Raw genomic sequence first — 72,089 nt, forward strand, 5'->3', positions numbered from 1 at the left:
TCAAGATGGCCTCCAACATGTTGACAGGTCATCTCTCCACCACCTCCTCCAGTGTGTCCAACCTGGCTCCAACCACAGAACCAGCTCTTTAGACCAGTCTGTCCAACCGCCTTCATCTCTGTGTGTGATGCTGCCTCCCCAGCAGACTGCAGCATAAAACAACACACTACCACCACAGACTGATAAAACATCTGCAGCATCTTAGTACAGATGTCCAGAAATCTGAGCTTCAATAAGAAAAAGAGGCGGCTCTGCCCCTTTTTGTAGAGAGCGTCTGTCTTTAGAGACCAGTCCAACTTATTATCCAGGTAGACACATAGATATTTATAACTTGGCACCACCTCCATGTCCACCCCACAGGTATTCACTGCTGAACCTTCAGAAATCTCTGATCATTTCCTTAGTCTTTGAGGTGTTCAGTAGGAGATAGTTCTTGTGACTCCAGTCACTGAAGGCTGACAGATAAGTCGGATGGGTCAGACAGATGTACAGACTTCAGAAAAGTTAACGCTATTAACAAACTTTACTGTTATCCAATGCCTCGTATGGAGGATTGCATTGATCAGGTGGGAAGTGCAAGTTTTTTGACAAAACTAGACCTTTTGAAAGGTTATTGGCAGGAACCACTAACGGCAAGAGCAAAGGAAATTTCATCTTTCATCACACCATGGGGATTGTTTTCATATTCATTAATGCCTTTTGGCCTGAGAAACGCTCCAGCAACGTTTTAGCACCTCGTGTACAGGGCAATAGCTGGTCTGATTGGGTGTGCAGCTTATTTGGATGATGTTGTGATGTTCACTGACACATGGGAAAATCATGTACAGCGACTGAAGGCAGTGTTTGACTGCTTGGCAAAAGCAAATGTAATTATCAACCTAGAAAAGTGTGGGTTTGCTAAAGCAACGGTGACCTATCTAGGCAAGGTTGTTGGCCAGGGGGCTATGGAAGCCATTGACAGTAAAATACTGGCAGCAGGGTTGCCAGCATTCTACTGTTAATTTTACAGTTCCCTTACTGTTATCTACTGTGATAAAACCACATACTGAATTACAGTAAAATCCTGCATTTCATTGATTTTTACAGTAGACTAAAACACAGTATAGCGTTGAAGCTAGTTGCAATATTGTTGCAGTATACAATGCAGTCATTTTTTGTAAATAGAGCATATTACTGTCTGAAAGCCAATTACTACGAATTAAGCGCTGTCTTCACTGTAACCACAGTAATTTTAATATACCATATACTGAATGAGTTAGTTAAGTAAAATACAGCCATTAATATATATATATATATATATATATATATATATATATTATGGGAAATGGCAAGCTACCTACAAATATTGCCCAGAATGCATTGTTTTCTACAGTATAATACCTTTTTAATGAAGAACAGTATGTTACTGTTACAATTTGGCTGTTTTCTTACAGCAATCTGTTACAGTGTACCCTGTACCAACATCCAGTGAAGAATTGATGCGGTTCCTAGGGTTAGTGGGGTATTACCATAGTTTTTGCCAAAACTTTTCCACTGTGGTGGCTCCGTTGACTGATCTCTTGAGTAGCAACACTCCTTTTGTCTGGTCTTCCCAATGTCAGGCTGCTTTTACAGTCGTACGGAAACAGATCTGTTCTGCTCCGGTTCTTGTAGCTCCGGATTTTGACAAAGCTTTTAAGACACAGGTGGATGCAAGTGAAAGTGGGTGTTTCAGGTCATTAGGGGAAACAGTGGATACCGCATAACACAGCCCATGACAGCATTAGAGTGTATTACGAAGTAAGTACAGAGTTAAAATAAAGGAATCATCAGCACAGCCCAACTCACAGGCTTGCAGGGTAGAGTTAGAGAAGGGGAAACAGTGGATAATTCATCATACAGACTGCTTCTCCAATCTTACAGGGTAGAGTGAGTAAGAAGAGTGTAAAAATAGAAAACATTGCACAAAATGCTTACAGTATAAGTAATTTCTCCTTTCCTCTAAAATACCCCAAAATACCTTTTCTTAACAATGTCTACTAAGCACCACTTAGATGAACTGATTCATATTCTATTTACACAATTACAAAACAGCATGATTAGATAATTACCATCAATAACTCAATTATTTGTCTGAAGCCTAGCTTAACCATGTCATATGATATCTTACTTTAGTACACTTTAGTCACAAATATTACTTGGACCACTACAGATCATTTAAGATCCAAGAATTCACATTATAGACACCATTAGGCACATTGACAGGCTCCAGACTTATATTAGGTTTCAAACCTAGCCGTGTTTGAAACCTAACCTTACTGTATAACATGACCTGTTGTTACCTCGAGGATAATCACAGCCTTAGAACTCAATTTTACAACCTCTAACTAGAGACCTAGGGCATTGAGAAGAGGTCTAGCTTTCTTCAGTATATTGACATTAAAGGTAGGCAGTTTATTTTTGGCATAATTGGGCAAAAATTCCAAGAGACCTAGGATTACATATTAACCTTTCAGCATATTGTAATTCATGTGGTCTGAGAGAAAACTAGACTTGCGACAGAAAAATCAAATCACAGGTCATTTCAGAGAGAAAACCTTCCTATTGGCTGTTCTTGTCACATAAGAGGTGACAAGAACTTAATGCACGACTCAGACAAAGTAGATCTGTTCAAACAAGCTTTATTAACCCTCTGGAGTCACCAAAAGCGTCAAAGCATGACTTCTTTATCACATCCAGATATACCAAATAAAATCTTCAGATTCCCAGCTTTCAGATGGTTTACACTACTGGCATCAACTGTTGACCTGCTATCTCTCCCTAAAGACCCCCTGTCCCCTACCCATCCAGCTTTTACTAATGCAAGCAAATCATATTATTTCCAACATGTCTTGTCTTTTCAATGTTGTTGCCTTCTATTTTTCTTAAATTACTTTGGGGCATTTTATATTTCCATTCAAACTTGTACCGCTGTTGCATAATAGTCTTAGTGTATTCATTGCTTTTCTGAAATGTTTTTATTCCTCTTTCAATCATGTAAAATGCTGTGGAAATTTGTCTTAAAAAGTGCTGCATACATACATTTGATTATCATATATTATTAAGAATAACAGCACAATTCATACTGTAGAGCTTTACGGTAAGTGTAGTTTAAATGAGTGAAGCCACTAGAGGGCTCAGTCCTAATGGTAGTCTATGTGAACAGCTGCTAGCCTGCTACCAGCAACATCTAACTACATTGATTGTCTACTACATACTGAACCCATGTTATTGGCATGTGTTATAACATGGCATGCCTGGGTCTCCGGAGGACAATGTCCAACCTGCAGGCTAGTGGATAGAAGGGAACCATTTTCCATTCCCATTTGAAGCTGTGGAAAATTTTGATCCTTATGTAGCCTAAATACAACCACATATGAACCCTATGGCATGCATAGAAATAATATAATACTGCACCATTAACATACACAGTCTCCAGTGCATGCCAGGAATGAATCTAGAACCCAAAAGTGTCACATAATGTCACCATATAGGTGTTGCAAACTAAATTGGAAGTAAAAAAAAAAAATTTGGAAGATGATATCCGAAATAATTTCATTGTCAATATGCAAAGTAGGTCAGCAACGCCACAGACACCATTCTATGTTAGTAATGGGCCTCGATTGTCTTTTCATAAGTGGCACTTTGTATCATTGAAACATGTTGAGACAAAGGTATTGGTAGGCCTATCAGTCCTTTAATGAGTTTACAACAGCTTCGATTACTGACAATGGAGGTACACGACCCACACTGAGAGCGTCAACATGCCTCATTACAAGCCAAGTTGTTTACATCGTCCACACTGTCAATGCATCCACAGACCTGTATAGGAAAGAATGAGTTCACACATTCACTTCCACTACAGTAAAAGCCGCAGTTGTGGACAGCTATAGGCTTCCACATTCCTCCGATCCCTGTCAATGTTTGAAGTGTACTGACGCGGCGGGCTGAGACTTCTCTTTGTCCGAGCATACGGAGTGACACGGAGCAGACAGCGGGCTAATTTAACCTACACAGGGCTGCTAATCAACCACCCGCACTGCTGTCACGAAGACGTTTCCCTTTCCTGAGCCTTTGTCATGCACATGCGTGCATAGAAACCCGTTACGAGCCTGGTATAACAAGAAATCAGGATTCAAAATGGAGCAACCAGATTTCTCCCCATGACTTCAGTCAAGCACATCGGTTTAAACTGTACGTTTTAAGAGCTCCGGTGTAACGCTTTCCGGTTAATTCACGGAATGTCAACGGACACATTGTTTTTTTAGCCTGTTCCATTGAACATGGCTCTCCATCCAGACACAGACAACAACACTACTACCAACCAGCCACCGCGGAAATAAACCACCAATCAGCAGTCAGAGGGCTTCCAGCGATAAGGCCCGGAGGACCAATCAGCTGCCTGTCTGGATCTGCTGGGGAAACCAGCAGCCAATGAGGTGCCTGTCTGGGCTTCACGGAGTGGCTGCCTGGCCAATGAGCGGCCTGTCTGGCAGCACCGAGGGGGTGAGCGTCTGCTGAGGCCCAATCAGCGGCTCAGTGTTGCCTGCCGGTGCCGGGGACTGGTGGTGAGGAGCCGCTGCAGCGCGTCAGGACCGGACCGTGAACCCGGAGACGGTACACATTGAGGCGAGAAGGAGACACAGGTGAGTCCGAGGATGTGCGCGAGGCCTGGCTCCGGCGGGAGATGTTTTGAACCGGCAGCGGCGGGATTCATGTTGCGACAGGACAGCACGGCTGCTTGTTGTGTCGCTTTGTTAACGTTACCGTTAACGTTGCCGGTGAATATGCTGATAGACAATGGAGCCGCTTTGCGTTGCTGTTTATTGATGCAGGCTGACATGTTGGCGACCAGTAGCCGTCGCCTCGAACTGTTAATTTAAATCTAAAGGTCTAAAGTCTCCGCACAGACATTATTGGATCAATCCTACCGGCTCTTTGTATTTGGATGATAACCGAACTGTTAACGGGGATATTGTGATTACGTTGGGATGGAAACGTTGTGCGGAATGCCTCCAATCCGTTTCATTGTTTGATCCAGAGTCTCTAGGGGTTAACTCAGACTGGAGAAAGAGCCAGGGTCCTCCAAATACTTGTTAACGCTCATTTAAAGAGCACCGGGATCAGTTGAGACGTTAGAACGGTGTTATTGACGCTAAACTGGACCAAGTGACGGATTGAAACGCGCTAGAAGGAGGCCGAGGTCGCTGATGGCTTTCAGCAATTAGGTAGAAAAATCCGAAATGCATCAGCCATTTACGTAGAGACTCAACTGGCTCCATATGCACCTAAATGGCTGCCTGGCGCCTGACAGCATAAGCAGCATTTTACTGTAAGGGCACGGCATTATTGAGGCCGCCTGACTGTTTCCACAGCGGCGGATTAACGGAGGTAGATGTCTAGATGACGTTAGAGAACAAACGGGAATCAATATTTAATGTGTGCTGCCTATTATTCTGCAGTATACGGGACCTCATTTCGTGTCTGTTGACCAGAATTGGTCTGTTGCTGCTCTATGCAGATAGATGCACATATGACTTAAGATTGTATTGTTTAGTCCCTAACTGAGTCCAAACAGCCAAGACACCCACGTTTGAGATGGAGAGAAGGTGTTTGGTCAACAGATGTTCAAACAGGTTACAAGACATTTGCAGGCATGGCTCATGTTGACATGTAGTGTAGTTTTGTCATGTACACCAGCTTTGGATAAAGAACTTTTAGCACCAGTAAAACTGTGAAAATAGAAAGGTTGAAAGACAGCAGGAAAGTCGTTGTCATTGCTTTGTCACTTCTTGTCATGAAACCTGCCCCCTTGTCACTTTCCACAGCAGTGCATCACTTTCTACCAGCTGTTTGTTTGTAGTCATGTCTATTTTGTAGACAAGGCTGCACATTTGTATAGCACCTTTCCACGACAAGACAATTCAGGGCTTTACATAATACACTTTGAACTGAGGACATTGTGCTCCCTTCACAAATCTTCATCTGAGTGTGGAGGTAAAGTAGCCCCACAGCCTCTGGTTCTGAGATAAAAGTTGGCAGACCTTGATATACTCAGCCCTCCACTCACATAGTGATAGTGGGTCTGTATGAATGAAAGGTCCCTGCTGTTGAAGAGTGTGAATGAACTGTAGTATTCTCAATGATGGAGTCCTTCCTCTTCCTATTTCCAGCTCAGAGTCCCATGGCAGCCCCAGTAGCATACAGATGAAGACTGCCATACTGTTATGACAGATTTTTTACAGGACCTCAAGAGCATTGTAGTGTAGTTTTTTATGAATATGCAATCAGTGCAATTAGGCTTTAGTGTTTTTAATCATTGTTCTGCTGGTCCTTATTGAAAAAAAGGCAGATTGGGATTAGTTTATAACACAAGAGGACATTGGAATAGCTTGTGAAGAGATTTTGTGCTAGTTGTGCTTTTAAAAAAAAAAAGATCTTCATTGTTTTGGAGTTACTATATAACTGATGTTGATAACTAAGATACTGATTAATCAGCTGATGTTCTCTTTAGAAATAAAACGTATAAGCATTTTTATTAAAGAATTGTGCTTAAAGACATGTGCTCATGGGGACATTTGACCAATGGCTCTGGACAAACAATGTCTGATGTTGGACACAAACAGCTGGTCTCAGGCTCACCTTCCAAACAGATGGAAAAACCTGTTTTACACACAGAGAAAAGTGTCAGAATGTGTAGAATGATTGGTGGTGTACACTGTTCCACAGCTGTCCACGTACCCAGTACACCTGGTAATCCGTCTCGTGGACCCAGCCACACATACAGTACAATTATTACTATAAAAAAATAACCTCTTGTCTCAATCATACAACAGAGTAAAAACAACTTCTTGAACTGTCCTAATCCTGGAAAAATGACTCCCATCTAATCCCATTCCTGTGTTGTTTGACTATCATAATGGTCAAAATAAAGAAAATATTGTTAATTGATATTAGAATCGCAAAATAATATATGTAAGATCATAAAGAAAAAGACAGATTGCTATTGTTAGGGGTGTAACAGCACACAGAAGTCACAGTGACCAGGCTATAACACTGAAAATAAAGCAGTGACATGTAAACATCTGGGTGATGTTGTGGAATGTGCGTTAGAATGCTGGATTTGTATCCATTCACATCCCATACAACAACATTTTTTTAAGTCTGGGACTTTCATGCCTCAGACAGGCCCACTTTAGTTCACAAATAGGGTTTCACAACATATATCAGGCTAGTAAATTATTGATTGACAATGGGAATTTGCTTTATGTATTATTGCTACCATGAAATTATAGCCCATTTATTACTTGCCAATAATACAATTTAATGATAATATGTCAAATTGCATTTTTTTGACTTAACAAATGCAGCATCTACACACTCTAGCAGTTGGTTTGCCATCCAAACTGGGTGCATGTTGACACACCAGATTTGACAGATGATGTCAAAGCATTTCATTTGCATTCTTTGGAAATATGCTCTATAAAAGACATACTGTTGATATTCTTTACTAGAAAAAAGAAATGAGCATTTGAAGTTTCAGAATAGGAATGGCCATTTGGAAGAAACTTGCCAACTCGCACATCTATAACGTTAACAGTCAATTAATCGAGTGATCGCTATGCTTTTATCCATATTCCAGTATGGATAAAAACATGCATACATGGGCAAAATAAAAGATGTTTATACAGTACTATAAAAAATTAAACCTAGTGATTCATACTAGCAAGGTTTGATACAGTAAGCTAGTTTTGCTCAAATTCATACTCTTGTATTTCTATGTGTTTTATAATTGTTATTGCAACTTTCAGTTTGCAAACTATGCAAACTATAGATTTATCAACTTAATTCTCAGCTCATTGGCTTATTCATGTACAGCCGCAGAACGATCAGCCATGTTTCAGTTCAGTGAGAACTGATACACAGTCATAGATCAAATTAAACAGATCGATAAAATTCCATGTGATCGACCAAATTCTTAACGACCAATAATCAATCATCGATTAATTATTCCCATCCCTATTCACAATCCATTAGGACTGGTCACACATGCACCAAATTAACATTGGCGAATACTCTCCTTCCATTCACTGACATTCTATACAAGTGAAGAAGCAAATAAAACATTAGCTTCTGGTGGCAAAGCCAATGCACATCTTTACATCACATGGGGTTAGGGCTAACCCTATACCATATAAGTATAATGCATTGATCTCGTGCACTTTGAGAGCTAAATGAAAGCAAACCCTTCACATAACATTTTTCACAGTAGGGAGATACCGTATTATAAAGTCTTTGTTACCCTACTGTGTCATTTTTAATTGCTGTCAACATGCTCTCCACTTGGTCATGGAATAGCCAGCCACTGTTTTTCCATAAAAGCCTCAATTTGGTGCCTCCCACACATTCTAATGCCACTGTTCCATCATATACACTGATCTTAATGATTGCATATTTTAAGAATTATTTTAAAGGAGAATAAGGGTTCTTGTATATTTTGTTTAAGGCATCTTATTTTGACAGTCTTCTTGTTAATTATGTTGTCAAGTCTGTGCTATTATTTTGAAAGCTAAGAAGAGTAGGAACAAGTCTCCAATAACACCATAAAAAGTAGCTAGATTTGTCACTATTCGCTTTTTTCGAAAAATAGTTGCTAGAGGTGTCTGAATAGTCACTAAATATATCGACAAAGTCACACTGTTTGCCGCGTCGGTCCAAAACAGCCGCTTTCCAAAAAGTACTCAGAAAGTAATCAGTCGAAACACGCCTATAGTTAGCTAAAGTTAGCACGCGACTACCGAACAGAGTATGCAGCACTGTGTTTGGGCCTCTGACCAGCCTTTACAGGTTGATAGTATTTAGTTTGGTGCACGCACACATATACGGAGCAATTTGTGCGCGCATATCTCAGAGAAGGACAAAGAGGTAGGGGTTGGGGTTTTGACTGACTGACAGGTGACAGGCACTCTGCTGAGCAACGGCAACACAAGGCCAAATAACTTTATATTATGAATTGTGTAAAAATACTTTCAGTAGCTTAAAATGTGACGTTACTGCAGCACATGAGACTCTGGCGGGACTGATTAGAGTCTGGCGTGCCGCCAGAGTCTAGGTAATTAATGGAAAACCCTGCGTACATTAACAACTATTTTGACTATAACTTACAGCAGAGCAGCCGGCATTTATCATTTTTTCTCTCCCATCAACAATTAATGACACAATAAGCCTGGATCTCCATAACAGATCAATGTTTTTTTTTTAAAGTGATGCCTTCTCCCGCCGGCAAACCATATGAAAACAAGCAATATTTTAATGATGTAAAATGGCTCAGGTCCGCATACAGCATGAAAAACACACATGATGACGTAACCTTCTTATTATCGACAATTAAATTTGTGTCCAACTAATTTTGTCATTTGTCAGGCCAGTGATTTGCAACCGGGGGTACTTTTATCCCAGGAGGTTCCCAGGGGGTTCTTGCAAAGATTACTTGGCTCAAAGCACTGGATTAATAGTTGAAACATTTTGCCTCACTCCCAAATAGTAGTAGTCCTAACTAGAACTAGGATTGCTAAGAAACCAACCTAGAAATTGTATGAAAAAACAACATAGCAGGTACACACATTACAGTAACCACATGTCTTGTAGAGTGATGCTGTGGCAGTAGAGACAAACCCAGGCCAGGGATACAGATTATCTGATAGCAGATTTAGGTAGTGTAAAAAATGGCCATGACATGTATTGCAACATAGTTAATTTCAAGTTGACCGCTTACATTTTTTGACCATTGAACTAGATGTTGTTTAAGTGGCTGTAGCCCATTAAAAAAATCTAAGTGTTCCAAAAGTAGAACCTACATCTTTCCAAGCTGAAAATATTCAGTTCATAGAGCCAATTTCTTACTGGTTTGTTTGGTGTATGATTTCTTAAAGGTAAATTTTGGCAAATAATGCAAAGCACTGGATGAAATATGTCTTTACAATTGCTATGTGCATAACACATGTATTAAAAAAAGATGGCATAGATATTTTTTTAAACAGTCAGTTGTGTGGAACATTCATTCATTCATCTTGAGGAGATAACAGGATAGAACATGTTTCTTTTATCAACTCCTTATCTTTTCATCCTTCAGGCTGTGTAGTACCTTTGGAGCTCGTCCTCTAGTCCTAACACTTTACTTAGGAACATTTACATTCTAAGATGCAATGAAGACCAAACTCTGATCAGCTTAACACATTTTGGCTCCTCTGGTCATGTAATAACATTTATAAGAATGCTGTCCTTCCTTCATACAGCACCATGAGTCCTTTTATCATTGCATTTACTTGCTGGTCACTGGACAACAGTTAAAATCAGTGAGAGTTCCTCTAGAATCTTTATAACTTTGCCTGAGGCTGATAAGAACCCAAGGAAAGTGACATGTTGAGGGGCCTCATTTATAAATGTTGCCTACGCACAAAGAAAGAGGAAGACCACTTTATAGGGTCGCGAGCCAGCAAGAAGCAGACAACCACTCACACCATATTCACACCTTTGAGCAATTTAAACCCCTTTTGGACCAAAGCAGTTTCAGGGCCAGTTCAGAGGCGCTGCTAGTGCTGGTTCACAGTTTGTTCAACTTGTGAACCAGCTCTGAACCTGTTTGCTTTTCCACAGACTCTAGAGCCACGTGCTTATGTCACTGTTAACGTCTGTATAGGTCTCCGCCCTCTTGACAAGTATAATGACAATGGCAGACTACACATCTCTGCTGTTCATCTTGATCACTATGGATGCTGAATATATTCTTATTAACACTGAACGTAAGATCATAATGTTGGATGTTGTTATAAGCTAGTAATCGCCCGCTAACGTTAGCACGCTAGCTCGCCCATATCAATGACATTGCAGTTAACCCATTGACGCCTAAAACTTCCTGTAAAACCTCTGGGCAATTTTAAAAAAGGCCCCTAAAACCTGAAGTTTTTCTGGAAATTCAACAGAAGTGTCAACGCTTCTACTAAATAATAGATTTTTCAGCCTCTGTAGCAGATAGAAATGAAATTCAAAAAGTATTTGAGAGCTTATACAAATACTACAAAACGACGTATCCGCTTTCCAGGCTTCAATGGGTTAAATAAATCAAATGAATGAATGATACATGTTTTAGTTGGTTTCTCTCAATGGCACTGAGTTGGTCTTGTTGGTCAGATAACCCGACCCCAGCCGCTGACGTAAGCGGTTCAAGACCAAAGTCTTTGACAAAGTCAGCAATGTGTTGATTGGACCTCTCTATTTGGTTCATTTATGTGAAAATAATTTATAAAGGTAATTTATCTGAGTGTTCTGATTTATAAGTGCAGTTTGTTATTGCTGGCCACGTTCTCTAAATAAGGATGCTTCTGCTTCTTCTCTCTTGTTCTCTTGTTCTCTTCTGCTGAGCAAGTAAGCTCAGTCAGGACTCTCCAGGGACAGAACCACTGAAACCGTATCTTAAACGCAGAACCTCCGTTTATGCGTGGGTCTCATTCTTAGCATTAAGGTGTAAGCTAAAATTGCTAAATGCTGTACAGCTAACAGTGTAGCAACGTCTACTTCTTTGTCCCCTCAGAGGACAGCCTGGACCCTACAGTAACTCACTGCCGCCTCTTGAGGCAAAAGTGGTTTTACAAGACAGTACAGCCTGGGGCTAGCTGGTTAGCATGCTTAGTTCAATACATATCTCTGTAACAAAATACACAGCTGTTTTTGACACAACACTGTCACTTCTTCATACTCTAACAACAACAATGGCAGACCACATCATTGCTTTACAAATGTACACAAATGTACAACACATTTGTTCTGCTCGTCTTGATTGCTAAGGACAGAAATTATTTTATTATTTATGCTGAACATACCGGTAAGTGTGTGTGTACGTGTGCGTGTGTGTGTGTGCTCCCTGTAGTTAAGTGAAAGGGGAAATGTTTGGGACTAATCCAGCCGGTGAATAAGCACTGTGCAGGCCATTGCTGTGCTGCATTTAGCCAGGTGCTGCACAAGGTCATCTCAGTCAACTTGTCTGAATGCAGTCGCCCTAATGCTCACTGTACACAGCTAGGATCGGTACATTCCTGCAGTAGTACCTGATGGAATGTTTCAATGATGAAACATGGATGATCCCTGAAGATTTACTGCTGTAACACTAAGATGGGATGCTGTAGAAACACCTGTTATACAGACAGTATGCAGTGGATGTTTCAGAATCATCAGCCATATAAAAAATATATACACTGTGTTTGAAAGGCATTTATTTTATTTTACCTCCACCAACATTTAGCATGTGCTGTTTAATACACATGTTCAGGTAATTCATGGTGGCTTTTAGATCGGTTACAGAGAAGAACTAGGCCCCTTTGAAACGATGGAGGTGTTATTGAAAAGGAAAATGCACTTGTGCACAGAAACACCAGTGAGTTGATTAATGCTGTGAATTGGATGATTTAATGAAGTGCACTCAACTTTCAACAGAAGCTAAAGCTGGAGATAGTAGCAGTTGTTCGTTGGTACTGAGGTGCCTTCAGATACTGAATTCATACCTTCACATTCATTTTGTTAGCAGTAATGGCCTAAAATGTTCAAACTGATTTGATATTAAGCCAAACAGCAGATCATGATAACGGCCCAGCCAATTTAGGGCCCAACTTAACAGTTATTTACTAATGATTTTCTTGATAAATCATTTAAACTGTTAAATGTTACAAAGTAGAGAACTGTGGCCTATCACAATCTTTCAAAGCTAAAAACGGTGTCTTCAAATGAGGGCATCCAGTGTATAATGATAACCAGAGACCAGCAGCAAATCCTCTCACTGAATAAACTGCAACCAGAGTCCATTTGAAAGCTAATCTAAATGTTGAGTGTAAAAGTTTTCTCTTGATCTTGGTAACTGACAAAGCAATCTCAGCACAAGGTCGATTATGTACTGAAGTTTCTAATCATAAATCCCTATTTTCTATTTTAGAAAAAGCATGATCTAATCTGGCTTTCCATTTGACTCAAACCAGGCTGCTCTGATTTGCGTTATAAGTTTTAGCACACTGAGATGTGCCGATTTGGCCTTACTCTGGAGGTTCGATCCCCATCCACGGCATTCTACATGTCCATCCTTTAACAAGATGCTGAACCTCTAAATGCTGTGCCATGGGTGTGTGAGTGACTGGTTATTTACTGATGAGCAGTTGGCAGCTTGTAGGGTATCCTCGGCCATCAGTGAAAGCAAGCGATTATTTTTTAATCAATCGATTATTTTTGCGATCACTCATCAATTATTTGAACAAATTTACCATTAATGAAAATGTTAAATCATGCCATTTATATTTCAATATTATGTTTAATAATCTTCTCTTAAAACAGACAAATATTAAAAATAAAGTATGCACGGCAGGGCATTAATCCCCAACTGTCTTAACTGGTAATCTATGTTTTACACTCCAATATAAAGTCTCTTCAAAACAAAGTTGAGCTTTACAACAGCAAAATAGTACCATAATGTACAATTCATGTCATTTTTATTACCAGTAACAACAGAACAAAACGTCTTGCAGTAGAAATTGTGCAATATTGCGCAATGTGAATAACTAACATATACTTAAACTTATCTTAACAAAATTATTGTAACAATTACATTCTTTCCGCTTTCAAAAATATTATGTCATGAATAATTGTCTAAACTGGTTTCACAGTTCTGTAAAAATCTCAGAAAAATAATATCGCAATGTATAAAACGTTTGGGTGGAGACAAAAAGTAAACAGGAAGTACAGTGGCGCGCCGCTGTCTTGCAAAACGAGCCTGCGATGCTTCCGCTTCAAGTGCTCGTGCGTTGCCGTTATCCTGCTGTGATATGCCATTTCCAATTTGCAGAGCATGCAGAGCACCATGCTGTTCTGTGTCTGTACAAAATACTCCACACTTTGGATGATCTTTGGCGAGGTTTTTTTTGCCTCAGCTTGCTCTCCGGTGGCCGACTAATTTTCTCCGTACTTCCTACCTTTGTTTGTGACGCATCGATGTACGTTACTCTGATGACATCAATGAGTCGCCCCACCCCTAGGGGGTGAATGATGATCTGTAGTCTAAAACCAGTATACAAGTGCAGTCCATTTACTACTTACGTCCTCCTTCTCCCCCTCAGTCGCTTCTCTCTCTAAGTGTCTCTCCTGCGTTCAAGTATCTGCTTTATTTTACAATTAAACATTTGCTTTCAGCTGCATTGGAGTCATGTTAAGGTTCTATGGATGAAAACCAAACATCTTCCAATTTTGTTTCTTCATAATAAAATGTTTTACATAACAAAAAAACGGGTGACCTTGAATCTATAGGCACTTAACTTAATATGTCTATCATCATTTTCTCCAACTTAACAGATCTTAATTGGATGATAAACTGATCTTTGTTAGTCCTTTAACCCATTGAGGCCTAAAATGCCTGTAAAACCTCTGGGCGATTTTAAATTAAGCCCCTAAAACCTGAAGTTTTTCTGGAAATTCAAGAGAAGTGTCAACGCTTCTACTAAATAATAGATTTTTCAGCCTCTGTAGCAGATAGAAATGAAATTATTATTATTAAAGTATTTGAGAGCTTATACAAATAATACAAAACGACGTATCTGCTTTCCAGGCTTCAATGGGTTAATACTGCAAAGAGGAAGAGTACAAACAGAAACAGACAGTGAAATGTTAGATTAAGAAAACAGGTTGTTACTGCACCTTTTGTAAAAACAACATATTTTACCTGCCATGCTCTGTATTGAAAAATCATGACGCAGATGGCTACGAATTTAACATTGACGTATGTGTGACCGCAGCCTCAAAATGCTGGTTTGTAGTCCAAGTGGGGTCAACTACACACACGCACACACACAAACACACACATCTTTGTTATTGGTAGATCCTGCAAAATCGCAGGTCAAAGTTCACCACGATTTTCTTCCTGTGATGTGATTCGCCAATGTTAAATTTGCAGATGTGTGACCACAGCCTGATATCTGTATGTGTTACCCTCTGCACTGCCCACATTTACCCTCAACAGACGATGGTCACTCACCTGTATGCATGACTGCAGCCGAAAACATGGTTGGCTCGAGATAAGCGCATCATCAGTTAAAGACGCACCTTGAAGCGGACAGCCCAGTTATAATGGAGACACAGATCCTACCGTGCTGGGTTAACTGCAGAGTCAAATCCTGTTGATCTGAGCCAGCACATATGGAAAAGGGGCTTAGGGGTGGGAGATATGACCAGAATCTTCTTTTACCCTATATATAATTTAACATTACAGTAACTGTGTAGATCATGTTAGAGTAAATGAAATTAAGAAAAGGCTTAAAATAACCATCCTGTACTTTATAAAGTACTCCAAATTAGATTTTCCTTTTTTATTTGGAACACATGGGACAAACAAAAGCAGCTGCCTCACATAAGACAGCCATAAAGTTCAAACAGATATATTGGCTGACAGATATTATTGGCCCAATACAGACCATTAAAGATATGTCAGCATTGGTTATATGCCGTCCCGTATGTGCCGTTAAGAAAACTTTTTTTATACAATATAATGCAGAAAATGTTGCTATGGGGATTTCAAAATGTCTTTGTTCTTTTTAAAAATAGTCAGCAACTGACAAACACTGAACAGTAATTATGTTTATTTTATTCCTATTTATTCTTTGTTTTCTCATCATTTAAAGAACTGGCTGATACTGTAATACATTGTTTGTATAATTTATAGTAATGTTTAATATTAAATTCTATTCTCTGGGTACCTTTGCAGATAAAAAGGGTCTATTTATATTCCAGCTCAAAAAATGACTGTCAGCCACCATATCGTTTATCGATGAATTTCCCCCTAGAAAAAAAATCAGTATCAGTATGGTCTTGAAAATCACTAATTGATATCAAGGTCTTGTGAGATCTGTGGACACGGTATATGACCATATCACCCAAATAAATGATTATCACTTCAGTGTTTCCACTACCATTATATTATCGCCCCGTACGGTTATAACCCTAACCCAAGAACCCAAAATGTGACTAAAGATCTGAATTATGTCCTTTCACTAAATACATACGGGTTTCAAAATAAGGGCACAGTTTACAGAATCCACCGCAGACTTTACAAGAAGACTTAAATAAAACATACAAGAGCCCTTATTCTCCTTTACAATAGTAATAGTAACTCATTAAAATATGCAATGATTAAGATCAGTGTGTGATGGAATAGTGGCATTAAAATCTGCAGGAGGCCACCAAATTGAGGCTTTCTATGGAATAAATTCTCCGCGGGGCATGTCCCGGGACCCCCTTAACCAGCTGTTTTTTCACACTTGCTGGCTACTCCATGCCTGAGTGGAGCATGCCCAGTTAACAGTAACACAGAAACACAGTAGGATTACCGAAAATTCTATGTCACGGTATCTTCCGACTGTGAAAAATGTTGTGTGAGGTGTCTGCTCATTGTCAGCCGACAAGAACGAGCACGACGACCAGTTTACTGGTTCACAATGTCTCATTTATGTCACCACACAAACCAGGAATAGTAAGAATATGTACTATAAAGTACCAAATTTACTGCTCACCATTAGGTCAGTGTCAGCACAGTCCTCTGGTGTGCTGACCTCAGACCAGCGATGACAGCTGTAGCTGGCTGTGCTGCGGTCTAATATTAGCTGCCACACTCCGACATCGAGGAATCTCCCTCCTGTAGCATCATGAACTTGAAGTCGTAAAGGACCGCAGCTGCAGCAGGACCACCATCTTCTTAACAGAATGTGCATATATGCATAAAATAATAATACTATTTTTTTTAAAGTAGCATTTCTAATGTATCCAAATGTAACAAGTAAAGAAAAGCTGCATTTGACAATTCACTGAAAAAGTTCCTCAAGTACATGTAATGGATTTAATGTAACTTTTTTGATTTTTCACTATGATGTGATGTATACCTGAATAGTATGTGTAAACAAACCATCATCGTTACCCAGAATGCATTGTGATGTGACAGTGAATGAGTGTAGCTAATGTCACTCTGCTGAGGAGTGTTGTGTACTGATACAGCTCCTGACTGTGTGCTGCCTCTGTGTGCCTGCTCTGACTCAGTGTCTCATGTTCCCGCTGCTTTTTTCTTTCTTCTTTTCCTCTCATTTGGCTGCTCAAACAGTGTGTGCCCCACCCTGTGGTCTGAAGTTCTGCACTCAGTCTTTTCTTGTCAAAGTGCCAACTCTTAAAGGAAGATATTTTCCTCTTTCTGCTCTGAAAACACCGGGGCTGCTCCTCCTCCTCACCTCCCACCCTGACAGACTCTCTCTTTCTCTCTCTCTCTCGCTCTGTCTCTCTCTTTCTCTCTCTGTGTGTGACGTCTTGACCACTAACGGCCACATATTAAGAGATAATTCCATACCCTGAGGTTACAAACCGGCTCAGACTGGCTCAATGCGTTTTGACTGTGCTCTGTTCCCTGGGCAAAAATGAATAAATAAAACCCAAACGTTACGTCTGTGCCTTTTTAAAGGAACAGAACACTAATTTGCAGCAACAAGAAGAAACACACACCTCTGTTGTCTTACAGTAAAGAAGAATAAGTGACATTTTACTGTAAGTAGTTACTGTGATAGTTTTTTTCTTGCCTTTAATTTCTTCTCTCTCACATCAATACAAAGGATCACAGTAGTCCATCAAACTGCTTTATGATCAACACATTTATGAAATAACTCACTGTGATCAGGTTTTACAAGTTACACATCATATATTTGCATGATCACAATCTCTTTTTCAATTAAGCAACGAAGTCTTTATGTTAGCAGAGAGTCAAACTTTATCTTTATCAAGAGAATATGTACACCGTTCATTTTCAGTTAATTTCAAACAGTAATACAGAGTGCAGCTTCGTTATGTAAGAGCATATTTACCAGACAGCTCACAGAATGAATGAGCGGACCAAACTTGCCAATCGTGGTTATCTTTATAGGCAGAGGAATCGATTGCTGGCTGGACTTTCCCTCAAGATCTCCAACCTAAACAACAGAAAAGGTCATCTGTTAATACCAGCCAAAACCACCCATATGATGGTTTCACTAGTACAGTGCTTCTAAACATAATGAACATGTCATACACACATGGTTGGCAAGACTGCAGTTTGGTTGAATTTAGGCTACAAAACCACTTTTCTAGGTTTATGGCAAAATTAAGTTCCTGGTTAGGCTTTGTTAAAGACAGTGTAAAAAGTAAATGAATGCATCTTAATGCTGTAAGTGAAGTAGTTGGGAGGACAAAGTGTCCATAAAAATGTAGTGCGCGGAAGTTAAGTCATATTTGAATCACATCTTTATTGTTTTCACACAGGACACAGACACCATTCTCCTGGGTGAATGTTCTGGGTTTTTTCAACCCATCCACCTTCCCACCAACCCAGAGTGCAACTTCCGCTTTTTACACTTGGCCTTGCCGTCATTCATAATTATTACGGCCACTAGAGGGCTAAGGAGGGCGGTCTCAAACGTAAATATGGGTCATATTTTGCTGCTTGAACAAACGATCTATGAGGTTGTTTTTGCGGGGAGGACAGTCTCGGACTTCATCATTTTCAAGAGCTTGCGAAGTCATTATTCATTATTCTGTTAAAGTGTCGCTCATTCAGTATGAAAATGTTCCTGGAAATCGTGCTTATGATGTGAGAATGGTTTATGGTTCAGCCCTGACATTGTCATTGTGCTGCTGTTTCACTACCCTCAATTATACAATAAATGGGCAGGACTAAATATAATCCTGGGACTTCTGGACTGTAGCAGGGTTGCCCCTGAATCATTGGTGATTCAAATGTCACAGATCATTTGTTGTTCATTTGTCATTCTGACAGTCTGTGAGATATTGGAGCCATGTGGTTTGGTGGAAGGGATTGATCAGGGATGGTTCGGATTTAGCAAGTATTCTATTGGGGCTGCTGTGGCTCAGTTGGTAGACCGGTCGCCTACTAATCAGAAGGTTGGTGGTTCGATCCCAGACAATGGCCTACATGTCAAAGTATCTTTGAGCAAGATACTGAACCCTAAATGACCTGATGCTGCGTTCATCCAGCCTCGGCCCCCAGTATGAATGTGTGTGTAAATGGGTGAATGAGTGTAGTGTGTAGTGTAAAGCGATTTGGATAAAAGCGATATATAAGTGCAGTCCATTTACCATATTATTTCTACCATAGTTTGTTTGGATGCTTTTGGTGACCCAGTGGCCTTTCCTTTGGCACCATCCTCCTGACTGTCCAGCTTTGCTGAGAAATGTGTTGTAAATATTCAGTTTCCTGCAGACAAAGCCAGTGGGTTATAAGGAACACTTGTTGCAACCACTGTTTCCACTTCTACACATGATATTGCATCACCCCAGTGGCAGGTTGCGATTCAGTTTTAATGCCTTTCTCTTGAGAATGTCTGTCCATTTACATCACTGTATGACCTTTCCTAGAGTTCTAAATGATCAACAATTAATGAACAGATTTACTGAGGTTTACTGAGCACATTCACATTTGTTGTGACTGTTTCAAATGTATCATTTTTATCTTGTAAAGTGGATGATTCATTGAGTTATGTATCAAACCATGCAAAAGGCAAAATTAAAAACAACAACACTTGTATTGTATTACAGCTGGGCATCACCTGTTAGAGTTTATATATTGGGAGTTGCATGTATTAGGGTTAGGGTATATAGCTGTGCTATGCCCTCCAGTTGGCACCCCTATAAAGGTTGGGATTTAGCATTTCACTTAATCTGAATTCTGTATGAAACATGCATATCAAGCTCAGTCATTAATTATCCCTCATCATATCTATTTAGGTTGACTCTGGATGTGTAATCTCATTCTGTTGGCTGAGAGGCAGAAACCATCCTTAATGGAAGCCTAATTAATGTTAACAGGCTGTAGCTACAACCTGAAAATCAGATGAGCAGCAGAAGATGTGACATGTTGATTAAATATGTATAATCAACTTTAATATAACACATGTAGCCCACTGACTACTCCTACTCCTTGTTTTTCATAAGCGACTTGATCCAAATACTGGATTCATTATACGTGTTGGTCAGCAAGGGCTAACGATGAGAAGCTGCTACAAGAATGTTTCGTACACTTCTCTTTTCTCGCGTGAGAGCCAGTCCATGCATTTCGCCGACGTCAGTGTCCGAACTCAGACTCACGAAGCACTGTGGCCTTCTTTTTGTTTGCACCACAGAGCCTGCTGTCACCAAAGAGAGCATGAGGTAGACAAAACAAAGTTATGGCTACCTAGTTAGCTCATGAGAACCAACACTTCTGCTGCGTGGACGTGTGTTGGTATGAGATGGATCCTCCACACTGTTTCCTTCTCTCACTTCTTTTGCCATGCTCTTTGTCTCCAACTGCTCACTCACCCCTCCTCCTCCCCTTTGCCCCCTACCACTGCCCCCCTCCCCTCACATCAGTACCCTCACACGCACACGCACACCCCCACCCCTCAGGCGACAGCAGAACAAGAATTGATTAGTGGCATGGCTTAAAAATAGACGACTGGTTGTCATGGCAACGCCCACAATGAGCTGTTGTCTAGTTTAATAAAGAGCAGCGTTGTGTCTGAGTGCTAGGTGGAAGGTGTGTGTGTTGCCTTGCACGCTGTGGTAAGGTAAGGTGTGTGTGTAATTATCCCACCGGTCCAGCTGGATGTGGCTTCTGTACAGTCAACGCAACTAAACAGCACCATCTGAATCTGCATCCCACAAGCATCGGCTCCTGAGCTGCTCCACACAACCAATTACAACTCTGTTGCTATGAGCTCCATTGTGATTGGCCTCATTAGTGTCAAAAACTGTCCATATGCAAATTTTGGTCATATTCCCAGCAGCCCTGTCATCAACATCCTTTACAGGCGTGTGTGTGCGAGTGTGTGCGTGTGCATCTGCGTGTGTGCGTGAGAGTGTGTGAGCTGGACCAGTGAGCTGAGCCACTGCCTCCTGTTGGCACAGGGAGGGGTTTGTTGTTCCAGGACATCTCTCCATCTTTTTTAGCACTGGCTAAAGAAGCCAGATGGTAGCTGGTTTCCTGATTGATTAGCAGCCAGGAGTTTACACACACACACACAGCAGTTTGTGGCCACTCAGGACTTTATTTCTGCTTCCCAAAGTTGAAGCTATATCACTGAAACACAATATAGGTGAAAGTGTCAGTCACCCCTTTTCGACCAACACAACACATCAGTTCTTTTGCTGGGATGGTGCTGGTTCACAGTTGGTTCAACTTGCAACCTGCTAAGAACCTGTTCGCTTTTCCACTGGCTCGAGAGGCACGTCATTACGTCACTGAATATTTCTTAGGGCTTTGACTTTTGCCCAAAAATCATATTTGAAAATTGTTTGTTTATTAATATTCAAATATTTATTAATATTTTGACCAATAAATGCCTTCAGTAAGACCTATATTGGTATCAAAATTAAGTTGCATATGTTCTGCCCACCAGAGGGTAGAGTATGTCATATCAATAGGCAGGCAATGATGTTTTAAGAGACCAACTAAAAGGTGTATCATTGATTTATATGATTTGTTTAACTGCAATGTGATTGATATGGGCTAGCGGGCTAACGCTAACGGGCTAGTGCAAGCGTGCTATCGGGCCTGCTCTAGCCCGCTAGAAGCCTGTTAGCTTACAACAAATTAGGCATCGGCCCTGGAAATGCCTTGGTTGAAAAGGGGTAAATGTGCTCCAGCTGTGATGTTGTCAGTCTGCTCTGGGTTTTTTCTAATCTTCTAGGCTTACATGATGAGCTGCATGAATATCTACAAATAATACATGATACTAAGGCCAATGGCTTTGCTTCAGTGGAGTGCATTATTTCTAATCACAAATAGTGTTATTAAGATTTCTTTAAAGGTTCAGACTGGTTTGGCAGCAGTTTTGATGGGTGCTTTTTTACTTTATTGTATTTTATATGTGCTTTATTCAAAAAATGCCTTGACATTCAATTTGTAATGCCCTGTGGTTAGCTGTCACTCGGAAGATAGTTTTCTGTCCAAGCTAGCAGCTCTTGGATATTTTAAAACTACAGCAAGATTTGCAGCAGAACTTGAACTGAACACTGTGATCCACACTTGGTCGCGGCCCTTTTCGTGTAGGAGACATGTGTGACATGGGTCCACTCATCCTGGTTTGACCTCTTCATGTGAGACAGCTGCCACAGGTTATTTATGATTGTCAGCATTAGCGGAGTCTGCAGTCTACTTCATACTCTTTACTGATAAACCAGATGTCAAATTATATCCAGGGATAAACCCAATTTTCGAAATCCATCGACTATCGCCTGCACAAAAACCATATATGTTTTTTTCCACACAAACTGGTATCTATGAAGTGCTATCTGATGCAGACTTCGGACCAGCGCACAAACAGTTTTAACTGAGATATCTGCTGGTGAGATGATGATGATGATGGTGAGGAGGAGGAGATTGAATGTAAGATGAGAGAGGGCTTACATTGTTTGACTTTACTGATCAGCACTGTAAATAAATCAATAATTATCATTTTATAATGATGGTGATTCATATAACAGCCATGAATCTCCATAGACCCCCATGATAAAATGTCCAACTTTACAGCAGAAATAAATATGTTGACAGGCTGGTATGAAAAAAACAGTTTTGGTTTCCGTAGCTTATTACTCACATGATGCTGATCAACTGCATGCAGATCAATTAGTCTTGAAACTTTGCCAGTATTAGCAGACATGAGGGAACGATTAAAACTTTCCCAATCCAGACAGAATTCTGAAGACCTCCCTCCATTTTTCTCTTATAGATGGCAAGGTGGCCAAGGCAACTTGTTCTGTTTCCAGTTTGAAACCTCTACTTTTTCTATTATGTTTACTGGGGTATTACAGCCATGTGTAAAGCTTAGCCTATAGCACCAACTTCTGAAGAAATATATTCACTCTGAAGGGAGAAAATTCATCAAAAAACCGATATGGTGGCTGCACCCACAGAGCTACTTTCTCAAACATAGCTTTATTAAATAATATTTAACATTGTTACACATTATTATACATTATGCAAACAGTGTATTACATTGTCAGCCAATTCTATAAATGATAACTGAGAAAATAAATAATAAATATGAATAAAATAAATAGCTAGATAAACATCATTACTGTTCAATTGCTGACTATTTAAAAAAAAGTGTGTGTCAGGCTCTAATTCATTCCAAACCAGTTGTTGGAAACATGTCTTTAAAATGATTCACATTTCTTTTTTCACCTGGCCCCAGGTCTATTTATGCCGTAGCAACAAGTGCATGAATGTATAGAAATGTCTTGATTTAATGGAAGCACGGGTAAAATATTTTTTCTAATAATGCATTTCATTTGGTTCTGACTCTTCCTGAACACATGCACAACAAAACTTTTTTGTAAGGTCAGAAGGAAGAAAAGTGGGGCAGGGAGTCTATGAATTCACTATATTAGTTGTTCTCAAAAAAAAAAAAAAATCTGTTTCTGTTATCAGACAACTGACCAAGAATTTAATTTGATTTGCTGCTCACCAAGACAGCTCACCAAGCTGTTGTGTTACAAATAAAATCATGTCAGTCAGACAAAATAATCCAAAATCCAGGTTGATGACAGCAGCTGGACTGCCATTTAACATGAGCGATGACGGGAAACATTAGAAGCAACAAAATGTCTTGTTCATATTCAGTGCAGTTCAGAAACACCTGTCACATGAGTATCACTTTATAATATATGTGGCTGAAGAGCACTTTTCCAGTGGAGTGTGTGTGTGCGTGTGCGTGTGTGTGTGTGTGTGTGTGTGTGTGTGTGTGTGTGTGTGTGTGTATGTGTGTGTGGACTGAGCTTCCTGCTGTTCACCCTGTATGACCTCAGCACAGAGCCCAAGCACACACAGCCTAAAGCTCAGTGCCGCCACGATTAACATGACCTATATACCAGCAGTAACAACTGCTCATGGCGGCCCTCATGCTACTCTATATGATACCGAAGGAGGCGTCATGCATCTAGGGGATCTTGCTGGGATGTCCACGGCAGCCATTTTGTTCCCATCTTGCATTCAAACTTTAAGTCGCATCTTGTCCGTTGAATAGTTATCCCGTCTGATTGTGCCAGTGACAGCAGCATGTTTGATGGATAAAGGTAGAGCCTAAAAAATGTTTCTGTCTGGATATGATGAAAGCCTAATGGTGGGTGCTTTATCACCCGAGGGCCACTGGAAGAAAATCATTATTTTTTTAATACTCACCCCCCAGAGCATGTGGACCAAATGTTTTGAAATTCTGTCAACTGTGTTTAAAAGGTACACATTTGTGGTATTTGTGGTGCCACCTATGGATTGGGCTCAAAATGCATTTGTAGGCATATTCTTTCACATAGTGAAGATATCTATCAAGATTAATGATGATTGGGAAATGAGTTGTAGGCTGTTTCCTGCCAAGTCCTGTTTGTTTTTTGCTTTTTTCTGTAGCACATAGAGCTGTCAGTTGGACACAGTGTGTGTGAGAATGTGTGTGTGTTTGGGGTGGGGGTTGGCCTTTCAGAAAATGCTTTTTGGTTGTTGGTTGTGGCCAACTTTTTTTTTTGCATTTCCCCTTTATTTGATAGTAAGAGACAGACAGGAAAGCAGAGGGAGAGGGGATTACATGCAGCGACCCTGAGCCGCTATAAGGACTCAGCCTTAATAGAATGAGTTCTGCTCTTTGAGCTACCAACAAGCAGTTGCACATCTTTCTGTTTCGAGTTTAATTTTTCTGCTTTATCACAATTTGCAATTTGGGCCATGGCAAAAGATAGCAAGTGATAATTTAAAAAAATACCAGCTTCTACTTCTCAGCTGGGATTGTTCTAAATGTCTTCACTTTTTAAATGTTTATTGGGGGGGGGATCAATTAAATTAATTACTTAGAAATTAATTAAAATGTCTGTAATTTTATTACATTGAGGTTTTTTTTTTGTTTTTTTTTAAAAAGTAAAAAGTAAATTATTTTATTCTAGAGCTGCATGCAGCCCATTGTTATTCTACACACCCTTCACTGCGCGTATCGGCCGGAGGTCCCTGAGGAGGTACGGCGAAGAAGAAGAGGATGCAGAGCGGGAGTGAAGCAAAGGCAGTGGAAAAGACAGTATAAACCATGATAACCATCTGTCATCATGGGGAATATAAGATCTCTCAACAAGATAAAAGAGCAAACGGCACTAACCCAGCTGCAGAGAGAGTACTGTGAATGCAGTCATGTGTTTCACATAGATGTGGCTCAAGGAACTTTCTTCTGACTGACGCGTCACCCTGGATGGATTTCAAGTCGCAGGGGCGGACAAGAAAGCAACGGAGAGCGGTAAGAACAAGGGATGTATGGAACCCGCGCTGTGTTTGTGAACGATTGATGGTGCCACCCTGGACACATCAGGATAAAGGAGCAACTCTGCACCAGACACTTGGAGCAGTTAGTAGTTAGCATGCACCCGTACTACCTCCCGAGGAAGGTACCAAAGATGTTGAGCTCCAAAAAGGAGAGGATCATTCTGAGACACCTGCGACCTCTGTTGGGCACCATAGACTGTATAAATAATGGATGTAGTCACCGTGACATCACCCATTGGTTTGTGGACTGCCCGTTTGAGGCATTGAGTTCAGCGTTACACTCGTCACCATCTTGCTTTACGTGCGTTGCCATCTTATTTTCGGAAAAGGGAGCAGACCATATTTGGATTGTGGAGGAGCGAAAGGGATCTGACGACATTGACTACACGCTCAACCTGACTGAGTGAAGCCGTTGCTAATTCATGTTGGCATTAACTGGGATGTTAATTTTGGCGAGCAAAAACAAATACAAAATGTGTGAGTGAGTGTCTGTTAGTCCAAACGCTGAACAAGACATTTTTAGTGAACAAAATGTTTTAAAAAACTATCAGTAAGTGAAAATATAATGTGAAAGGGTCAAAGTTATGAGACCAAAGCGGTACACTTTGTTGACACAGTGCCTTGAAGCATTGCTTTTCTTCCTTTCTGATGATGGCTCACCTTGTTAGTGACCTGTCAATCAAAGGTAGCCCCGCCCCAAATCATACAATTCTTTACCTTCTATTTTCTTCTAAATGGGACCATTATTTACACAATTAACATCTTATTGTCTTGAAGATTTTTTACTTGTGATTGAGACCATAGTGTTGTCCTAAAAAAATTGCTGAGGTAATATATCAAGTGAGTGGTGAGTATCGAAGTGGATGGGACCCAAATACTTCTGCAGCCGCCGTCAGCACCCACTGTTGGAATTTTCAGTAGAATGCAGCTTAAGGCACTTCCTGGTTTGCCTCACTGCTCAGACCCGGAGGTTGCCGCTCGGTGGGCACACAGCTGAACCCCCTGCAGTTTGCTTACCAGCCTGGTATTGGGGTGGACGGCTTCACCTGGAGGACAGCAGAAGCACTGGGAGGATCATGTTCTTTGACTCCGGTGTTTTTAACACTATCCAGCTGCACTGCTCAGAGTGAGGATGAAAAGTGTGGGAGTGGACCAACACCTGGCTGCATGCACTACAGACTATCTCACCAACAGACCACAGTAAGTGAGGCTCCATCACTGTGTCTGACGTGGTGCTCTGCAGCACAGGTGCCCCTCAGGGTACGGTGCTCTCTCCCTTCCTTTTCACCCTTTATACCCTAGACTTCACTCACAACACCACACACTGCCACATCCAGAAATTCTCAGGCGATACGGCCATTGTTGGATATGTTTCTGAGGGGAATGAACTGGAATACATTTCAAACTGCTTGAGCTAAACACCAGCAAGTCGAAGAAGATGATCATAATCTTCAGGAGGAAAGCATCCCACCACACACTGGTCAACATCCAGGGTTTAGACATTAGCCCCTTTCATAGTGCCGTTTCATGCCGGGACATTTAAGGCTCTGTAACGTCTCGCCTCCACTATGAATGAGCCAGAGGCGGGAGGCTGGGATCAAGTGATCCCAGCAATGTTCCGCCTCCAGAGGTAGTCACGGAGGAGGAAAATTGGTGGGACTGTTGGAAACTGGGCCACTATGGACGCGCCATCCCGGCAACCCGTGATATTTGTCTGTCGAATCACTGTTCACTGCGGCGCCATCGATAACTGTGCACATTATCTGACGTTAATTGTAAACAAACCGGCATGCTAACTGTGCACAAAGTGTCCGATGTTTGTTGTAAACAAACAAAGGTCGCTAAGTGAACACTTCCTGCTGCAGCACATACATACTGTACTGCTACAGAGCTAACTGTTAGCCTGTTGCACTGTGCTACTGTGCAACGCTGCTGCTCTGACGATCGTCTCCTCCCACTATCCTGGGTGAGAGGAGGATGTTAGTGACGCTGACATCCGTCATGGATATCACCTCTCACCCCCTACATGACACAGTGGGGTCCCTGAGCTGCTCCTTCAGCAGCAGACTGCTACACCCACGGTGTAAGGAGAACTGTCAGACTCTACAACACCTACACCACCTGATCATGTTGTAGTTTCTGTTAAGATCACCAACTCTACTCACCATAAGTTTTACATACATCTTGATCTGCTGTTACAAGTGTATTTCCCTGTTGTGGGATCAATAAAGTATAATCTAATCTATAATTACTAATAATCAAAATCCTGATTCAGAAGGTAGATGTGATTTTCTCTTCCGGAAACCTTACTGTTGAGCTCTGAGCATAGATGGGGCTCTTTGAGAAGTTTTTTCTTTTTTTCCCAGGATGTATTTTATTTTTTCCCAAAATACATGTTACTTTTTTTTTTTTTTTAGAATTCTGTGTGTTTCGAACTGACCACATTTTTTCATGATAAAAAGTCTCTGATCATGTAGTGGATTAATAAAATGAATCAGTGCTATATAATGATGATATGCTAATGAATTTAATGAAACACAACAATCTCTTGGATAGTTCTCTGAAATAATTGAGCTACTATTGTTGAATTTGTTAAATGCATCCCTTCCAGTCAAATGTAAACTGGAGCCTTGCGTGAAGAAGCACAGCTTTTAAATTTGTTTGAATTCGTGACCTCAGATAACATTGTTGTGCATTTAAGTATTCATTGTGTTACAAACCATTGGGCAGTGTTTCTGTGACTGTTAAGCCTTTTAATTGCATGAATCTTTTATCCCAACTGTACTTCTTCGATCAAGACAATTTCATTGCCTCACCATGCCTTAAATAACACACCGACCATCGTATCCCCCTGCTTTGTTAATAGCTGCTACAGCCATGAAGCTTAGCAGTGATGAAATCCCCTGAGACCTAAAATTTTTACCAGTACTACCTGTGCCTCTTCTTCACATACAGCGCTACAAAGTGCTTTCCAAGGAAGAGAAAAAAGGCATCCCACTGTGAAATTGACAATGATTTTAATCCATACTGTCTAATCGGAGAACAAGTGAAGAGGGAGCCCCATGTATCTTTACATGACATGGTTTTGGGTTCGGGGTCCTGCCAGTTTTGTGCCATGGCAGCCATTTTGCACCCATCACCACCATTTTGACGGTGGGATTAATGATACAAATGGAGGCGGTGGGTGATTCGCAGCTCCGCATCAGTAATTGCATTTTTTTTTTTTTGTCTTTGGGTAGAGATGGGAAGTCAGTGCTGACATATCTGGCTCCTGCACCTTAGCGATAAGACCGATGAATCAAACTGTTGAAAAATGAAACACAGAACGCTTCCCTGGTCGTGTGTAAAAAGCAGAGTCCAGGCGGAAGAGAAGGTGGAGGTGGTGGAGAGACAGAAGGCAGACTGGGAGGAGTGGAGTTGCATCAGCCAAATGAATTGTCATGATGCAGATCGTGCGTGAAATGAGCAGCAGATTCCACAGTGCAGTTGTAAATGGCCTTATTACCATTACACTCAGTCAGCCGGCGAGGGACAAGTTTGGCAAATGGCATTAACCTGGAGTTGTTGGGACAGGACAGGGAAGAACAGATCAGCACAAGACAGAGCAGGGCAGGCAAACCCAGTGTGAGTGTGACAAAGGCCGCTGCTTTAATTCTGAGGAGGACATTTTAGCAGCAGCCATCTGATCGACAGCTCTGTGTGTGTGTGTGTGTGTGTGTGTGTGTGTGTGTGTGTGTGTGTGTGTGTGTGTGTGTGTGTGTGTGTGTGTGTGTGTGTGTGTGTGTGTGTGTGTGTGTGTGTGTGTTGGGGGATGGGAGGAGGGAATTAAGAGTTGGCATTACATCAGGAGAGAGCTGCCATCTCTGCCTCCTTTCTAGCCCTGCGCATGCATACACACACACACACACACACACACAGCCTACACACAAAGACTTCTGCGAGGATAGCGTAAGATGAAGAAAAAAAATCCCTCCGCTCTCAGTGTATCTTGGCTGTGTCACTCCTTTATTACCCCCCATACAAACACACACACACATACGCATACGCAGGCTCCATATCCACTCCTGATTGGCTGGTGTAATATTAACAAATGAAGCTTTCAGCTCCGGCTACATTTAAGGGGCCCCTGAAAGTAAGCATGTGTTTATTTTTACAGTGAAGGGGGGGAGGAAAAGACGGAGGGTTTGAGGAATTGGGGGAGGGTAGAGGAGCAGGGAGGGGTTTCTTTGTGGTACTGTAGAGCTGGAACAGGAGAGGGGATTACTAAATCCTACCTCGTGTTGGAATGCTGCGCTGTACGTGGACACTTTCTGTCTGTTACCTCCTTGGTACTCCACAGTGGTACCAGTATGGCAAGCCTTTTGTCACATTTTTGATAAAGAGATCTGACAAACCTGCCTAACTCTGTACTGGTGTTGGGTTTATGAGAAGTCTGATTTTGGCTCTAGGTGGAGCTCCACCCTGTGTCTTTCGCAATGTCTCTTTTTTCTTTTCTTTTCCTTTATGGCATTGGCCTGGCACAGTGCCCAAAGCTAGAGGGGTGGGGTGAAAATGAGGTAGTAGGAGGGATTAGGGGGGGGATGAGGAGAAAGCGGGAGAAAAAGTGTGTGGCTTGTGTAGCAGCTGACTGAAACAGTCATTATATTATGTAAAGGCAGGCGGCGGCAGTGTCCGGGAGGAGGGGGAGGTGGAGGGGAAGGGTGTGAGGTGCCAGTTACTGACGCGCAGCACAGGGCCGACCCTGATTGGCTCATCAGCGCCATTCTCAGTGGTGCTTTCTGGCTCATTAAAGGTGGAGGCTCGGCAGAGAGGTTGCAGGGGCTGCTGTGTTTTTCTCCCAGCAAATGGAGGTGAGGACTGGGCTCCGCCGCTGCGTCACAAATTAATTAGTGAAGAAGAAGTGGTGGGGAGGGCCGTACTGTGGGATCATTAAGACTCCTCCCTGTGTTAAAGATGCAGCTGTAGATGTGATGGATAACAGAGACGTTAAGGACAGAATGAGCGGCACCATGATACAACAGATGAGAGGAAACGATAGAACGACACCAGCAGGAATAATCTGCTAACAGGAAGCTGATTAAGTGATAACGGGCCAATTAAATCTCAGTCTGAGTTACAGTCACTGACGCTCTGCTCTGCTCTGCAGATTCAGTGTGTGTTCAGGTGTTGCTGAGGCCGTGGTGCGGTGCTGAAAATAAAAGCATCCATTTGCATGTTGCCTGGTATCACACAATGCTTTGTCTGTTAGGATGGAGAAAAAAAAACGCTATGTTCTCTCCTCAACTATGCAACTACATATCAGGTCAACTTAGTGCTGAGTCTCTCCTATCCCTGCTGAACACACATATATACATGCAAACTTTATATATATTTGTTTATTGGCAGATCCATCCACTTTTGTTTACATTATGTTTGCAAACACATTAATAATGATGATTTCAGCAAGTATGGAAATAGAAGAAAACCTGTGATTGGCACATTGTAAGCAGTTATATTAATAACTGTTCATGATTTGTCAAATCAGTGGTACATGGCTCATGATTTGCCCCTAAAACTGAAACAATACGTAATAAGTTTAAGGGCGTTTAATTAATATAGATCACAAGAAGTCATCCTCATTTCAATTTTTTAATGATTTAAAGAGGTATTTCGTTCTAATTTTGAGGGCGTCCACTGTTTTACTTTAAAACCTTTATTAACAAGTTTATTTTCACACGGGTTACAGGGTTATTTGTCCCCTGGATGGTGTGCATATGTAAATATCAATCAGCAATTTTTTTGCTCCAAAAGCCTGAATTTGGTGTCCTCTCGCACATTCTAATGCCACTATTCGATCATATACACTGATCTTAATCTTTACATGTTAATATTTTAATGAATTATTGTAAAGAAGAATGACATACATACTACATGTGTTTAGTGACAGGAAGTAATTCATTAAACAATTAATCCTAACAGTGTACAGAGTTTAGTTTTTGGGATTAAAACAGCTTTTTATTGACACTCTAAGGAGGTGTACTCACTCTGGAGTCATATTGGGCTTTATTAATGTAGTCCTTATTAAAGTCTGTCTAGACTGCTTTATTTAGTTTAACTTGTTTATGCAAATATTTAAATACAAAATATAAAAGCCTTATGTGCTTCCATTCATGTATTCATAAGAGAAAATGCAGTAAAATAAAGTTTACTGTAGCATTGCTTTTATGTTGGAAGGCAGGTCTAACACGTTCTCATAGCTTAGTAAATACAAGCACTGGGAAAACGAGTGGAAATAGGGCTGGGCGATATGGACCAAAAGTCATATCCCGATATATTTAGTCTGAATATAGATATATGATAGATATATCCTGATATGTTTATCACAAAGTGAGAGCAAATGTTCAGTCAAAGCCAAATATAACATGTCACAAATAGTTTTATTGATGCTGTTTATTTAAGTGAACATAAATACTGTATAGCAACTGGAGTACCTTTTTCCAAATCATAGCTCCATAAAGTGCACATTTAAGTTAAAAAATATATCTTAAATAAAAATAGCCTATGAAATAAAATAGGCCAATCTTTTTCTGAAATAAATATATTTATATGAGAAAAGAACAATGGACATTACAAAAGAACTGAATATGACAAACCCTAGTAAGGGCAGTATTTATATATAAAGCAGCTTGCCTGGATCAAGGATCACAGCTAAAATTTGAACGATATCCATATATGCAATATGGTCTAATTCCATATCACATTTAAAAATATACCGATATATTTTTTATATCGGTATATTGCCCAGCCGTAAGTGGAGGCTGACCTCAGTGTGCTTAGTTCTTTTCCAGTAATGTTAGCTAGCATTCGCTCTAACAGGCAGTCTAAACTCAATCAGAAACTCCAGTAATGCTAACAGAGTGCCCGTGCTGTTGCGGCTCAACTGTTCTGCGGAGCCCCCCCCCCCGCTGTGGTCACTGCTATAGAGTTATAAAAATAAAACAGTCCCCTATTCTGAAGTAGGGGCGTGCATAATTTAGCAGCAGCGGTCCGCCGCTACTAAATGAATGTAGCAGAAACCCTGTATTACCATCTCCATCCATTCATTGCAATTCTCCCTAAAAATCTACCTCTTATTTCATATCATATTATTGTTATGTAGTATTTTCCAGTATAATAACCTGTATGTGATGATCTGATTACTTTTATCCCATAATTTTGTTAATACAGTTATAGTTTAAGAATATGCTGGATCAATGAGTCCTGAAATTCCTTTTATCTTTATTAGCAAGACTCTTCCAAATATTGAAGAATTTCTTTGTAGCCAGCTCCTTAAAATCTTTAGATTGTTTTGATCAGCTTGAATATCAATCTGATTTTTACAGCATTTTAGGGTTACTCTTAGCTAAGCTGCTGTAGCCTTTAGGTGACTGTAGACAGTGTTTAGTCACCTCGGGATGCATCGTCTTCATGGTGTCACTTTATGTGACTGCTTACAGTCTCCTACTCAGAGACATGTGCTGCGTTCACATGTTGTCATAAATATATTAGACTATACAGGGAGTTTCCTGTTATCTTGTTCACACTTGTTGGGTAGATGTTTGCTGGTATTTTAAGGGATAGTTAAGATTTTTTTAAGTGGGGTTGTATGAAGTACTTACCCACAGTCAATGTTTTACCTGCAGTCGAGGATGGTCTGCCGTTTCCAGTTTGGAGAACCAGACGCATTCCAGGCAGGAAATAAATGAATGTATTGCTGCAGAGGGGTACTGACACAAAACATACTTTAACCACTTAAACAAAGGCCTACCCTAAGAAGTCATTTAAGGTTACCTTTCCTATAGAACTGGTCTATACCCTGTCCTTTTATTAAAAAAACTAAATAGCTTTATATTATTTATTTTATATACACGACAGCATGTCATTTCTGTCTCCACATGGTCGCAGGTTTACAATTCTCCTCTGCTCTCTGTATCGTGCACGGATTTCTGAGTCCCGCTCCAATCCGTGCACACACACACACACACACACACAGGTGAACACACTCTTACCAACCCCACATGCATGTTCCTAGGTTTAGTTTACTGCACAGTTCAAATAAGTTCTACGGTTGCGAAAAAGTAGTGCCAAATGAAACCGCTGTGGAATGCAACACAAATTGGTGGGCATGTTGTAAATGTAGCGTACACATAAAACGGTATTACATTTTTGCGGCGGGCCTTTGTTTAGGTGTCTAGTGGTAGCAGAGATCAGCAGAGCGACTGTAGTAATCATGAACAATAATGATTTTTCGGTGCAGTCACAGGGCCGTGTGTGAAGCTGCCTGTAAGGTTGTTGTTTTGTGTGCGAACCAAAACTGTGGAATCCGCAAGTTATTGAGCATAACATCACCTTTAGTGAGCAATGACAAAAACAAAACACTAAGCTGAACAATAAGCATGAAGCGGCAGGACTAAAAGTCCAGATGAGACACTCCAATGCTCTTCTGCAGGAAGTGTACAGTGAGTCTTTGTGCGCTGTCATTTCCTCCAGCTCATGCTCTGCTGCAGCGTCCTCATTGGTTCACTGCTCTGTCAGCCCCCATGCTGAAGCCAGTCACATGACTAAATTAATGCTCAGAAGACGTGGCTTGTTGTTATCCTTACAAAAGTCTTCCCTGCTGATATAATTCACACACACACACACACACACACACACATACACAAGCATCAGACATTTCACAGATGTATTTGTTGTCACCATCAAGTACAGAGATCCAGGCTATTCTTAGCCTTCTGTGTTTAACCCACTTCCGACTGAATGAGCTTACATATAGTGTACTTATTTATTTATCACTGCACTCATCCTAAGGTCAAGGTTATATTGACTGGAAGTAGCAGCTTGTCACTGAAATTGGTCCACCTTAAAACATTATGTAGAATTGGTATTTATTCAGTTTTCTTCCACACCACTGTCATAAATATGAACACACAAGCATTTTTTTATGATTAATGCACCTCAGCAGCCCCTACTGTTGGATCAAGGCTGGAGCATCAGCTGGCTCAGGTGTGCTACAGACAGTGGTATAAGTGGGAATTGTGCAGGGAGGGGTGTCTGGATTTGGGAAGCCATTGTCTAGACTATTGATTATGATTATTATAATTTTTTTTAATTATTATTATTTTTGTTGTTGTTTTTGTTATATGTAGTGAATGAAACATTTTTTTAAAAGTTCCCATCATTCAAAAATGTGCTTTTCTTCTGTTCCCTGTGTCCCTTAAATGTCTGACCTTGACCATACTGACCTGAAGTATCATAGCTGATATTATTGAATATTTCACAACCACTAACACTGTGTCAGCCCTGCGTTATTATGAATCGCACCACTTTTAATGGCAGTGTCCGCCCTGTACAGGATTCAAGAGCTAGGATTGGCCAGGTGTCTATGCTGTCATAGACCGTGTTTAGGTCGTAACCCCTGACCAATGGGCTGTATTAACCTTTGGTACTTAAGATCAGTGTATAGAGACGCTAACTACACATAACATTTATAGCTGATTTTGGTGACAGCAGCCTCACCGTCCGAATTCGGGCACTCAGACATGAATCTCTCTAATGTTTCCTCGAACAGAAAACATAGGCGCAAAACTACAACTACAGTCTGCAGATTGCAAGTCCGGCCCACACTGTTGTTTCACCAGTGACACCAGCCTAACAGCAGGCCCGGTTCACAACTACTCAGTGAGGGAGAAATGGAAGATGTAGTAGATGCTTCCAGGCCCTTGTCAAGGTTAATTTTTTTACTTTTTACGTGTCTTAAAAAGTTTTTCTCTGGATCTGGATTTTTACAGGATTTATATTGCCAGAAGAATTACATGTTCAGAGGAAGGCTGTGACATGTGTTATATAAATAATAATTGCCTAAGCTTTTAGGATGTTATCTATAGTAATGATAATGGTCCAAAATTCTGTTAAATTGTTTGAATTAAGTGTCATGTCAATTGGCCACGTATCCAATCACTGTTTCTTGCTGGGTCCACCAGCTAAACACACAGAAAGCACTATAATAAAGGTGTGGTGGTATTTTGTGTGTTGTGTGGATGGAGGGAGAAGCTTTATATATTTCCCTTCTTGTTGGACCTTTTCTATAGGTCAGTTAAAAGCCTAAACTTTGCCTTTGCCTTTGCTCCCTGCTCTGCTTCAGCGCATTCTGTTAGGTACTTCACAGTGGCACTGTTGGTTGGTCTGTCTCTCCATCCAACAGGACATTTAATCATAACAATGGATTTCATATGCTACACAGGCTGTATACACCGTGCTACTAGTGTGTTGTGTGTGGATTCACACTGGCATTACATATATAAGAATGTCCAAAACCAATCACAGTTGATACTGTGGAAACAATCCAGTTAAATTACTGCTAGTAAGTCGTAATGTTCTGTACAAGGCACTAATCCGTTTTTATAAACTTTTTGAAGGAACAATAACACCTGACTTATAATGGGAAAGTATATATAACTGTGGCTCAGTTGGTAGAGCGGTCAGCTATTGATCGTAAGGTTGGTAGTTTCACCACCAGTGTGCCCTGGTAGCCTCGGCCACCAGTATGAATTTGTGTGTGAATGAGCGTAGTGTAAAGCGCTTTCTTTATAAGTGCACTCCATTTACCATTTAGATATATATTAGGGCTGGGCGATATATCGATATAAAAGAAATATCGATATATTTTAAAATGTGATATGGATTTTGACCATATCTGATATATCGATATAGTTTAAAAAAATGTTCTTTCTTTATATATAAATGCTGCCCTTACTAGGGTTTGTCATATTTAGTTCTTTTGTAATGTTCGTTATTCTTTTCTCATATAAATATATATTTCCGAAAAAGATTGGCCAATTTAATTTCATAAGTTATTTTTATTTAGGATATTTTTTATTCATATGTGCACTTTATGGAGCTTTGATTTTTTTTAAAAGCTTCTCTTGTTGTTATACAGTATTTATGTTCACTTAAATAAACGGTTTCAATAAAACTGCTTGTGACATGTCATATTTGGCTTTGACTGAACATTTGCTCTCACTTTGTGATAAAAATATCAGGATATATATTGTTTATCGATATTCAGCCTAAATATATTGGGATATGACTTTTGGTCCATATCGCCCAGCCCTAAAATATATATATAGTTTGTTGATGTTTGATGTGGTGTGCTGTGATGCTAACGTGCCCTGTCCTGTCTCCTCCAGGATGGAGCGGATGTCTGAGGAGGCGCTGAGGCTCAACCTGCTGAAGCGAGGCCTGGAGTCACCCAGCGAGCGAGAGGAGGCGCTGGCCAAGCGTCTCAAAATGGAGGGCCACGAGGCCATGGAGCGCCTTAAAATGCTGGCACTACTTAAACGCAAGGACCTAGCTGACCTGGCAGCCCTGGAGGTTGCAGGGCCCCTGGGAGACGGGAAGGGGCCTGGAGCTAGCTCCCTCCACCACCAGAGCCTCATGGGTGCTGCTTATGAAGAGAAGCTGAATGGGAGTATGAGGCTGGGAGGCCACGGCAGTCATATTGGACCCAGTAAGAACGGAAAGGAAAACATGATGGATGAGCCGGTGGATATGAGCGCTGGGAGAAGATGGTGAGAATAAAGTTTTTTAACAGAGGATGGCACACACTTGACTTGTCACAGTGGGAAAGTAAGAAACAAAACGTTGGCTCTGTTCTGTTCAAGTGTCTTTTCCTGCTGTCACATGTCAGCATGTGCTGTGGGTAGAGACGGCTGGTGTCAGTGGCACATGGTTGGCCTTGGTTCTATAAGGTGTCCTCTGTGTTTTTGGCTGTGCTGGGACCAGCGTAGCAGTAGCATCCTTCCTGACACACTCAGGTCAGACATGATGCAGCCATCCACTGATTACAACCCATAATCAAACAACAGTATCCAAACACACTAATAGGTAGGAATCAGTGAAGGCTTTAGTTCCTGTCTGTAGTGTTGATGGGTTTTGGGAACATATGAAATAGTGTCCTTGTTAACATCGCTGCAGTCCACCATGGCTGCTTACCCTTTACAACTCTAAACTAATTGTTTGAGTATTTAATGTCAGTGATGTTAGCTTTAGCAAGCTTTACAGTCACGTTAAGTTAGCTAACCACTGTTGACAAGAGTCGGATGAAATCACTTGGCTAGAATACACAGCATCGTGTGTGTGTATGCACGCAGCACTACCTGCAGTGGTGTTGAATGTTGTCCTATGAATGTAATGTCATATCTAGAACCACACCCTATTTGTCCTGTGACAGATGACTTCAATTCAATTCATGGTTATATTACATCATTTAAACAAATATCAATATCAATATTCATTAATTATCCTAACCGCTTATCCGCACTTGGGTTGCGGGGGGCTAAATCCGATCCCAGCTGACTGGGCTAGAGGTGGGTACACCCTGGACAGGTCTCCAGACTATCACAGGGCTGACACATGGAGACAGACAATCACCCTCTCATTCACTCCTACGGGCAATTTAGAGGCACCAATTAAACGCCCCACGCTGACACGGGGAGAACATGCAAACTCCACACAGAAGAGCCGCAGGCCGGAGTCGAACCAGCGACCCTCTTGCTGTGAGGCAAAGTGCTAACCAATACCCCACCATGTAGCCTTAAAAGTTAGAAGTCAATAAGTCAAGCTCTGAGGGGTGAGTATCAGGGGAGGTTGATTTTGTACATTTTATGGCTACATGTTGTGCGTTTTTTTTAGTTATTTTTCTGTGTAGACAACACTTCAAATAGACTGGCCACTCTTACTCCAAATACCATTTACAGGCCATATGATAGGAGTTGAGACAAAATAAAAATAGCCACTGAGATTGTAGATTTGAATAGATCAAGTTGTTCATTTAAAATATATATTTATTTATCAATAAATCATGAAGTGGGCTTATTTGGAACACACAAGCTTAAAGATTGTTTTATTTAATCGACAATGATCTTACTTAAATTGTGGCAGTATGTATAACAAATGTCAGCAAACATAACCTCTACCATTGCTAGAAGAGACAACTATGTCCTGGCAGGTGTATTGTTCAAGATCGAATGATGCACCATGTCACATGTGAAGTTGTTTGGTTGAGCATTTCTGCACAAAACTGCATGTTGCCCCTGCCCCAACAGACATTTATTAATGTTTTAAACAGTGTCCTAGCTTGTCGGTTTCCATTTCAGTTTTATTTTCATAGCCCAGAATCACAAATCTCAGATTTGCCCCAAAGGACTGCACTGGGTACTACACCCTCTGTCCTTTGACCCTCACGGGGAGAGGAGGGATCCCCCTCCAAGGATGGACAGATGTTTTATAGATGTCGTACAGAACAGATCAAAAGAGTAGATGGAGTGTGAGGGGAGAGGGAGACAGAGAGGAAGGAGATAAACACTGGCAATGATAATATCACTAACCCGATAATAAGTTCTGTGACTAATGAGGGCAGGTGTGTTGCTGGTAGATTAAATCAAATAACAGCTTTAGTAACTGTAGTAATGTTAATTCAGGGTTATAGATAACCCATTAACAACTAGTTAGCATTAATAATAACAAAATGCTACGTCAGATAATCTATCTGACATGTATCCGTGACTGCTGACTGTTTCTAGCTGTGCACTGTAGTGGTAGGAGCTAACGCTAGCTTCACAGACTTTATATCCTCCAGCTGTTCTCACTGCTCACTAGCTGTCTGATAGTAATGTGATGCAATGAGCATGATTGTTCAACCTAGACACAGAATCAACACTGTGTTGGTCTTTTCCTGCAGCAAAGCCACACAGTCCACTTGCTGTCCCCTCATACTGTTATCATAATGTTTTAGTGCAAAACTGTGTTTGTCCGAATGTCCACAGTACAGACTCAAACATGCAGAGGGCTTCATTTAGTTATTTGACCAACTGGCAGACTTTAATTGGCGACAAATCAAAATATATTCAAAATCACAACTCTTTCTTTTGAATTGAGCTTTCAAATCAAAATAAATGGTTAATTTACAATTTTTGTTTCCTGTTGCTGTTATTTTTGAAAACCTGATTTAAAATCAATCAAAATTTCTGCCATTATTAATATGGTAATAGGTGTAGTATCTAAAATGACAGAAACTATCTTTGGGAAAAATTAATTTGAACTCTTCTTTTTAGTGTTGGCTCACGTCCGATCCGCTAAAATTGAGGGGCGGGGTTTATAACCCATATTGCAGCCCGCCACCAGGGGGCGATCCAGATGTTTTGGCCTCACTAGTGGGGAGCTGTCATGTCGTCCATCTCTATATTCAGTCTGTGGTTTTTCCTTAGAGAGAGAACGATGAACAGTTTCTAGGTGCTCAGTTGACGAACAGCCACAGTGTAAAAAACAACAAAATGTGCGAAGCTGATGTCTGCAGCAGCTGTTAATGCAGTCAGTACAACAACAGGATAGTTCAATGATAGAAAGCAGATGACTTTACACAGCAGTTTGCAATGAGCAGTGGGATTAAAGGATAGGATGGGACTACTAACCTGAAATATGAAGACCGGTTCAGAATAGTTGGTGACACCCAACTCCTCCAAAGTGCTGTCAGCTGTCTGACAGACACACTCAAGTCAGACTCAAAGCATCATGTCCACATCAGGTTTGAAGAAAGCAGCAAATTGAAAATTGAGCGTGCATATGAGATGTTCTAAAAGTTGACAGGAAGTTTTGTTTCTCTAATGTAGTGAAGCGGACCATGACAGACGAACTCCATCTCCAGACGTCATCATTCTGTCGGACAACGAGGCGTCCAGTCCCAGAACAACACCTCGGCCTGAGGAGCGCCTGCACCAGGCCAACCTGGACATGTTCAAGGTAAAACACTGAGGGACGAATTCACAAAGAATGGATTGTCGCCACTAGGGATGGGCAAGATTAATCGATTATCGATAATCGATTGTTAAGAATTTTGTCGATCACGTAATTGTTTTATCGATTCGAGGTGTTATAAAACAGAGTTCATGTTGTGTGTGTGTGTGTCTCTGAGCAATGTAATGAATTTTCCGTTGCTTGCTTTGCGCATACAGTTTAATTAGCCATAAATGACAGAGATTCTCTATACATGCATCAGGTAATCTCTGCAGCAGGTATTTTCAGTCATGGACATTTTTAATATGAAATATTAACGCTTAAATCGATAATTGATCGTTAATGTTTGTGATTATCGATCGAAAAGATTTATTTAAATGCCCATCCCTAGTCTCCACTGTTAGCACCATGACTAGCGTATCATTTGCCACCACTATCTGCCCCGTCATAAGTACCTGTTCACTAAAGATAACGCGCTCATGTTAAAACACGCCCGTAAAGTTTTGAAGCTGAGTGCCCACTTTTTACAAATGATTGCAATTATCCAAGTGGCAGAGTATAAATGTTCTAAAGGTTAAAGTGTGGGTTGTGAGGGATGAAGCCCTGAGTAACTCTCAATCGGACTGGGCTCGTGCTGTTTTTGTTTTAATAAACTGGGCTCAGCTCATTTAGCTGCAAAGATAAGTGTGTCTTCAGAGATAAGAGAGACACAGTGTGTATTTACACACAAGGCACAACAAGGCCCATTTCATTGATTAAATCATATTTAAATCTCCAGATCCAGACCAGCTGATCGCTCAGGAACTAGTATTAATGAATTTTCTGTGTTCGTCTGCACATCCAAAAGATAACACACCCAGTTAACTTTCACTGAGCCAGAGGTCTATTTGTTAATTTACCTTATTTTCATTAATTTCCCATGTCTGTTCAAAAATGACACATAGCTGAGTAGTGTTCTGTCCATAGACAAAAGGTTCAAATAAACTGTCATTAAGTGAAAATACAGTGAAAGGGTCAAAGTTTTGAGAGGCAACCTGTAAACTGCCTTTTTTTTTTTTAACTAACTATTTTTAACTATTGACACGTTGCCGTGGATACGCATTGTTCTGCTTCTCTCCTGATGACGGCACGCCTTGTTAGTGACCTGTCAATCAAAGGTAGCCCCGCCCCAAATCATACGGTTCTTTATCTTCTATTTTCTTCTAAATGGGGCCATTATTCACACTATTAACATCATATTGTCTTGAAGAGGATTTTTTAGGGATCGAGACCATAGTGTCTTAAAAAAAATTCTGGGGTAATAAATCAAGTGAGAAGTTTTCTCATTTTGTATTGAAATTAATATTTCTAAATACTTCTGCAGTCACCGTCAGCGCCCCCCTGTTTGAATTTTCGGTAGAATACAGCTTAAGGCACTTCCTGGTTTGCCTCACTGCTCAGACCCGGTTGCCGATTGGTCCTGTCATTGAATCCTAAAATAATAGTCTCAGTTGAAATCCCTCATAATTGCGCTGAGATACCACCTGAAGACTAATAATAAGTAATAATTCCTGTTGGTGTTTGTGAACTTTGTGGACTTTGCTTGGAATGAGGCTCATTTGCATAGAAAGAGGCCAATTTTGCACCTAATGTATGCATATAACCTCATTTAAATATGTGCAAATAAAACTGGAGCACTGAGACACAATTTGGCAGCGCAGTAAGGGGTTTAGCAGCCACACAATCCTTTTGTGAATTCTTTCCTGACTGTCCAAAGGATATTAAATACCCCTTTTCGACCAAAGCAGTTCCATAGCTGGTTTCAGAACCAGCACCTAAATCTTGAACCAGTTTCTCTATTTTCAACCGCAAAAGAAGTGGTTCTTGTCCAGGAAAACTGATTTCAGAGAGGCACCAACTCTTTACCTGTCTTGAACCAGGAACCACTTACTTCAAGGACTGGGGGCGGGATTATCATGACCAACAAGACCAAGAATAAAATGTGCATCATTCATTTTATTTGATTTATTTCATTGCGATGTGATTGATATGGGCTAGCGTTAGCCGGCTAGCGTTAGCGGGCTAGCGTTATCTTTCAACAAAGGCTAACATTAACTCATTGGTCGAAAAGGGGTAAAAGTAAAGCTTGCATGGCTTCTATCTATCTTTATCTATATCAATTATAAAATACAGTAGAAAGGCTCACTAATAGAAGTCAAGCCTGTTAAGAGAAACATCAATAGGTGTCACAGTTTCAATTCTATTTGAAAATCGATCAAAATGAGCTTTCAGTTTCAGTCATCGAAATTGCAGTCAGGATCTGGAAAGGTGCAGCATGTGCCCAGGAAGAAGCCGTCATATTTTGGAGAAAATAAAATTGCAGCAGCGATCCAAATTCTCTTTCACCTTTTTCACAGAATGGTTATGGACTTGTCGGAGGTCTGCGCCCTCCTAGTGCCCTCCTAGTGCCCTCCTAGTTTAAAAGTCGATGTGTGGCTGCTCAGCGGGTGCACAGCATGTGTCACTGTGATTGTGACTTTGTGTTGCAGGGGAAGACAGGAGAGGAAAGGCAGCAGATGATCAAAGCTCTGAGAGAGGAGCTGCGTCTGGAGGAGGCTCGCCTGGTGCTGCTCAAGAAGCTGCGACAGAGTCAGATGCAGAAGGAGAATGTGGTGCAGAAGGTCAGTGCAGCTGCTCACAAACACTCTTCACTACTGAAATGTCACTGACTGCATTTTCTCCACTACTACTAGTAGAAGTACAAGTGCACAGTTGTGTATTTCTGTTATGCTACTTTAGGGAAATATAGTACTCTTCTCTTCCCTACAGTCATTTGACAGCTGCAGTCACAGGTTACCTTTCACTTTAATATTGTTGCTACAAAACTGGGCGATATGGACCAAAAGTAATATCCTGAAATATTTAGGCTGAATATCTATATCTGATATTTATCCCAATATTTTTATCACAAAGTGAGAGCAAATGTTCAAAGTCAAAGCCAAATATAACATGTCACAAATAGTTTAATTGAAGCTGTTTATTTAAGTGAACATAAATACTGTATAACAGGAGTACCTTTTTTTTTTTTTAAATCAAAGCTCCATAAAGTGCACATTTTAATAAAATAAAATATCTTAAATAATGATAGCCTATGAAATAAAATAGACCAATCTTTATCTGAAATAAATATATTTATATGAGAAAAGAATAACTAACATTACAAAAGAACAAAATATGACAAACCCAAGTAAGGGCAGCATTGATATATAAAGAAAGAAAAAAAATTGAACTATATCGATTTATGCGATATGGTCTAATTCCATGTCACATTTAAAAATATACCAATATATCTTTTATTTCGATATATCGCCCAGCCGTAACCCAGCAGTACATATAAAGTAACTCTCAACTGTTTGTGTCATTTTGAGGCCAATATGTGATTAAATGTGATTGTGTGTCCTCCATAGAGCACTGATAGACATATGATAGATACGGAGGATATCAGCTGATTTGTCACTCTAGCTTTAATATGAAGTAGTTAAAATGAGCTCCACGGTAGTGGTGCTTACACAGTAATGCATCTGTAAATTTAACCCAGTCGTATCAAATATCAATAATTACTTTGGTACTTCAAGTGTGTCTTTATGCAAATAGTTATGTTATTGTACTTTAGTACAGTAAAAGTAGCAGTAAAATTTTGAATGAAGGACTTGAACTTAACATATTTTTACACATTGGTATTCCTGCTTTTACAGAAGGTACGCCATCCACCAATGGGAATACTTCCTCTGAACAATATGTTTTTATTGGAACACGTGTCACATACCCTTGTGTTTGAGCTGTGATTGGTGGTGTCCAGCAGGGTCCAATCATGGCACTCTAGAACAGGGAGAATGGATTTACATTAGAACACTATGAGGAGCAAATGTATGATCTGTCTGTTGTGATGGTCAGGCTGCAGTTGGGTACTGTGATGTGATCTAACATGTATAGGATTGTATGGTACACTGTTAATGCTGTTTTGATGGCTATGTGCAGGTCCCTGTGGTTCAGAACGCTGCATCTTCTGTGCAGCCTCCTCCCATGCACAGCTCTCCTGGCCTGGGGAAGCTGCCTGTGAGACCGGGCCTGCACAACCCAGAGCCCCAGAACCTCCGTACTGCACAGGTCTGTCTCTGTCTCTGTCTCTGTCTCTGTCTCTGTCTCTGTCACTGTCTCTGTTTCTGTACCTGTTTCTGTACCTGTTTCTGTGTCTGTCTCTGTGTCTGTTTCTGTTTCTGTGTCTGTCTCTGTCTCTGTACCTGTGTCTGTCTCTGTGTCTCTGTGTCTGTCTCTGTGTCTGTGTGTCTGTGTGTCTGTGTCTGTGTCTCTGTGTCTGTCTCTGTGTCTGTCTCTGTGTCTGTGTCTCGGCAGGAACTTTATTGAGTCTGAGAACATAATGACACATTGATAAGGTGTGGGGTTTAAATGACGTGGGTGTTAACAGGCAGGGAGGAGCTAAGGAAAAGATGCTGTCCAATTGCATTGTGGGGAATGTAGGCCCTTGTTCTCTTGAAGCTTGACTTTTGAATCTAGATTTTGACGATTCTTTTTTAAAATCTTTAATTTAAATCGAAATTCGAAATGACAGGTGGACTCATTTGACGGCTTAGTCTTGTTATCTTGGACTTGATCTAGGTGATCCACAATACTTTGAAATTCCATTTGAAGGATCCTGAAAAGAAATGGAAACACATGTTGTAAAGTCAGAGGAAGCTTCTGATTAACATTAGGAATGGGTTTACTTTAATGCTATGAATGGTAGAAGGTCCTGCTCTGATTATAGACAGCCTCCTGCTGGAAGCCTTTGTTCTCGCATGACGTGTCCCTGCTCCTCCATTACATGTTGAGATGGTATTAAATATTCAGCAGATTTCTCTCTCTGTGTGTGCGTGTGAGAGTTAGATTGTTTTGTATGGATTGTGTTATTTACTCACCAAGTAGCTGCTGCCCCCTGCTGCCCACACTGTGTAGTGTAAAGTGTGTGTGTGTGTGTGTGTGTGTGTTCTTGTACTTCCAACATAGTGAGGACCAGAACACATTTTTAACCAACAGTGTTAGGTCATTTTTGCAAAGAGAGGACATTTCGGTCGGTCCTCACTTCTTTAAAATTATTGTGAAAATGTCCTTCGTTTTCCTCTTTGCCAACTTTTTCATACATAATGAAGATGGATCGGACAAAGGAAATAAAAGCAAAATTTTCTGTGACCTTTTTTAATCTCCCACCCAACAAATACCCCATAACAAAAAACTAAAACTAACACTTAAACTAATAAAAATTAAACTAAAACTAAAGCATCTCAAAAAAATGAATACTAAACTAAAACTAGCAATCTCAATCTAAAAACTAATAAAAACTAACTGAATTTGAAAACAAAAATGATACAATGAGGGCCCTCACAAAGATAGAAGTACAAGAATATGTGTGTGTGTGTGTGTGTGTGTGTGTACGGATGGAGAACTCCACCTTTAATATGGATGCTCACACAACCTTGTTTGTGGTCACATACATGCCTCATTTATTCCTGTTCTGAGTTGTCAGGGTATCAGGTCCCCCTAGCTCAGACTATTGCAGGCTGATACAACCGTCCTGCACTAAGTCCTCCTGTCATGAAGGCTCAAATAAATGACATTATTATATTGTGTAAAAGCGTTTATTTTGCATACGTCATGTTGAATTGTATTACATCATACTAACAGGTGACTATGAAGCAAGCTGGACAGAACCTCCTCAGACTCTGGGTGTCTGCCAATGAAAGAGATCGTTTGGCATCATATGACTCTTATACCGAACAGGTTGTTATAATGAAAAGCAATAATCTTGTAAACTTAGAAGTGGATATATTTATTTTACCCATCAATGCTCTCTCGATGCTGATGCATGCGTCAGCTAAGACACTTTGAACCTGATGCAGCAGATTTAAAGATAATATTTAGGTGGCACAGTGTCCCATCATGCAGGATGTGTTTTTTTTTTATTGATTTGATATTACCTGTAAATACAAATAGACTGTTTATCAGAGTTCTGTTAGCTTTAATTCACCAGCTGTGTAGGATGGACTTGAGCAAATCAGGACCAGTAAACACCATCCTGATTAATAATAAATAGAAGTATTGATGGATTTACAGAAGGCTTCTTTTAGAGGCAGTGTGGGTAAATGTCCAGAGAACAGCACAACATATTCAGGTATTCAGTGAGAATAAATAATAAAGAAATGTTCTTGCGCAGATTTTTGTGCAATCCCTCCACTGAGAATCTGTAGCGATCATAGATATTAGATTACAAGTTGAACTTGCTTCTTTATTATTATTATTATTATGATTGTGGAATTAAACCAGACCGACTCCTGTCCAACTGAATAAATGTCTCTTGCACTTTTCCTCTGTGATGTATTCCTTTCCGTAGGGCCATACAGTCATCAGGTCAGCAGCCAATGCCAACTTGCCCCCGATGCTGATGTCCCAGCGGGTGATAGCCCCCAACCCGGCCCAGCTGCAGGGCCAGAGGCTCTCTAAGCCTGGGATGTCACGCTCCGGCTCCAGCGGCATGGGCAATCCCGTCAGTTACCAGCAGGTAAGGATTCTGTCTGCTCCAACCGCATTAACAAGTCACCAGAGCGAGGCAGAAACCCCACTGAAGTTTGTAACAGCTTAATTACTACAACGGCAGTCAGAGCAGAACCCTGCTCAACATGTTTTTGTGAACACACACAAGTTTGTGTTTCCTACAAATTACTTCTCTTTAGGTTCTTCAGGTTTTTACAATCCTGGGGCTAATGAGAAACAGTCAAGTCCATTGTCTAGTCTAGACTTTAACCCATTGAGGCCTAAAACGCCTGTAAAACCTCTGGGTGATTTTAAAATAAGTCCCTAAAATCTGAAGTTTTTCTGGAAATTCAACAGAAGTTTCAACGCTTCTACTAAATAATGGATTTTTCAGTCTCTGTAGCAGATAGAAATTAAATTCAAAAAGTATTTGAGAGCTTATACAAATACTACAAAACGACGTATCTGCTTTCCTGGCTTCAATGGGTTAAGATGCAGTGTCTGAAGACTGATCAACATCAGTATGGTGATTTCATATCATTTATTCTGTGAAAACGCAACCCAAAACAGACCTGAGGACAGCCGTTGGACTTGAGAATACTCAGGCTCAGTCCAAAGTGCAGCATGCAGCAATACAACTGGGCCTGGTCTAATTTCCCACATCATGTCTGAGTCACTAGGTACCAAGTGGACCTGTTAGAGACTTTGGTTAGAGACCAAAGTGGTGTCTGACACTGACACAAACAGCAGTGTCAGACACTTTTTCTCTGTTATTTCTTTCTTTTCTCCTTATTGTTGTATAGATTTATGATGATTTTAAACTCTAAGCTATATTTATACAGGGTTTATTTTATTTTTATTTTTTTCTCAGGGTAAATGTATATTGTAATTGTTTGTAATTTTATTCTATTTTGTAGATGGTGTAATTGTATATTGGATTTTTATAGTATTGTGATTTTGTATGTAGTTGTAAAAGCCCAACTAGGGACGGGAGTTGAAAATTAGCTGAAGCTATATCTCTGTATGCAGCACATCAGATACATGTCCTGTATCTATGCTAACTGCATTGTCCCTATCAAATAAAAATAAATTCAAATTCAAATTCAACTTGGGGCTTGGAAGGGCAAATAGTTGTAATGTTTTATTCTGTCGCCACTGTTCAAACCTTGAAAATGTCCCTTTACATGTGTCTGCCTGCAGGCCAGCCAGCAGGTGGCAGCTTCCCAGCGCTCAGGCTCCAGTGCCATGTACATGAACCTGGCCCACATGCAGGCGGCAGCAGCGGCAGGGGCCGGCGGTGTGGCCGGCGGCATGGGCGGAGCTTCGGCCGTCAGCCCCTCCACCATGTCCAGCTCGGCTGGCGGAGGGGTGAGCTCCATGGCCGACCAGGCCAGCAGCCAGGCGGCAGCCAAGCTGGCCCTGAGGAAGCAGCTGGAGAAAACCCTGCTGGAGATCCCTCCACCCAAACCCCCCGCCCCACTCCTCCACTTCCTGCCCTCTGCTGCCAACAGCGAGTTCATCTACATGGTGGGCCTGGAGGAGGTGGTGCAGAGTGTGCTGGATAGTCAGGGTGAGTAGCCGAAAACATCCAAATCACTTTTCACATCATCGTCTCATCATGTGTGCGATCAAACTGACAGAGTTCCTTCCTTTAGGTAAACTCAGAGGGACACTGGGACGCATGGAGCCTTTCTTCTGTGCCCAGTGCAGAACTGATTTCACCCCCCACTGGAAGCAAGAGAAGAGCGGGCGAATTCTGTGTGAGCAGTGCATGACTTCCAATCAGAAGAAAGCTTTGAAGGCGGAGCACACCAACAGGCTGAAGAACGCCTTTGTGAAGGCTCTGCAGCAGGAGCAGGTCAGCACCATATTTATACAAACATTTACAGAGTTGAATGTGATTCGTTCCACTTTTGCCCGAACTCAACTGATCATCCAGTCATATATATACACTACCGGTCAAAAGTTTAAGAACACCCCAATTTTTCCAGTTTTTTATTGAAATTCAAGCAGTTCAAGTCAAATGAACAGCTTGAAAGGGTACAAAGGTGGTGAACTGCCAGAGGTAAATAAAAAAAGGTAAGCTTAACCAAAACTGAAAAATAATGTACATTTCAGAATTATACAAGTAGGCCTTTTTCAGGGAACAAGAAATGGGTTAACAACTTAACTCTATGGAGTCTTGGGCCATTTTGTCCATTTTTTTTATTCTTTTCATGTCTTTGTAAGTCATTTTGTGTCTTTTTTTTTGTCATTTTGTGTCTTTTTTTTGTCCTTTTGTGTCTTTTGGTGTCTTTTTTTGTCATTTTGTATCTTTTTTTAGTCCTTTAATCCAACATAAAATGTGATTTTGAATCTTTTTTTTTACTTTCAAAACACTATCATGCTCAATAAAGAATTTTAAATGTTGCAAATGTGCGTTAATTTCAGAGTACACTGAGACATTAAACTGCATCATTTTCAATTAAATTCTGGAAAAGTTGGTGTTTTCTAAAACTTTTGACCAGTAGTGTATATATACACACATACTTTTACAACTGTTGTGTTTTTCTTATCCCAACACATTTGTAAGCCATCTTATCTAACATGGTTTCCACAGGGAGTGTATGAATGGATGCATGTGACTGTATTAATCCTTGTGCATTCCTAAATGTGTCCCTATATCAGGAGATTGAACAGAGGCTTCAGCAGCAGGCGGCCCTCTCTCCCAGCTCGGCCCCCACTGGCCCAAACGCTTCCAAGACTGACTCCATGATCCGACATCATGCACTCCGCCAGGTACACTGCAGCATGACAGGCCACCGTCCACATGCACTCACTCCTGTTCTAGTATGAGGCCCCGTTTACACGAGGACGGTCTGAACCAAAGACGCAAAAGTGGCGTCGCGTCTTCACTTTTTATTCCTCGTTTAGACGAGCATTTTTGGGAGGAAATCTGCTGCATACAGTGACGCAAAAGTGTGTGAAATTCGATTGTATGCAGCCAGGCGGCATCACTTAAAGCGATAAGAGCATCTTTGGGCATGCAGAAGTTTTCACGCCACACATTTTCATCAGCTACTCCTTCCACAAAGTTCTCCACCATCACTAGATCTCCCAGGTCTCGTTCACAGCCGTCTGGCTCGCCTCCGACAAATTGCTGCATCCAAAATGTGATAGAGGTAATTCCAGATCCTTCTCTGTTCACTAATACTATCTCTACATATCCTGTACATTTGGTGGAAAGACTCCTGTAAGTTTATTAGAGCTGCCAGAGCAGCTTGAAGGTCCGACGCATGGAAATAATCCCACATTTGTTTATTTTCCTGTACTGGAGCATGTATGTGACGTAAACACATACGTGACGTGAGCAGATCAGATCAGAGTTTTGCGTCTTGTCAGTGTAGACGGACACGCTACGGCGGAGCGGATTTAACTTTTCCACTTTGGAGGGTGGTTTCAGATTTTTGCGTCTTTAAGCCCCCAAAACGCCGTCACCGTCCAAACGAAAGGCACTTCCGATAAAATATTTTGTCGTTTTCACCCGCGAGCGTCCTCGTGTGAACGGGGCCTGAGTCAGTTTGTGCCTGTAGGTTTGGAAAGCCTTGTCCCAGGAACAGGACACACCTGCATTAACATTTTTTTCCCTTTAATGGTGATTGTGTTGATCATTTTTTTCATTAAATGAATGATTAAATTGACTATGACCCAAATGTAATGGCATGATTGAATTAGGTTATAATGACATGAAAGAGAGAATTGCATGTAACAAACAAATATCTGCATTTTGTACTTGATAATCAGAATCAGAATCAGAATCACTTTTATTGTCACTGTACCTGGGTACAATGAGATTAATAAACACCACCAAGTCAGTGTGAGAGACAATGTCTCAGAAATAATAATAATAATATACAAATAATATACAAACAGACATAAGGTGCACACTTTGAATTGCAGCAGTGAAAAATAAATATGGTCCATATACATGTGAGATATTGCACTTGTTTGGAGGTATTGCACTAGAGGGAAGATCAGTTCATACTGACCTAATCCAGTGATTACGTGCATTTGCTAGCCATTGAGGTGTAGTTCGTTCACTATGTGGAGCGATGGTGAAGTTAATGGGAAGTCTGCGCTGTCCTCAGGCTCCCCAGCCTCAGGCCTCCATGCAGCGAGGTCTGTCCAACTCGGCACGAGGCGTCCTGTCCAACTTCGCTCAGGCCTCCCAGCTGTCGGTGGCCAGCAGCCTCATGGGAATGACTAGTGCCAAGCACTGTGGCAGCGGTGGAGGTGGCAGTGGCAGCAGTAGCAGCAACAGACTGCAGCACGACAGCCGTCGCCAGATCTACAACATCCCAGGTACCTACTGTACAGAGTCTCCTCATGTCCACGACAGGTGTCCCCGTCACAAGTTTCTCTCCTGATACTGATCTGTGTCCAATCGGACATTTCTGTTTACTTACATTGAGATTAAATAGGCATCTGCATCTGCACAGCTGTAGATATTTAGTCTGACTAACTTATCTTTTGTGAGCTACTTTATCCAAATACCAAAGGTTCAAAGGAATGTGACTCCTGAGCTGCAGAGAATACATTTATTTATTATATATATTTCATTCATTCTATTTATTCATATAGCACCTTTTAAAAACAGCCGTTTACAAAGTGTTTCAACAGAGAGCAGTTAATCATAGCGAGAATGATTCCATAAGGCTAAAAACTATTCTTACATTAAAAGAAAAACAATAACAGACAGAGCATGACCAATCACAAGACATTCTCAGATACACAGAAAGTAAAAGTAGAGTAAAAAAGTAAAAAGTGAAGGAGTAGTAAAATAGAAAGCATTACATGAAAGCAAGTCTATAAAAGTGGGTTTAAAGAAGTGATTTAGAAGAAGTCACTGACTCTGCATGCCTTATCTCCTCGGGGAGCTCGTTTCAAAGTCTGGGCGCTCTGGTGGAGAAAGCCCCACCACCTTTGGTTTTTCAGTTTAGACTTTGGAACGGTCAGAATGGCGCCAACCGAGGATCTAAGGACGCGGGTCGGCTCCTACGGAGTTAATAATTCTGTTAAATAGCTAGGAGCCAGACCTAAAAGAGCTTTAATAGTGATCAGTAAAATCTTCAAATCAAAATAAACGCTCTGAGCCATCTTTTGACCAGCCTTTTTTCAGTGGAGAGAAGTGGAGAAAAAAAAGTGTGAGACCCACCTCAGTCCGGGTATTGGACTGTAATGGAAACCCCCCCTATAGAGGATCCTGCCTAGCACAAACAGAGGATCCAACCTAGTCTTGTTTTAAAAAAATGACATGCTTATTTGTGCAGTTGGATATAAATAAGTGTTTGAGATTTTATGGAAACTAGATAAAGAGTTGGTCGACCTGACAGATTCTGTGTGTTTTCTCCCCACAGGGTTAAATATTGCCTATCTGAACCCAGCGGCGGTTGGAGCCCATAAGAGCTCCAGCTTAGCAGACCGGCAGAGAGAGTACCTGTTGGACATGATCCCACCTCGATCCATATCGCAGTCCATCACTGGACAGAAATGAGCCCCGCCCAGCTTTCCTGCCCCTCTGAAGCCCCCCCACCCCCACCCTCCCCCCATCCTGCCCTCCTACCCCATACTGAAGCACTCCCAGAGCGACCAACATCCCCGCCCCACCCCCCATCGCATGCAGTGCCTGTCCGTGTGCCTACCTTAAACCAACCCATGAAAACCCACCAAGTCGGACAAAGACACTAAACTGTCAGTGCATCTCAAATGTTCTTATTATAGTAAAACTCTTCTTCGTCAGCGTTGTTTAACAATTATAATTCCCATTATTATTGCTGTTGGTAGCACTATTATTATACCTGCAACTAGCATTTTTGCTTCAGTTATGATTACTCATTATGCTTTATTCTTTTCTAAGTGTTTGGTCCGTTTTTGTTTCTCTGCTGTCTCCTTTACTTTGGGCAGTGACAGTGAATCATTGTAGGGCCTCTTCAGGCCACCATCATGTAGTATTTTTTTTTCTCCACTCAATTCTAAAGCTAAGATGTGACTATTGCTAGTAACAGAAGATCAACAGGGTGCATTCTGGTTGCTATGCAACATAAAGTTTAACAACTTTGAAGCTTTGTAAAAAGTGTTAGCTCGCTAATTGGAAAATACCGATGGTAAGAATAACAGGAGGACATGAGATGGAGAGCAGAGCACCCGCACTGGTGTCATCTTGAGTTTTAAGCTCCAACATGTTGAGCCTGGAGTCGGGAGCAGAATCACCCTGCTGCCATCAGAGCTAATTAACTGGAAAAGACGGACAAAAGGTGCACACGTGTACAACACAGAATCCTAAGTGATCCGAGTTTGGAAACCTTTTCCTTTGCTAGTCGGCTCCCACCTTTCCCCATCTAAAGGTCATCATCAGCCTCTCCTGCTCCACATGTGGACAGTTACCAGGTGGATGGAACTGTTCACTCCACACTGTAGTCGTACTAATCAGGACTGACAGACGCAGCTGCGGACCAACAGCTGATATAAACTCCGGCAGGGAGGAAGCTGACAGCCGGAGGACGACAAAGAGGGGTCATGGTGTCCTCCCATCTATCTCCCTGCTGCCCTGCCCAAGATACCTTTGTTATCCAGTATGCACAGACTGAACCCTTTTACCCAGCAGCCCCTCTCGGCATCACACGTTCTTTGAGAAAGTGAAAAGAACTCAAATCTGAAGGTGGAAGCAGATTTTATGCGTCCAAACAACAGATTCTGTACCTAGAAATCTGGGTTCCTTTTCGTGTTATATTTGGGTTTTTAGATTGTTTTACACCCAAACTTTCCTTCTTTTTTTTTTTTGTTTGGTTAGTTTATTTGTTTGTTTGTTTTGCGGCGTCTCCTGATGAAATGGTGGCATACCTGAGAGGTACGAGCCCCTGGAGACGATAATAATCATCATAGCTAAAAACAGAAACTATTGAAAACTCTGTATGGATTATGTATAGATACCTAGCTTCAGAGGGAGAAAAAAGGATGTGGATTATATCTTTTATGGGAGAGACATGGATCAATCATTGTGTGCATGTTGTGCACACAAGTTGCCTCACTCCAGAGGAGCACTTTGCATATTTCCAATTGGAAAACCTTTTTTTTTTTTTTTTTTTAAAGAGGAAAAGAATGTTACAGTTAAGAGTGGCTATAGGTCTTGATGCTGGCTGATGTCCTGACAGTTGTGGATTGCATCAAGATGAACGGTTTGATCCTAAATGATTGTGTCAGTGTCAGTTTCCAAATCCCTGGTGCCCAGTGTGCTGGGGTTAGAAGCTGTACCAGCATCAATACTGGGTCCCAGCCACTCACTGACTGGAAAACCCAGTTTAAGTAAAGTTGTTCTGCTCTTGGGATGGGATTTGTCTTCGTGTCTGAAAGGAGAAAACTGCTCTAGAGCTCAAACACATTTACTCCATCTAGTTGATTCCATATAAATTTCTATATTGACACACACACATACACACCATACCATAATGTAAAGTGTACTCACAACACTTTCCTCAGGAGTGGTGGGCTCCCACTTGTGCAGTAGCTCAGGCAGTGTGCAGTATTACTCATGGTGACAGAAGGACAGCCAGCACATTTCACTCTGATGAGTCAAATCATTGACGAAAAGAGGAAAAGCTCTCTTAGGATGACACCTGCAAAAAAAAAATCCAGTCATGTCAAATATGTTCCAGGCAGCTGTGTGTGAAGTTTCCATAGACAGCATAGCACAGGTTCATCATGGCCCTGGCAGCCATGTTGGATTCCTTCAGTTCTTGGACGACAGCTGATGTGTTTCTAACAAAATGTTTGATGTGTCTGTGCAGTGAAAGTGTGTGTGAATGTAACGACTCCTTTGTGTCTGGAGAGGATATGGAACCGCATACACTCAGTTCAGTCTGTGCACTCACTGTGTCGGCTTCTTGGTTTGTACTAGTCATATTCTCTCCCCTGCACTCACTGTTAATTAGCAAATGTTAGCATGCTAACATGATACACTGTGATGGTGAACGTGGTCTGCCTCGTATCGTCATTGTGAGCATGTTAGCATCCTGACATTTAGCTCGATGCAAAGCTATGCTATGTAAAACCACACAGCTAGTGTAGCTGTAGTCTGTTATTTCTCTTCCTGCTAAATTGGAGAGTGATCAAAAGTATAAGCTGAAGCTAAAAATGAGGCGGTTAAAACCCTTTTCAAAAGTATCCCTTCTTTCAAACAGCTAATGATTTTTAACTCCTTGCTGTTGAACAGGAAAAGACACGAGAGCACTTCATGCCGGAGAGTGTGTGTGTTTGTGTGTGTCTGTATGTGTTCTTGTACTTCCTACAAAGTGGGGACCGGGACACGTTTTTGACCAACAGAGTGGGGACATTTTTGCGACGTGAGGACATTTCAGCCGGTCCTCACTTCGTTAAAGGCTTGTTCGAGGGTTCAGACTTTGTTTTAGGGTTATAATTAGGTTTATGTTAGGGTTAGGGTTGGGCATTTAGTGGTGATGGTGAAGGTTAGGTTAAGGGTTAGGGGAAGGGGCTAGGGAATTCACTATTCCAATGAGGGTCCTCACAAAGATAAGAGAAGTACAAGGGTGTGTGTGTGTGTGTGTGTGTGTGTGTGTGTGTGTGTGTGTGTGTGTGTGTGGCCTGACTTGTCCAAGTAGTGGAGGCTAGCAGTGTTTATTGCTCAGTGTGAAAACCTTTAACATCATACTGGAGTTTCCATCCCACATTCTAAATTCAGTCCGTATCAGCTCTTCAGATTGCTTAGTGAAGTCTAAGTTCCCACTAGCTAATGCAGTAGCAGAAAATGATTTTAAAAGAAAAAGTCTAGCTTCAGTTCTGTCATGAGCTTCTCTTCTCAAGCCCAGACGCTTTATGGCAGACCAAAGACAGTACCACAGTAATATATATACTGAATGACCACAGTCTTGTCAGGAGTCTCTGATTCTGTAGCCACGACTGTATTTAATAACCAACAGTCGGCTCTCGTGCTTCAGAGATTTTCGATGTAACTGCACAGCCTCTGCTCATCTCCTGTTATTGCCATTTTTACGTGAATCTGTCACTGTTATACTTCCACTGTCCATATGTGCACAGTGCTTGGTAGTGTTTTCTCCAGTCAGACTGTATTTCGTCACGTTCTGATGGAATCCAGACGTGTCCGCCTGCACGTCCCAACGATCGGATGATAAACCGCCCAGAGGAACGGAAGGCCAAGACTATGAAACTACCTAGGATTAGATTCACAGATGTAAACTTCAGTTTACACTTGGAAAACATCATTTTTGTTAACGATATAAAAAAAACATGAATCAATTTTCCCTCGGTGGAACAGTTGAAATTGGATGTAGAGATATATTTTCATGAGTTTTTAATGTCTGGGGTAAATTTTTACTGCCACTCACGATTTGATTTCAGCAATGTTTTTGTCATGCCTTTTGCTGCCAAGCTGAAGTTTCAGAAAAAGAAAACGCTCCTGTCTCTCGCTCTTTTGCAGATGCATCCACACACTTTGTATTTGGACTGCAGATTCTTTCTTGAAATCTAAAACTTTAAATTTGAAGTCATTCTTTTTCTGTTTTGTTTCTATTGCAGTTTAAAAAATAAACAAATGTATTGACTATGAAATAAATGACACGATATTTGCTAGGTTTGAAGTAATAATGACTTATTGTACATAAGCATTTTCTCCTCCCTTGTACTGAAAAAAGAAATTAAATGGTTGTATATTGTGTAGAAAAGCAAACAAAAAGCCATGAATATTGTGAAGCTTGTCATTTCGTTTTGTGATCACTGTGTATTATTGTGTAACAAATGTGCAAAATGTTTGGGATTCTTTTCTTCCCCTCTGCTTCTTGAAGCGGTCTCCCTGGATGCATTCGCTTTGGTTGGGGACTAGTTAGTTTGCAGGAAGGCGCTCGCTGGTTCAGACAGACGGGGCTCTGCAGTCTGCTCTGCATTACGCATCTGAACATTTGTTTTCTCTCGGAGCATTGAAATAACTTGAAATGACTTTCTTACAGAATGGTTTCCTGAACTTGCTCCTGATAAAAGCACTTTGAATGTTTCATTGTGTGGTGCACTACATGGACAGAACTGAAGAACCCCCCCTGAACCCGTGGTTCGGTCCAGGGTCACACTGATGTACCTGTGTTTTTGCATGTTCAGGCAGCCATAGGCTTTCTGGGAACCATTGAGTCTTGAAATTTGCTGCACTGAAAGTCAGCATTCTCCTCTGTGTCCAGCTATCCTGCAGCCAGGGTCTAAGGCTAACAGGGACATTGATTCTGGAAAGATATGTTGCTGTTTAACAACCACACATATATCTAAAAACCAGGACAAATAAAAGCAAAGCTACATCATCTGTATGCCTGTATACTGGCATAGGTAAGTGAAGATTTGTTTTGTAATTCCAACCCTTAATTTCCAGTGTCCAAATAAAGTCAATGGCTGGCTGGAGCACAGGCAAAAACACAGAAATAAACATCAGTGACTTGATAAGTGAATGGTGATAAATGGATTTAAACAGTGTTAATATGATCCCAACCTGAGTCTCAAGAGGGTTCCAGCTTCTCTCCATGTTTAGATGCCGACAGGCCCAACAGTACTTTCCACTTTATGAAGGGAACATTTCTGGAGTTTTTGGCATATAAAATCAGTGTTTTACTGTATTTGGCACTTAATATCCACATCCAGATATCAGCTCTTCCTTCAGTGGAAACCTGGTCGGGCCTCATAAGATGCTTTTTGTTAGATGGCCACAGCTGCTGCTCGACCCGACACACTGACCCTGAATCAGTGATCACTTTTCCTGCCAACACCAGCATACAACATGTATGGTCCCCGACTGTTTGGCTTTATCTTCTATTAGTTGTTGTTGCTAATGCAGGGAAACATTTAATTTCAAAATCAGTTTTATTAGTTTTTAGTTGACTTTTTGTATAATGTTGACAATGTTGAAATAAACATCTGGGGAAGCAGAAACAGATGAAATCGACCACAAACTAACTTTTTTGTTTTGCTTACATCAATCCTGACCTTTTGCACATACTTGATATTTAACGGTCTTCAAAAAAGTAAAAGAAAATAATGCTGTTTGAATACTGCCAGTTGATTGACAATTATGCATTGATTGAAAAAATAAGCTAATTTTGGAGGAAATAACTTTGTAATATTTATCTCTTGCAAGCTATGTTTAATAAAGGTTGAAACAATTTGCTTCCAAGTGTGACTTCATTCACCTTTTTTTTAAAAGGAGCAAACGACACAATGTTCTCTCAGGAACTCTGGACAATTCTCACAGTTCTTTATTTCAGAAACGTACTTATTCAACATTAAAACAACTTCGTCAAAATGCGTCCAACAAGCTCAATGCAGGATCAGACTACTTTCATTTCAGTCCATTTAAACCTTTTTTTTTGTATTCTCAAGCTACAAATACTTTTGAGACAACAGAAGAAGTTTCCACATTTATTTACAGAGTGCTGTAACAGAACACAAACTATGACAGAGGACTTGAAAGTGATTTTCAGAGTTCATTGTTGAGCTGAGAAACAGCAGTTGATAAAATCATAATTTCGAAGTGTGTGGATATTGTAACAACCAGTAGGTGGCAGGATTGAGCAATACTATGATTCCAGGAGGAAGCTGCATTGAGAGCTACTTTGACTCACTTAACTTTCTTAAGAGGACACCCTTTCTGTGCTGTTTGTCCACAAAATGACTGCTGTAAATTTAATAATCGTGACCTCACCAACCACTTTTTTGGAAATCAACTGTACCTAATCAAGTGGCCTTCTTCTGCTGCTGTAGCCCATCTGCATCAAGGTTGGACGTCTTGTGCCTTCAGAGATGGTCTTCTCCATCTGAGTGTACAGTACAGGCCAAAAGTTTGGACACACACCTTCTCATTCAATGCGTTTTCTTTATTTTCATGACTATTTACATTGTAGATTCTCACTGAAGGCATCAAAACTATGAATGAACACATATGGAATTATGTACTTAACAAAAAAGTGTGAAATAACTGAAAACATGTCTTGTATTTTAGATTCCTCAAAGTAACCACCCTTTGCTTACTAGAATATAAGACATGTTTTCAGTTATTTCACACTTTTTTGTTAAGTACATAATTCCACATGTGTTCATTAATAGTTTTGATGAATCTACAATGTAAATAGTCATGAAAATAAAGGAAACGCATTGAATGAGAAGGTGTGTCCAAACTTTTGGCCTGTACTGTATATATGAATATATGTATATATAAATACACTCAGAGAATGGTCTGAAAAAGAGAAAATATCCAGTAAGCAGCCGTTCTCTGGGCCAAATGCCTTGTTGATGCCAGATGAGAATGGTCAGACTGGTTCTAGATAATAGAAAGGCAGCAGTAACTCATTAAACCACTTGTTACATCCAAGGTATGCAGAAGAGCATCTCTGAACACACAACCATGGAGTCCTGGAGCAGATTGGCTACTTTATTAGGTACACACTTCACCTGATTACCTAATTAAGTGGTGTGAATGTAGATATGTTTAGGTCACAAGACAACCATCCATGCTCACATTCATACCTTGGGCATTTTTTGAGTCAACAACTGACCTTACCTGCAGGTCTTTGGGACACTCAAAGTCATGCAGAATAGTCATTAACATTGCACTGATGTAATCACTGCACTAATGTTCACATCTATCTATAAAAGCAAGAAGCGTCTATGTGCGTGGATATAAAACAATCTGGTTGGGTTCATTCTGCATAATGAGTACTTTTACTTTAGATACTTTAAGTACATTTTGATGCAGATACTTTCGTACTTTTACTTCAGTAAGTTTTGAATGCAGGACTTTTACTGTAGTGGAGTAATTTCACAGTGTGGTATTCATACTTTTACTTAAGTAAGGGATGTGAATACTTCTTTCACCGTTGCAAATTCCTGCACGTACACCTGCAAGTATATCTGTTTGTGTGTGTGTGTGTGTGTGCGTGCGTGCGTGCATGTGTGTAGGAGGAGAACACATTACACAACACAGACGCTGAAAAACAGCATGTTTGAGGACAACACTGTATCTAACATGTAACAGTGGGTGGGGCCTGACTCTGTTGAATGTGTGGTACGTGAAGTTCTTTGAGTGTTTAACCGCAGGTCTGCCTCAAGGACATCCACACAGCAGCTGCAAGACGTTGAACCTTGGGGGAACTTGCAGCTGAACAACATTATAAAAAAAATGAAATGACATATGTGCTGAAAAGTACCACAGACTGCAGAAGACTCACCTGTGGGAAACGATCAGCAAGCTTGTTTGAAGCAATAGTTGTAGCTGTACAGTGTGATGTAACTCCACTGTGACCTCCCAGAAGCCTTTCAAGGAAACTCAACTTCCCTGAAATGCAACGTACATTGTGTAACTGAGCCGCACGGAGCACTGCAGAGCCTAACTCATATTTCGTCTGTTCTATTTGTGGGGTTTGTGTTGACTACCACAAAACAGTTAGGATGCTGTGAATGTAAATAAAAACAGAATGCATCTAATTCAGAATTCAGTGTTCATATTTACTGAAGCAAAAGTGAATCAGTTTAAACACAACAACATATTATATACTGTCTTTGTGCAGTTTTCAAATGATTATGTCACAAAGAAATATTCTGTTTCATTTATGTTTTAGACAATGTTTCAACTTCTTTGGAGATTGTACAATGCAAACTGAATCTGTGTGCGCTTCTTAGTTCAAAAGTAAGCTTGGTTTAGTTTGGTTTATTTATATGCACAGTTATAACATAAAATGACAAAGATAACAAATAATTTAAAATGCAGGGAGAGAAAACCCATATGGGCTTAATAAAAGCCTCCACCTAAAATGTAATAATTTCATAGTTATAAGAAAGTAATAACAAACTGACAATAGAAAAAACATTTGTATAACATCAACAACAAGTTATAATGACAATAACAAAAATAACAATATAAAAACAAAAATATGAACATGATATAGAAGTGCATTTGTGTGTGAATTAGAATTTTAAAACAGCAGTTAAATGTACGGTGGCCCTGAGGGCTCACATCACTGCAACTTAAGAAAACACATGCAAATACACAAAACACAAGCAACATCTTCATCAGTTTGACAACACAAGCACAGCATTTAGAAAACACACTGCAAAGACCACAACACAACAGAAGTGTTTCCAGAGGACACTTAATAGTGATGCACACGTCTGGATACGCTTGTGATATGTGTGTGTCTATGTGTCTGTGTGTGTGTCTCTCTGTTTATATTGTACTTCATGTAGCCTGTCAGTGTAAAACCTGTATAGGATGCAGGTGTTTCTAACACAATAGACTCTATAAAAGTAGTGCTCGTAGTGCTGAACTGGTGTCTCCTCTAAAAGAGCAAAGACAATTAGACCAGAGTCCCACACTGCTGCTGCAGCAGGCTGTTGAGCACCAAGGCTGGCTCTACTATTTGTCACCCTGTATGTCAAATCAAATCAAATCAAAATTACTGTATTTATCCCTGAGGGTAAATTCAGTTAGTCTGTTAGCTCTGTTAGAATGAGACAGCCTGATGGCTGTAGGAGAGAAGGATCTTTTGTATCTCTCTGTCCTGCAACAGAGAGAGAGGAGCCGTCCACTGCTGTTTTTTTGGTCCATAAAGGTTTTGTGTAGCGGATTATCCGGGTATTTCAGGGTGGACTCGAACATGTTGACAGGTCATCTCTCCACCACCTCCTCCAGTGTGTCCAACCTGGCTCCAACCACAGAACCAGCTCTTTAGACCAGTCTGTCCAACCGCCTTCATCTCTGTGTCTGATGCTGCCTCCCCAGCAGACTGCAGCATAAAACAACACACTACCACCACAGACTGATAAAACATCTGCAGCATCTTACTACAGGTGTCAAGAGATCTGAGCTTCCTTAAGAAAAAGAGGCGGCTCTGCCCCTTTTTGAAGAGAGCGTCTGTGTTTAGGGACTAGTCCAACTTATTATCCAGGTATACACCTAGATCAGGGATGGGCAACTGGAGGCCCGGGGGCCACATACGGCACGCACCCTCACTTGAAGTGGCCCACAGTACAACTACATGCATTTGAGCATGAAATCTTAAAAGTGCAGTGTAAAAATGCACAAGATTACTTCTTGCAATTAATGTTGGTCTGCTGTTCTTGCACTGAAAAAAAAAGAAATCACAGAAAGTGGTTATTTTTTATTTGCTTCAAACCTTTTGTATTCCTATTTATACTGCCATACATGCATTTGAGCATGAAATATGTTAAGTTACTGCACTGTAAACATATTTAAAATTGCAGTTTCATCATATCTGGTTAAGTGCACGCTCCTATATGTGGCCCTGTGGTAGTGTTGATAAAAAATTGTTGCCACCTGCAGCATTTAAGTTGCCCATCCCTGACCTAGATGATAAGTTGGACTGGTCCCTAAACATGTGAGTCCAGGTCCAGAATATCTCAGTGAGGGAGGAAAAGTAGATGTGCTTCCAGCACTTTTCAAAGTCAAGTAAAACTATAACATAATAAATAGCGTGATAATATAGAATATATGAATATAATAATAACATACACACAGTGGTTGGTCGGGGGAGGAGCAGGCAGGTTGAGTTAAGGTGGAAGGGAAACTTGTTTTGCAGTTAATTTGCTGAAGGTGAAGTCAGACATTCCACACTCCCTCAGTGTGTTTACTCTTTCCTCTCGCTCACTTGTTCTCACAGGCTCACACACACACACACACACACACACACACACACACACATACACAATGCATGTACATACAATTCATATTCAATGTGTGTGTGTGTGTGTGTGTGTGTGTGTGTGTGTGAGCCTGTGAGACCGACATGTTGTTTTGCACAAGCACGCACGCACACACACACACACACATTGAATATGAATTGTATATACATGCATTGTGTGTGTGTGTGTGTGTGTGTGTGTGTGTGTGTGTGTGTGTGTGTGTGTGTGTGTGTGTGAGCCTGTGAGACCGACATGTTGTTTTGCACAAGCACGCACGCACGCACACACACACACACACACAGCCCCTCATACATGCATTGTGTGTGTGTGTGTGTGTGTGTGTGTGTGTGTGTGTGAGCCTGTGAGACCGACATGTTGTTTTGCACAAGCACGCACGCACACACACACACACACATTGAATATGAATTGTATATACATGCATTGTGTGTGTGTGTGTGTGTGTGTGTGTGTGTGTGTGTGTGTGTGTGTGCGTGTGTGTGTGTGTGCATGTGCGTGTGTGTGTCTGTGTGTGTCTGTGTGTGTGTGTGTGTGTGCGTGCGTGTGTGTGTGTGCGTGCTTGTGCAAAACAACATGTCGGTGCCGCACCTTCTCAGCTTTGTTTGGCTGTGCAGGTGGAGAAGTAGCTAAATGAATGTTGTTGCTGGAGAGTGTGTGAAAGCTGTTGATCCAGTTGATGGCTGATGGATGTTTGGCAATCTGGGCATGCTCAGATCATCTGAGGATGTGGTTTACTTGAGAGAGAACTGCCCTCAGGCTCCAAACTATTCGGTGGTTTACATTGAGAAAAGCTTACGAGACATTTTGTTGACCGACATGTTTTTGTGCACATTTTCTTTTTATGTTAATTATTAAGTGGTGGCTGGCTGTCTGTTGCTTCTGTTTTGTTTTATCTGTTTGTTTACTTTTATTTTATTTATTTTTTTCTCTGTTGGGTTTTTTCTATGTTTCTTGTACTGTATGTGTCTGTATATATATATGTGCCAAAACTTTGCATAAATAAAATTTACAAAAAAAAAAAAATAGAAAAGCTTACGAGCTTCAGTTTAGCTTCTTGTGTGTGTGTGTGTGTGTGTGCAGTCTGTCCTTCAGGTCACATGTTGGAGAGTGGCTTCTGTGGCTCAGGTCTGTTTGGGTACAAATTAAGCACAACATCCTCCACGATCCATACTCTTCACGTATGCTTACCTCAGTGGTGGAAAGTAACAAAAACAAAGCCAAAAACAAAACATGATGATGAAAGTTATTTCTGCACATGTGTTGTTTTGATCTTGAAACATTTCTTTCCCCATGCTGTGACATTTCTTTGGTTGAGAATCTCCAGGCCCTCAGCACTTGGTGTAATGTAACTAAGTACATTTACTCAAGTACTGTACTTAAGTACAATTTTGAGGTACTTGTACTTTACTTGAGTATTTCCATTTTATGTAACTTTATTCCTCTACTTCACTACATTTTGAGTCAAATATTATACAGGTCAAGATTTAACATAAAAAACGAAAAATGATACATTTAAAGTCATGAGACATGTTTTAAAATTAAACCTCATAACAGTATATTAAGTAGTTTAAATATATTATATACACTTTAATCTTTTAAAATTTTAAAAGGCAGAGCTGGAGGGGTGGGGGCTATATTTCATAATTCTATAATTGCATGTGGTCCCGGCCTAGACCCCCAAATGATGTACAGCCGCGCCTGTATGGTTGGTTTGTATTTGACACTTTGACACATTTATGCTGCTGGCATTCATTCACTAACAATAAGATCAGTGCTGGAAGAAGTATTCAGATCTCTTACTAAGGACTAATACAACACTGAAATTACTCCACTACACATAAAAGTCCTGCATTCAAAACTTACTGAAGTAAAAATACAAAAGTATCAGCATCAAAATGTACTTAAAGTATCAAAAGTAAAAGTACTCGTTATGCAAAATGCCCCCACCCAGATTGTTTTATATATTCCAAGTATATTATTATATAATCATTATTGGTGCATTTATGTAAGCAGCATTTTAATTTTGTAAAGATAGAGCTCATTATTATACTGTTATGAGGTTTAATTTAGGGGAAAAAGCGTGTAATCACTTTAAATTGATCATGTTTTTATGTTAAATGTTGACCTGAAAAGTAACTAAAGCTGTCAGGTAAATGTAGTGAAGTAAAAAGTACAATATTCGCCTCTAAATGTAGTGAAGTAGAAGTAAAAAATTACATAGAATGGAAATACTCAAGTGAAGTACAAGTACCTCAAAATTGTACTTAAGTACAGTACTTGAGTAAATGTACTTAGTTACATTCCACAACTGAATAAAAGTACCTTTATCATGACTATGTAAGGGAATAGATGGGGCATGTGAAATTGTATGGAGACAGATATGTGGTAAAAAAAAAATAAAAAAAACTGATGAGGACATAGTGCTTTTTACAGAAATGACCCTAAAATTCCAGAAGTGAAAGTAGCCTCGGCAGCAGTGAGCAGAAAGTCCCTCCTGTGTGGAACAATTGTCAAAACAACAGACTTCCTGCAGGGGATGCTGACATGCTCTGCCTGCATGCCCCATGCATGAACAAGATCTTCAGCCAATCACTGAACACAAAGCAACAGACTTCAGCCAATGGGTGCTGATGAATATGTTTTTTTCTGGATGAATGAAATAAAGGAGAGAAAGAGAAGTTGGGAAACCTGTAAAACATCTGTGACTTTATGGTGTCATGGTGTCACCATAAAGTGTAACTTTGTGTCATGACACAAACAAAGTGGTGCCACCATAAATAAAGTGGTGCCACCATAAAGTGTAACTTTTTGTCATGACACAAATAAAGTGGTGCCACCATATTGTGTAACTTTTTGTCATGACACAAATAAAGTGGTGCCACCAGAAAAATGGTGCCACCATAAAGAATAACTTTGTGTCATGACACAAATAAAGTGGTGTCACCATAAAGTGTAACTTTGTGTCATGACACAAATAAAGTGGTGCCACCAGAAAAATGGTGCCACCATAAAGAATAACTTTGTGTCATGACACAAATAAAGTGGTGCCACCAGAAAAATGGTGCCACCATAAAGAATAACTTTGTGTCATGACACAAATAAAGTGGTGCCACCATAAAGTGTAACTTTTTGTCATGACACAAATAAAGTGGTGCCACCATAAAGAATAACTTTGTGTCATGACACAAATAAAGTGGTGTCACCATATTGTGTAACTTTTTGTCATGGCACAAATAAAGTGGTGCCACCATAAATAAAGTGGTGCCACCATAAAGTGTAACTTTTTGTCATGACACAAATAAAGTGGTGCCACCAGAAAAATGGTGCCACCATAAAGAATAACTTTGTGTCATGACACAAATAAAGTGGTGTCACCATAAAGTGTAACTTTGTGTCATGACACAAATAAAGTGGTGCCACCAGAAAAATGGTGCCACCATAAAGAATAACTTTGTGTCATGACACAAATAAAGTGGTGCCACCAGAAAAATGGTGCCACCATAAAGAATAACTTTGTGTCATGACACAAATAAAGTGGTGCCACCATAAAGAATAACTTTGTGTCATGACACAAATAAAGTGGTGCCACCATAAAGAATAACTTTGTGTCATGACACAAATAAAGTGGTGCCACCATAAAGTGTAACTTTTTGTCATGACACAAATAAAATGGTGCCACCATAAAGAATAACTTTGTGTCATGATACAAATAAAGTGGTGTCACCATAAAGTGTAAATTTGTGTCATCGCATGACACCCATGACTTTATGGTGTCATGGCGCCATAAAGTTACACTTTATGTTCATAATCATACTCCACCAGAGGTGGAGTTTCAAAAACAAAATGATCCAGCTCAACAACCATCCAGATTTTTGAATCATTGTGTGATTATCACTAGAACTGTCATATGGTTATGGTTATGTTTTTTAATGCTACTCTGTGTCTTTCAGGACAAAGGTGGTGTGTTTTATGGTGCAGCTTGTGGCTGGGAAAAGCACAGTATGGCAGTACGATTTCATCTGATATGCAAAATAATAGGTAAATACTGAGCTGGGAGCTTTTGGGAGCTTTCAGAAAGCTAAGCACATTTGGAATGATGCTGCATGGACAGTTTTCAGTGTCTTGTTCTTGATATGAAATTACATTTTAGGCACTTATTGGATCATGGTTATTAATAACCATCATTATTATTCTACCCATATGGAGCTATTTCATCCTAAAACCATGAGCTGATAAATTCACTTGTGAATGTTATTTAGCCTGGAGAGTTATCACATGATGATGATGATGATGATGATGATGATGATCTCATCAGGGTTATCCCAGCCTCTGGGTTGAAAGATTGCCCTAAATATGATGCATGCTGGGAAATATGCAAGTATGTTAGGGGCTTTTTTTCCCAGCCGATTAATGTGATACAATAAACTGCCATGATTTAAAGACGCTGACTGAGTCCATGTCTTGATCTGAAATGAAAACTGCCGTTTCTCGTGAGTGCTTCCTCATTTTTCCTGTAACTTCTCTGTGTACTCATCATAAATATGTTTTGTGCTGCAGTTAACCTCAGGCTCATGACCAAACCTGCTGAGTTAGCTCAATGAGTCACCCTGAAGGAACAAAAAGAGGGATGATGAAGAAATAGATGTCTTAAGGAAAGCAAATTGTGTGCGTGTGCGTGTGTGTGTGTGTGTGTGTGTGTGTGTGTGTGTGTGTGTGTGTGTGTGTGTGTGAACATGCGGCTCTTGAATGCTCACCCTCGTGAACAACTGCTTCAGCCAAAGAGGAGGTGAATTCTCTGCTGCTTCAGCCAATCACAGGCCATGTCTGAGGAGAGAGCGAGGCATGCTGGTATCATGGCATAATGCTAATGCTGTTGTTACAAACACACACACACACACACACACACACACACACACACGCACACCTTAAACATAAGAATAAGTTGTGTAATTTAATTTAAATAGCTCAGAACAACGAAAGTACAAGGCGTGTTAAGACTACATATACACAGCGACCAGTGAGCTCCATGTAAACATTACCTAGTGAAAATATACATAATCAAAACAAACACAAAAACAGGAAGCCCATGTAACCCTTCTGTTTGTAGTGTAACAGTAGCCTGCATCGTTAGCTGCTGCGAAGGGAGAAAGTGATACCAGTTAGTCCTCTGACCTGACCTACATGCTCAGGAAAGACCCAAAACAGCTGCTGGCTGTATTTTTAACAGACCAGAGGCATTACTGCATTAGTTTGGGACTACCTGTGGCAGCAGGGTGGTGTATGTGTGAGTCAAAATTGGCTTAAATGTGTGTATTCACACGTAATGAAGGAACATGTCACCCAGTGCTCCATTCATAGTGACACAGTGACCCGGGCCAGACCTTATCAGATCAGCTGACCCTCCTTCAAGTCTCCTTGTCAACCAGGGTTGGCTGCCTGAATGGAAATATAGTCAATGATAAAAAACATTTAAACATATTTCAAGAGAGAGAGAGAGAGAGAGAGAGAGAGAGAGAAAGAGAGAGAGAGAAAGAGAAAGGGTTCCCTCAAGGTTCTATTCTGGGACCGTTGCTGTTCCTCATATATATTAATGACCTTCCTGCTGTATCTTCCACCTTACTTCCCATACTTTTTGCTGATGACAACAACGTGATCTTAACAACAAAAAAAATCTTAATTTCCTTATCTCCTATGCTGACAGAGGCATGGAACAAATTTCAAAATGGTTTCAATCTTATTAATTATCTCTAAATATAAAAAGTCTAATTTATTATATTTGCTAATAAAAACAACAAATACTACAAAGATGAAACAAAAATTATAATCAATGGAACAGAAATTTCCGTTCTTCTGAAACTTTCAGGTGCTTTCATAAATGCATCAATAGAAATAATCTAATAAAATATTTAGAATATATAAAACAATCTGAGTGGGTTCATTCTGCATAACAAGTACTTTTACTTTAAGTACCGTAAATACTTTAAGATACTAAGTACATTTTGATGCTGATACTTTTGTACTTTAACTTCAGTAAGTTTTGAATGCAGGACTTTTACTCTAGTGGAGTAATTTCACAGTGTGGTGTTAGTACTTTTACTTAAGTAAGAGATCTGAATACTTCTTCCACCACTGGCTGCGATATTTCAACTCTGTGATGTTTCGCCTTCAGTCTGAATGTTCTAGCTGCATAATAGGGGGACCAGGTGATCTGGGCTCTGAGGTTGGATCTGTGTGAACCGACGGAGCCAGCAAGATGGTGAATATGTGACTTACACTATTTGTGCAACCAACATCTAGGTGGTAGGAGAGGAAGTGGACTGTATCATCAGAAAAACACTCCTCTCACTTGTGTCCGACAGTAATCGAATCAAAATGCAGAACAACTGTGCTTGAGTATGTAGAATCTCTGCAGACCGTGGGACGCCAATATTATGCAGTTGAGGAATCAGTATGAAAGTCCTAAGGCGTAATGACGTCAGAGCTTCATGGCACAATTTGCAGAAACACAGAATGAAACAACCTGGTCTCACAGAAATCCGTGAAATAGCCACGGATTTCGCTTAACTCAAAATCCGTGGAATAGCCACGGAATCGCTCAAATTTCCGTGAAACTGACACGGATTCCGCTACAATGCAAGTTAATGACAGTCATATCCCGTGGCTATTGGTTTGTTCCAAGTCACGTGACTTTCAAGGTCCCGGCGGTCAGAACAAAAAACATGGCGGACAGTTCTCTCATTTTTAGTGAAAAATCAATATTTTGACTTAGTTTCTGCATAAAAATGGATTTTGATCACATTTCTAGCGAGAAATATATGTTTTATTTTCTAAATCTTCACTCAGTGAATGTACATTATCACTTTGTATGTTGGAATAGCCACGGGATATGACTGTCATTAACTTGCATTGTAGCGAAATCCGTGTCAGTTTCACGGAAATTTGAGCGATTCCGTGGCTATTCCGCGGATTTTGAGTTAAGCGAAATCCGTGGTTATTTCACGGATTTCTGTGAGACCATGTTTGAATGAAAAGATCTACTGAGAATGACACTGCAGACGTGAGGAGCTGCGGTGAGAAAACAGGCGGTGGAATAGTGTTTTGACAACACAGGAGCTCTATGGCACAAAGGAATAAGAAAGGTCAGGGTTTGGATGCAGACTACTTGTTAGTAGATACATTCATTGTTGGTTTGAGTCTGCCAATTATAGACGTTATATTATGTTAGAGAGTGCTCTCCACCACAATCAGTAATGACATTGAATGAAGGAATACCTTTTGGAAGAATGTGTTCCATCTATAGGATTCAGCACATCTGGAGGAACTATGACAAGAGGCACTGAGCTGTTGTGGAAGTAACAGAAGTTCAGGAGTTCACACTTGACCAACACATGTTTCCTGTAGTCAGACAGCCTTTTGTAGATTACAACAAAAAATGTTGTCAATTCAGTGATCAGACAAGTCTGTGTGAAGTCTGTGGTATCAGAATATGTTCAGTATAGATAGATAGATAGATAGATAGATAGATAGATAGACAGACAGACAGACAGACAGACAGACAGACAGACAGATAGATAGATAGATAGATAGATAGATAGATAGATAGATAGATAGATAGATAGATAGATAGATAGATAGATAGATAGATAGATAGATAGATAGATAGATAGATAGATAGATATACTTTATTTATCCCAAGCTGGGAAATTACAGTGTAGCAGCAGCATTACACACAGAGACAATGACAACACAATTAAATAAAAAGAACAACCTAGGCATACTTCAAGCAATAAAATATAAAATATAAAAAAAATACAATAAAATACAATAAAATGTAATGTAAAAATAAAGTGTCTAAAGAAGGAGTATGTATTAAGGAGTAGAATTCCAGTGCAGAATAAATATGAATATGCAGTATAAAAGTATAAAAATGTTGGTGCCGTGAAACAAATAAGGTGCAATGAACAGTGTGCATAGAAAAACACATAAAGTGCATAACGACGGTATGTAATGAACCAGGCTATTATTTGTTATTGTACAGTGTGATGGCATGTGGCAGGAAAGATTTTTTTATATCTGTCCCTTTGTCTTTTTACTGTAACTGTATACTGAGTAGTTATGAAAGAATCTGATAGAATAATCTCAGTATTGCTAAAACAACAACAACAAATAACAGAACAACACTAGGACGGAAAGAAAAGTTGTGTCCATCATATGATGTTGTTTTGCACAAATAAAAAAACATTCATGATGGGTAATGGAAACTGAGGATCAGGTTCTGTTGTCAGGTTCTTTTGTTAGTCCTTCTTGGAAAGCTGATGGGCATGTGGACATGTGTGCAGTATTTTCCATGCACATGTCCATCAAACAGACTGGGCCTTCCATTTGTTGACCCTTGCTCTGCTTGTGACTGTACCCTCCCTCTCCCACACATCCACACACTGTTGGCACCACACTAGGAAACTTTCTACACCTTCACATGCTGATTTAACCCTATAAAGCCTGAACCGTGAAATAATTGCCAGAAAATTCTAAATTTTCAAAACTGGAGTGTTTGTTGAACCGGCTAACCTTTTTTTTAATTCAATATCAATTTTCATATATGAATTTAATTTGGATCATATTTGATACATCAGGTCTTTTTGTGCAATTTGTTGCTCACAATTTGCTTTTCTTGAACTAACATAATCACATAAAACCTAATATTTTTAACCAAATAAAACTTTGACTTTCCTTTTAACATTTTCCTCAAACATACAAAATCTTTTTTTTCCATATAAAACAACATCATACATCTGCTGATATGAAGTTTTCACGCAGCAATGACAGATCCACCAGTGGAACCAGCAAATCATTTTTGTTACATCTGGTATTTTTGTAAAAATTTGTTGCTCCGTTTTTTTAATCGTCAATTCATGTATTCATTAGGTTTTTCAGGAAAAAAATATCACACTGATGATGTAGAGGTCTCAAAAACTTATGTATCAAATATGATATACTTGGCTTTATAGGGTTAACCCTTCCCCAAATGTTGACACATGTTATTGTTCATATGTGTTTTCTATATTGTATATGTCCTCTATCATAAAGCTTCTGGAAGACATAGAGAAGAACATGTTTGTTCTGTATGGCAATAGTTACTTAACACGCCTGCTGGAAGTGTCCACCCCCTGACAGTGTTTAGCAACAAGAACAAGAGGCCTCGCTGGCTTCTCCTCTAGCATCACTGCAAATTATATTAAGACACACAGCAAGACCGGGAAGTACCATCGGAGAGTAATAAAGAACTGTGTGTGTGAATGCATTGTGGGTGTAGAATTTTATGAGAGCAGATTATAGTATGTTGCAAGGAGTATCTAAGTACACACGACAGAATATCTCCTCCACTCCCAGCCCCCCAGGGCTGTGTGTTCACCCCCCTCCTGTTCACACTGTACCAGTACATTTACTCAAGTACTGTACTTAAGTGCAATTCTGAGGTACTTATACTTTGCTTGAGTATTTCCATTTTAAGTAACTCTATACTTGTACTCCACTACATTTGGAGGCAAATATT

General features: G+C 40.5%; 1 protein-coding gene across 2 annotated transcripts; it reads left to right on the top strand.

Moving 5' to 3' along the window:
* Nucleotides 1-4,564: 4,564 nt before the first annotated feature.
* Nucleotides 4,565-57,998, top strand: gatad2b (GATA zinc finger domain containing 2B). Of its 2 annotated transcripts, XM_059349515.1 has the most exons (12): nt 4,565-4,664; nt 36,613-36,993; nt 40,093-40,222; nt 42,745-42,876; nt 44,234-44,362; nt 45,935-46,030; nt 46,641-46,808; nt 47,981-48,350; nt 48,436-48,638; nt 49,448-49,558; nt 50,908-51,121; nt 52,177-57,998. In XM_059349515.1, the coding sequence occupies exons 2-12, from the start codon at nt 36,614-36,616 to the stop codon at nt 52,311-52,313; spliced, it is 2,070 nt and encodes a 689-aa protein (XP_059205498.1). In that variant the 5' UTR covers nt 4,565-4,664; nt 36,613; the 3' UTR covers nt 52,314-57,998. The 2 variants fall into 2 exon arrangements, with proteins under 2 accessions (XP_059205498.1, XP_059205499.1); XM_059349516.1 differs by lacking the exon at nt 45,935-46,030.
* The last annotated feature ends 14,091 nt before the right edge of the window (nt 57,999-72,089 follow it).

The sequence above is a fragment of the Centropristis striata genome, chromosome 14, assembly GCF_030273125.1.
Source record: "Centropristis striata isolate RG_2023a ecotype Rhode Island chromosome 14, C.striata_1.0, whole genome shotgun sequence".
NCBI lineage: Eukaryota > Metazoa > Chordata > Actinopteri > Perciformes > Serranidae > Centropristis > Centropristis striata.

Coding starts and splice junctions, on each gene's coding strand:
- gatad2b (XM_059349515.1), top strand. CDS start 36,614: ATGGAGCGGATGTCTGAGGAGGCGCTGAGGCTCAACCTGCTGAAGCGA. Junction 36,994..40,092: donor ATGAGCGCTGGGAGAAGATG/GTGAGAATAAAG, acceptor TCTCTAATGTAG/TGAAGCGGACCATGACAGAC. Junction 46,809..47,980: donor ATCCCGTCAGTTACCAGCAG/GTAAGGATTCTG, acceptor GTCTGCCTGCAG/GCCAGCCAGCAGGTGGCAGC.